The 72,089-nt window shown below is 39.2% G+C and overlaps 2 protein-coding genes across 4 annotated transcripts in view; one reads left to right on the top strand and one right to left on the bottom strand.

The window, feature by feature from the left end:
• The window catches only part of LOC114462010 (PH domain leucine-rich repeat-containing protein phosphatase 1-like), a 28,539-nt gene extending 20,456 nt beyond the window's left edge, over positions 1-8,083 (bottom strand). The window contains exon 1 of the mRNA XM_028444553.1: positions 6,357-8,083. Within this exon, the coding sequence (XP_028300354.1) occupies positions 6,357-7,779 (1,423 nt within the window). The 5' untranslated portion in view covers positions 7,780-8,083. The remainder of the gene's footprint in view (positions 1-6,356) is intronic.
• A 4,293-nt stretch (positions 8,084-12,376) lies between these two features.
• On the top strand, positions 12,377-63,927 carry tns3.2 (tensin 3, tandem duplicate 2). Of its 3 annotated transcripts, XM_028444120.1 has the most exons (27): positions 12,377-12,506; positions 17,981-18,141; positions 18,222-18,272; positions 18,355-18,477; positions 18,562-18,626; positions 21,299-21,382; positions 21,445-21,557; positions 23,844-23,904; positions 24,881-24,956; positions 26,092-26,221; positions 26,313-26,378; positions 28,518-28,625; positions 34,889-35,647; positions 40,465-40,589; positions 43,640-43,736; positions 43,814-43,882; positions 57,236-57,392; positions 57,814-58,253; positions 59,003-59,086; positions 59,181-59,309; positions 59,384-59,479; positions 61,406-61,483; positions 61,587-61,664; positions 61,735-61,903; positions 61,994-62,062; positions 62,132-62,161; positions 63,243-63,927. In XM_028444120.1, exons 2-27 carry the CDS (start codon positions 17,992-17,994, stop codon positions 63,382-63,384), a joined length of 3,549 nt encoding a protein of 1,182 aa, XP_028299921.1. In that variant the 5' UTR covers positions 12,377-12,506; positions 17,981-17,991; the 3' UTR covers positions 63,385-63,927. The 3 variants fall into 3 exon arrangements, with proteins under 3 accessions (XP_028299921.1, XP_028299920.1, XP_028299922.1); XM_028444119.1 differs by having other exon boundaries at positions 21,304-21,557; XM_028444121.1 differs by lacking the exons at positions 12,377-12,506; positions 17,981-18,141; positions 18,222-18,272 and having other exon boundaries at positions 18,404-18,477; positions 21,304-21,382.
• Positions 63,928-72,089: the final 8,162 nt, after the last annotated feature.

Genomic DNA, 72,089 nt, shown 5'->3' with positions numbered 1-72,089 from the left:
ATACGCTACTATTGAATAAAATGAATAAAAAAACTGATCAGAAAATTAACTTAAAAAAACTGAAAATTATGTTTTTAAAGTGTTAAATAACCGCAACTTTAGCATATACTACAAGTGAATAAAATAATTATAGAAATTGAAAATAACCCTAAATAAATCCAATAAAAAGTAAAAACATATATATATGTGTAAAAAGTGTAAAAAAACCGCAATTTTAGCATATTCTACATGTGAATAAAATAATGATAGAAATTGGAAATAACCCAAAATAAATCCAATAAAAGTAAAACATTATATTTTTAAACTGTTAAATAATCGCGAGTTTAGCATATTCTACAAGTGAATAAATATAATTAAAGCTCAATAAATCAAATAAAAAGGTAAATTTTAAACAATAAGCATATTCTACAACTGAATAAAATAAACAAAAAAAATGAATCAGAAAACCCTGGAAAATAAACTCAAAAGTTCCAAAAAAACAACTTTTGTTTCACTTTCCAAGTGCATAAATAGATTTTTGATGCTGGCTAATACTTTTTTTTTTGTTGTCAATATCGGATAAATATCAGATAAATATTGAAAAGAAGTGTATAAATCAATGAACCGCTGCACCTTAGAATAATATAATTTATTTGATTGAATTCTCAGGAACGTGGTAATCGGCATGGTGACGTTCTGGCCATAGTTCATTAAAACTTGTTTAAGAATTTAAGAACTTAACAGAATCAGAATCTGTTGTAGATAGTATTTCATACCATTTTGTACTTGGTAAAAATTCTAAATATTGATATTGTGACATGCAAATCATGAAACGTATCGTATCGTCAGATTCATGGCAATGCACATCCACTACTACTTTGTTGTTAATCTATAATATTTTGTTTGTTTATTTTTCATTCTATTCTGTATTATTTTCCTATTTCGATACGACTTGGCAGAGTTAACATGACAAAGTGTTACTGTCACCCGAACGAGATCAAACAGTGACAATAATGAATTATTCTCGTCTAATCGTCTCAAACTAAAGTGTTTTGGTGTCCGTCTCTCGGCTGGGGTGAAACACAGCAGTGATGAAAGGGTTAATGGTTCAGAACCGATCTGATAACGACAGCCATTAAGACATTAGAGCCATGAGGAAGCTTTGGGACAAGAGGCAGACACAGCCTCAGCCTATCAGCATCAGACGGCTCCATCACTGCTCAGTGCTGACAGCAATCATTCACACACAGATAAAACACACACACACACACACACACACACACACACACACACACACACACACACACACACACACACACACACACACACACACACACACACACACACACACACACACACACACACACACACACACACACACACACACACACACACACACACACATCACACACATCACACACACATCACGAGTACGTTAAAGGCCACAGTCCAAACGCACAGTAAAAATAGCCTTCTTAAAGCCAACTTTGCTTCTGTTTCAGATTGGATCAATGTTATTGCTCTGATCTCTGATTAGATCAGAAAAAAAAGATTGATCCACTGTAAACTTCACTCTGTGTGAAAAAACAGCATCATCAGCATGTGTGAAGAAAAAAAGTCATAAACAAAATGTTTGCAAAGCACGAGGAACTGAAGCAGGAACCATCCAAGCAACACAAAAACCAACGAAGGATGAGGAGGAGGAGGAGGAGAAGGAGGAGAAGGAGGAGGAGGAGAGGGGGAGGAGGTCACGTTTACACGGAAAATATTGATTAAAATCGTGTTTATTAATGTTGTTATTGTTGCGTTTGTTAATTGAGTCACAAATATTAGTTATAATAGTTACAAATTCACAATCTTTAAAAACTTCATGAATTTTAAACATTAGGTCATACACTAAAGAATAAGTTGATTTCTTTAAAAAAAAAAATGCTAACTTTTAAACTACATCAACTAGATTTGATTAAATTATAAGTTATGTTTACCGAAATCAATTAGATTCAAGTTATAAATGATGTTTATGTAGATCAATTACCGAACATTCAATGAACTTATGAATTATGTTTACTTTAGTTTTGTTTACTTATTACATTCCATTAAGCTATAAGTTATGTTTACTTTATGTTTACTATTAATTTTGATTAACTTATAAATGCTGTTGACTTAGATCATTAGATGTGATAAAGTCAACATAAATTACTTTTTTTAAGATGACTTTGCATATATTTTTGGAGTAAAGTCAACTCTTTATTCTTTATATAAAGAGCATAATTTGATGCTATTAACTTTCTCAAAATCATGTCAAACATCCTTAAAATAGTTAACTGAGTGAATTATAGTTATATCTTTTTATTTCTATGCATCAGATGTGCTGAAATCACACTGAATTAAGTAGTGACACGTTGGTGCGTTCTGCTAAAACGTGCTACACATGCAGAGTTCAGTGTTACAGGGAAAAACACAGCGTGGAACGTGTGATGTTGTCTGAAAACATGTAGACGAGCAACGTCAGAATCATTTCTGTCTCTGCTTTGCCTTCATCAGTCGACACATACGCGCTGTTTACGGGAAAAAATGAGCTCCTGTCACTGAACAACAAGCATGTGACGTACTAGAGGTGGGGACCTCTGAGTACCTCATGATACGATACACGATAACAATTATTTCACGATATGACAATACTGCGATTATTGATATATTGGTCAGAAATCAATCTACGATAATCTATGACATAACAAGAAAAAAAAAAGTTAAGTGAAAAAATACAATTTTTATTTTATATTTCTGAAAGACAATAAATTGAAAAAGTGTCCTATGAACAGTGACACTATTTTAGTGCAACATTTCTGTAAATAAGTGTCAACATACCAATGTAAACTAATAAGTATCTCTAATAATGCTTTATGTAAACAACAAATAGGGTCTTTCTCACCAGTGACACCAGTATAGTGAAATATTACAGTAAACAATATATTGGTTCCTTCAACAAACAGTGACAACATTTCTGTGAAGACGTACCTGCACATTTTAGTGAAAAAGCAGAAAAGTTTTTGAAAAAAATCGATACTTAGCACAAGCATATCAATAATTGATCGTGCGAAAAAATATTGCCTTAAATAAAAGAAATTATGTTTGATTAATTAGATTCATTTAACTAATTAAACATTCGGTCATACCTAACTTTTAAACTAAAAAAAATGCTGATTTACTGTATGTTTACTTAGATCAATTAGATTTAATTAACTTTAAGTTATATTTACTTAATATAGTGGTGTTTTTGATAAACACCATTTGCTTTTGATATTTGTACTTGAATTACAGTTAGTTACCATTTACTTGTTCGGTTAAGTTTAAAAAAAATGAAATTATTGTATTTCATACCATTTTGTACTTTTAAGTTATGTTTACTTAGATCAGATTAGATTTAATTAACTTGGAAATTACATTTATTTAGATCAATTAGATTTGATAAACTTGTTATAAGTTATGTTTACTTATTAGATTAACTTTTAAATTATGTTTACTGAGATCAATTAGATTTGATTAACTTGTAAGTTATGTTGTATAAGCAAAAGTTTAACTTTCTTTTTTAAATGTCATTTGACTTGTTTTTTATATTTGTACCTGATCTACAGTTAGTTACCATTTAATTATTCTCACAAATTAAAAAAAAAAATGAAATCAACTGTATTTCATACCATTTTGTACTGGTGAAAATTTCAAAAAAAAATTGGAAAAAAGGTGAAATTTGTAATTGATATCAAGATAAATGTGCATCATATTGTTTAGTGTAGGCATATATTGAATCGTGGCATGCAAATAGTGACTCGTATCGTCAGACTCATGGCCACTCACACTCCTATTCTGTTCCTTTAACTCCCAGTTTGTTCCTGAGGAGGAGAAAATACTAAATGTATCAGATCTCTCAAAGAGCTCCTCCTCCTCCGCCTCCTCCTCCTCCTCGGATCATTGGACATGCAGAACGTGTATGAAGTGTACGCTATCAAGATCAAACATCACAACTTCTGATCTATTAGCAGATGCTCTGCACTCCTAATCCCTTCACTGTCCGCTAATGGTGTAGTAAAAAAAAAAAAAAAAGAAGGTCAAAAAACATGATTGTGCTGCGTTAATCCCATAAGACATGACGGCTGCTTTTCTATCCTCTTATCCTCCAGGTCAGCAAAACAAGAGCAGAAGCCCCGAGATGAACAATAACAAGGAGACAAAGTGAGTGGAACCTGTTAGGAGATCAAACCTGTAACCTCCAGATGTGTCTCCCAGTCCGCCCACTACACACACAGAGAGACCGGGCGCGGGAACAACACGGCGTATTGTGCCATCAAGACAATAATGGATGCACTGGTTTGACAGTTCCACTGAGCAAACACAAAGACACGGCTCACGCTACGCTGGGAATGAATGGAGAACAAAAGAGACGAAAAAGTGTCCCAGCTTCTCCACCATTGGAACGTCCTACGGCACCAAACTGTACCAGACAGAACCAAACTGTACCAAACAGAACCAAACTGTACCAAACTGTATCGTACAGAACCAAACTGTACCAAACAGAACCAGGGTCATACTAGGGTGTGCATTGCCATGACTTTGACGATACGATTCACATATCACGATACGATATATCCCGATAATAAACAATACGATACACCTCGCAATATCAAGAATTACAAATTTCACCTTTACAAGTGGAAAATGGCATGAAATACAATTTATTTATTTATTTATTTTTAAACTTGCGAGAACAAGTAAATGGTAACCAACTGTAATTCAATTCAAGTAGGGCTGCACAATTAATCAAATTTTAATCGTGATCCCGATTTTTGTTAAATTAACCTGATCGTCTGCAATATTTACATTTATAAAATATGTGCTCTGCACTCTGTAATAGTGTATTTATTCAGTTAGCTCGTGGTACATTTAAAATTATTGGGTTTTTTTTCTTCTTATGTTTTTAGTATAACTGTTATTTAAAGCTTAATGTTGCACTGTAAACTGTACACACATTATTTGTTTAAAAGTAGTGTAATAAAACAGATTTTTTTTCCTAACATGATAAATAATGGTGATTATAATCGGGATTACAATACTGATCAAAATAATCGTGACTATGATTTTGGCCATAATTGTGCAGCCCTAAATTCAAGTACAAATATCAAAAACAAGTGGTATATTTATTAAACTGTCAAATAACATTTTTCAAAAAAGTTTAACTTTTGCCTCTACGACAGATTCTGATTCTGTTGTTTTTAAATTCTTAAAGAAAAAAAAAAAAGTTACCACATATCTATAACGTGCCCAGTATGTTTTATAAAAAAAAAAAAGTAAGGCTGTGCAAATAATCGAAATTCGATTACGGTTTTGATTATTACACTCAACGATTACAAAACAACAATCGTGAAAAAAAAAATTTATTAAAAAAAAATCAAAAATCAATTATACATATGTTTTATTTGCTAAATAAAACAAACTTCCACAATTTAGGATATCTACAAAGAATAAAGCTTGGCACATACGAGAAAAAAAAACTATTATTAATATTAACTTTGAGTTGTTTAATGCACGCGCATGCAAGCTCCTCCTCTTCTTTTTAGTGTTTGAAGGATTTTATTTATGTTTAAAGAATATATTTTGTATTATTTTGTACAAAAAATAAACAACTTTTTGGTTGACAAATAATCGGGATTTCAATTATGACTAAAATAATCGTGATTATATTTTTTTTCTACAATCGAGCAGCCCTAAAATAAAGTGCAATCAACTTCCAGCTAAAATGCATAGAGGAGTGATGTAGTTTAACCACACATTACGTCAGTGGTTCTTAACCTTTTTTTTGGGTCAAAACCCCATGTTTATATCACAAATGTCTGGTGACCTCAGAGACATTTTTTTTTTTTTACAATTAGTTTTTGATCATGTTTATTAAAATGTATTACAAAATGCATCACTTCAGATATTTTTGTACTGCATTGTATTTGAGCTAGATTTATATTTTCAGAAACGTTAAGTATAGAATACGGTTGTTAGATATATATTGTGTGTGTGATGTGCTAATTTGAAAAAGGATATTTTTTAAAATGTAAAAATATATGTTTAATCAGTAAAGTTTTTTTTTTTGTTTTTTTTACCAATTACTAGACATTTCAAGCAACCCCACATGGGATCACGACCCCAAGGTTGAAAAAACTGTCTTATGTGGCTCACTGACACTACGTGACTGGGTGTTGACATGCCATGCATATGTTATAACATGATTTAAAAAACAATTTGTACATTTTTTGGATCGATACAATAATCGCCCAGTGAAATAATGCGATATATCACCGAATTGATTATTTTTTTTCTGAGTTCATACTCACCAAAATAGAAGCGAATGAGGCAACCGATCTCTGGGTTCATCCCCTCCTCCTGGACTCTCCACGGGTCGTCAAAGCCCAGATGTGCCAGATAATCGTTGAGTATCTGCAGAGGTGCTTCATCATCTGCCAGTCGTCTCACTGCCCCACCATGGAGCTGGAGGAACAGGGCCGGGCTAGGACTGGGAGTAATGGTTTCAGACCAGTCTGTGTTGTTGGGTTCTGGTTGGACAGATGCTAGGCTGGTCAAGGGCCGAGCCTGGGACGTGGTGGAGCATTTGGAAGCCATTTTGGTGGATTTGGAGTCTGGGGTCCAGGCCGGTTTGGAGGTACAGGAGCTGTCGTTGGAATGTGTCGGAGACGTGTTGGGTTCCACTTCATCTGAGGAGCTCTCAAACGGGTCTGGACCCTCCTCTGTGGTGCTGTCACAGGTCTGGCTGGTCAGAGAGGAGTCGGTGGCCAATCCCTGGCCATCGCTCAGGGACAGGGAGTCCCTGTGGTCTGTGGTCCCGGGGCCTCCTGGACTGAAGTCCTCACAGGTGCTGCTCTCCATGTCTGATCCTGAGTAGGCTCCATAAGAATCAGCTGCACTCAGACTGGAATCCACACAGATAATTTCATTCAGATAAACCTCTGATGATGAGTTACTAGCAGCTTTGTCATCATCCAGTAGTAAACCTGGAGTGAAGGCAGGGTCAGGGGCCAGGCAGTAGGGTTGTTGGGTGAGGGTTTGACAGTGACCCCCCTCCTCAGGTTGGTGGTTTTTCAGCTCCAGACTCCTGCTGTCATCAGAGTACCCGTTACTACTGTCTCTACTGCTAACAACATCCTCCACATGTTGGACGTAGATCCTCAGCACACCTCCAGCCTTGCCCCCCTCCAGCCTTGAGGCCACCTCCGCCGCGCTGGTGTCCAGGGTGCACAGCACGGGTCGGGGGTAGGATGGAGAGAGCCAGTCATGGACGTGGATGCAGCCCCGCCGGAGCTCTGCCCTCACCCAGGTCCGATCCGAGGCCTGGAGCTGCTTGGTCTGCTTCTGCCGGAGGAAGGTCTTCCTGTCCAGGCTCAGGGTGCTAAGAGGCGACGCCTCGGTGGAGGACGTCCCGGTGGGGGCTCCCAGAGACAGATTCCTCCGATGCCGGTGCCTCCTCCGGCTCAGCAAGGAGTTCACCGACGCTCCACTGCTGCTACTGCTGCTCCCACCGGACGTCAGGCTGTAGACGTTGGCCGTGAGGTTCATGGTCTTGGCCGCCTGGCTCTGGTAGATTCCGTTCCTGATGGCGATCTGGAGGAGGGAGGTGGCCGCGGGACCTTTACCAAAGAGTTTCGCCTCCGCGCCGCCCTCCTCCTCCTCCGTGGAGGGTCTCTTCCCGCTGGGGTCGAGTGCAGGTGGAGCCGAAGGGTCGTTATCCCCGGCCCGGTCCATCCCAGCAGCCGCTCCACAGGTGAACGTTCCGTTAGCTTCCGTTAGCTCGCTCTGGTTACCGCCCCGCTTCACTCCGTGTGTGTTCTTTTAGCCTAGCATGCTACACCCGTTAAATGCGCTGTTAGTCCAGAGAGTTGTCCGCTACATCATCCCATTTCACCGGACAAAACGTCAGCTCTCAGACGGGAGCTAACGGGAGTACCGGGTGGTTCCGTGACAGTCTGGTACAGTTCAGCCGGGCGAAGAGCGACGGTCCTGGGCTGTCTCACAGCGGGCAGGGCGGGGTCTCATTGGATATGAAATAGGACGCGTTCACTGACACAAACGTGCTCGGAATTTTCATGAATGAGCTCATTTCCGGTGTATATGTTTTTATTTCACTGAAATTTTTTTTTCTTTCCTTGTTCGAGTTTTCACTGTTCCAAAACACACACACAAAAAGGCCAAATAAATTTAGATTCACTTACATAAATGTGCTCCGAATTTTCATGAATGAGCTGATTTCCAGAAGTTTTTTTTTTTTTTTTTTTTTTTTAATTAAAAAGTTTTTTCTTTCCTTGTTCATATTTTAACTGTTACAAAACACACACAAAAAGGCAAAAATGAATTCAGATTCACTGACATGAGTTTACTTCCGGTCGAGTTTTTTATTAATTAAAAAGTTTTTTCTTCTTCATATTCTCACTGTTGCATATATTCCCGTATATTCCCATTCCCGGTAAATAAATAAATAAACAATTTAAAAAATAAAAATAAAAAAAAACTCGCAAAAGTTAAATAATATTAATAGAAAATGTTAAGTCATAATTATTTTTTTAATTATTTAACTTTTCCGAGTTTTTTTTTCTTCTTTTTTCTAATTGGCAGGAATGAGCTTTAGTTGTTTTTTAAATGGTACAGTATGATTCCACAAGTTTTCATATAATTTTTCTATTTCTAAGTTAACATAATGTTTAATTGTTAAAAAAAACAACTACTTTTTCTCTAACTAAGCATATCTGTAGTGAAAACACTCGATGGAAAAATAAGAGATTACTGCCCTTTAGTGTCAGAAATGTGAAATGACGGCATTGCGTTAAACAACAAATTCCCTTCAAATTTATATAAAATGTCAATTATGAGTGTGGTATTTATAGCATGTGTCCATCAACTAAATTATTGCAGTTTAAAAAGCATTTCAATATACTAAACAAGACATTTTTATTTGAAAAAAAGTTTTAAATTAGGCTGCACCATCAAACATCTACATTTGTATAGAAATAATTTCCTAACATAAAAAATATATTCATATTACATATTTATATTCTACATATATATCTTTTTTCTCCATATATTTGTATCATTCATTAATTCAATAAGCTTTATTACTGGACAAAAGGAAGAAAAATGTGCGTGTACAGTTTGAAATGACCTGTATATCTCTTAATTAAATAAACATATACTAAATAAAAGTGGTTGAGTTTTTAAAAACCTGCTTGGCCTTCTTCATCACATGATCATAAATCATATCTTTCGTACAACTCCATATTTGATGTCCATATATTGATGTTTAAGTCATGTTTATGTTCGAGTCTCTTTCAAGGATTTCCAGGTTTGGGAATGAATAAATACTGTATGCTATGATGGAGCAACCAAATGTTGATGAGTTTTTCTTTCTGTCTTACAAAGCGAAGTGAGCGATAGAGCAGGGGTGTCAAACTCATTTCAGTTCGGAGGTCAAATATGGAGCTGTCATTATTGTGCTCTAGTTTGCACCTCCTTACCTGTATAAATACAGTAAATGATTACATATGTACAGCAATGAAAATATCAAAGCAATAAGTGACAGTTATCAGTCCCAGCAGTGGTTGAAGCTTGAACAGCTTCAACCACTGAGGGATGAGTCAACTACAATGTTAGAGTTTATTACAGTGAACCCAAAAACAATAGAGGAGACTGTTCAGCAGCTGAATCCATCAACGTGTTGCCTTGACACAAAACCCTCAAACTTCTTTAAAACTGTTGTAAAGTCAATTGTCACTGATTTGTGTCAGATAATTAACTGCTCATTCCAATCAGGCACCGTACCAAAATCCCTGAAAGTAGCTGCTGTGAAACCTCTGTTAAAGAAGAGAACACTGGATGCCTCTATACTGGCTAACTATAGACAAATCAGCAACCTTCCATTCATGGCCAAGATCATTGAGAAGGTGGTCTTCAACCAACTGAGTCAATTCTTAACATTCAACAAAATATTTGATAAATTTCAGTCAGGTTTTGGTTCTCATCACAGCACTGAAACTGATCTGATCAAAGTGATCAATGACATAAGGTTGAACACTGATTCAGGAAAAGTATCTGTTCTCATTCTGTTGGATCTAAGTGCTGCATTTGACACTGTAGATCATACAATTTTGTTGCACAGATTGCAAACATGGGTTGGACTAAATGGAAAAGTAATGCAATGGTTTAAGTCATATTTGGAGGAGCGAAGCTATTTTGTAAGCATTGGAAACTTTGAATCTGACAGATTACCAATGTCCTGTGGGGTTCCTCAGGGCTCTGTTCTTGGACCTCTTCTGTTTAGCCTTTATATGCTTCCTTTAGGACAAATTTTACAGAACTGTAAGGTTTATTATCAGAGCTACGCAGATGACACACAACTATATCTATCACTGAACCCAGATGACCATGGTCCCATTGAGGTGTTGTGTGACTGTTTAGAAAAAGTAAACTGCTGGAGGAGTAAAAACTTCCTTCAACTAAACCATGACAAGATGGAGGTGATTGTCTTTGGTAACATGGAAAAGAGGACAGCTGTCAGCAAGTATCTTGAGTCTCGATCTTTAAAAGCTAAAGACCAAGTCAAAAACCTTGGTGTTCTGATTGACTCAGATCTGACATTCAGCAGTCAGATCAAATCTATCACAAAAACATCTTCTACCACCTAAAGAACATCTCCAGAGTGAAAGGTTTAATGGTTCAGAAAGATCAGGAGAAACTGGTCCATGCTTTTATCTCCAGCAGACTGGACTATTGTAATGGTCTTCTGACAGGAATCCCCCAAAAGAGCATCAAACATCTACAGCTGGTTCAGAACGCTGCAGCTCGGGTCTGAACCAGAACAAAGAGGTCAGAACACATTACTCCAGTTTTAAAGTCTTTACACTGGCTCCCAGTCAGCCTCAGAATAGACTGTAAAGTTCTGCTGCTGGTTATAAATCTGTGAATGGGTTTGGTCCAGAATACATCAGTGACATGTTAGTCAGGTATGAACCCAGCAGGTCTCTCAGATCTATGGACACAGGTCAGATAGTGGAGCCCAGAGCTCACAGTAAACATGGTGATGCTGCTTTTAGTTGTTATGCTGCAAAGAAGTGGAACAAACTGCCAGCAGAGCTGAAGTCAGCGTCACATGTGAACATTTTTAAATCAAAGTTAAAGGCACTTTTTTTCTCTACTGCATATGATTGAGAGAGAGATTTATGGTCATGTTGTTGATGTCATGATGATTTTACTGATGATTTTAATTGATTTTACTGATGATTTTAAATGTTCTTATTGATTTTAAACAATTGAATGTTTTATCATGTAAAGCACATTGAGTTGCCTTGAGTATGAAATGCGCTATACAAATAAATTTGCCTTGCCTTGCCTGCAGGATCTACACTTTCAAGTTACCCAGATAGCACGCATACGTCTCGCCGATGTCGGCCTATGGATATGGAGATATTTACACAAATTGAATGATTCGAGCTAAATAAAGGTTAATATAAGCTGTAGAGAGGTCGAGCTAAGCATCTTTAATCCATCGTCCAAACGCCAATGTCTCCACGACATCTGCCCAATGAGCAAACAAATTGCAGGATTTGGGACAAACATAGTTCTTTCAACAATTTGAGCGTTCATTGAATTTGTGTATTAATTTACACAAGGATTCAACTGAATTAGTTGGTAATTTATGCAAGAATTGGTGGTTTCTCTGACTTTTTGGCTTTCTGCAGTGTGCCAAATTGGATGCTCAAAGCCAGTGGTTCTCAACCTTTTCAGCCCGCAACCCTGAAAATAAAGGTCTCAGAGAGTGGCGACCCCCCACTGTACCTGAAGGTGGTTGAACACAGACATGAACATTGAAGAACAGTCATGTGGAGACAGGACCATCTATAATTAGTTTAAACTGGCAAATAATGGCCATGACAAATTGTGAATGTGGTTAAATGTGCAAAAAACAAGCATTAAATATGGTGAAAAGTGGTAAAAAGTTACAATAATGGGTCAACATATGCAACATTAGGTGGAAAGGGTTTATAAGTGCTGAAAATGTCTTGAAAGTGAAAAAAATATGCAGAACTGGGAGAAATGTAGCAAAAATGCATTAAAAGGAGAAAAAATATGGCAAAAAGAAAGTGATTTAAGTAGGTTAAAATATGGCAATTTTTGGTGTAGTTGCAGAAAAAAATGCCTCAAATTGGGATACCCGACCCAAAGGTTGAGAACCCTTGCTCTAAAGGGCCAGACTTGGCCCCCGGGCCTTTTGTATGACACGTGTGTGACAGTGTCACATCACAAACAGCTCCACACAGGGCAAAGTGCACGCAGGGCGGCAACACACGATCCTATTTTTCTCTTTCTTTCCCTCCCTCCCTCCTCTTCCTCCTCCTCGTCCTCGTCCTCCCACCTTCCTCATTTCTCTCACACATACTTTCACTCATCTGACTCCACTCACTGCTGAGGGTCTGACATCTGAGGTAAGAGGCTCCTTCTCTGTAGTGAATGTCACTCTGTTAATGATCACTGTAGGACCAGAGCTTTGGACCAGTGTGTTACAGTGTTTGGCACAGCAGGAAGTTCAAGGTTTAAGCTCCGGGAACGTGTTTCTCTCCCTCCTGTTTTACACTCCCGTGTGTCCTATCAGAGTGTGCTGCATTGTGGGAAATAGCTGTTGCATGCATTTAATATGAAAAAATAAATGATTCTATTTGATTTAATGGGATGAGAAATTCCATCTGCAATAACCGTGCATGCACATTATCTTAGTTACAGGCTTTGTTTGACTGCTTTTATGACTTATTGATCACTCGTTTAGACTCGCTCTATTAATTTGGATGTGTGCAGAGGAGTAAAGAGTACATTTTGTGTATTTTTTTGTGTTTTTGTGTGTTCTTGGTGTATTGTGTTTTTTGTATTTTGGGCGGGTTTCATGTGTTTTTGTTGTTTTGTGTGATTTCACAGCCATTTTGGCGGTATGCTACGAATCTAGATGACGTCTTATCGCACTAACTTCCAGGATTTAATCAGTGTGTGCTGGACTACAAAGCTCGCTAACGTCTTACGGAGCTAAATCACCATGGAAACTTATACTGAATGACTAGCCTGGTCGAGAGCAGGTTTTTGTTCTGGCTAGGATGTGAGCGAGTGCTAATGCTCCACCTCCTGACCTATCAGATCTCTTAGAAAACGACCAGCCCATTGTTATTAGATCCTGGTTGATGCAGATCTGACAGCTTCTTTTAGGAAAGAAAGATTATTAATGGATAATTGCAATCTTTTCATTTAGTGATGACATCCTTTAGGAAAGATATAGATTTATATCTGATGGACTGATCTATAGTCATCTGATGAAGCATGTGTCTCTGTATGCACGGACGGGTGAAGTCATTAATTCATTAATTTATTCATTCATTCATTCTTACGCTATAATACGCTGACTATAATTGCAGATTTTTGTTGTTTTTACTATGTGCTGTTTTACATCCAACACGCTGTGCATGTCTTCTTTTCAATTTTGCTTTTCATTTATCATCCCATCTGGATTAATATCATAAATAATCTCACGCTTTTGCACATTCACAGAGTGGGTAATTCACTGCCAGCATTCCTCGCTGGTGTGCGCTGCACCAACGCTGTTGCTCCTCGCTGTCATCATGGATTTAAATTCATGATCTTTATTTAGGATCAGAAGCTGTTCCTCCTGTGAAGACACTCTGCCAGGTTCTCCTTTGATTGGTCAGACGCTGCAATCTCCACCCCTTTTGTGTGAGCGCACACGTAACCAGGCTGAAAACACTTAGCTTAAATTAGCATGTTGTGATCGACTGTCGTAGGACAGCTTCTCTCTGACAGGGAATGTTTGGTTAGTTGAAGCCCGCTAACCGAGATGAATCCAGGATATAATTATTTAGATCTGTAGCGTAAGGCCTTTGTGTATTTTTCTGTTATTTTGTGTGTTTTTGTTGTTTTGAGTGATTTTAAAGCCAGTTATTTTTTTTGTCATTTGTATTTTTGGTGTTGTTTAGTGTTTTTTGCAGGAAAGAAATTAAGAAAGAAAGAAAGAAAGAAAGAAAGAAAGAAAGAAAGAAAGAAAGAAAGGCGGCTGATGATAATTGATAATTACATAAATACACGTGGCCACTTTTACCTCTGGATGTGTGATTATATATTTTTACAAACCTTCTCTGCGGGCGGATCACAGCAAAGTTGCACAAAATCATTGGGAATGATGAGGAGAGAATGTTTGTTGCAGAGATCAGAGTTTAAACGTAAGGAGTGACAGAAAGTAACAAAGAGCTGCTCAGTGGAGCGATACAGTAGATAAAGAGCTAGCACAAGGTCAGTGGAACGTGGAGCTACAGTCAGACACACAATCCAATAACACGTACGTTTCTCAACTGGCTAACTGAGAATAAAGATAAGAAGTGAATGAGTGAAACACAGCATGATCAGGACCAGGACCAGGACTAAACATGACAACATAAGAACAGAGTCACAAGAGTCTCACATGTACACGTAAGAATTAGAATTAAAGAAATATGGATTAGACTAGAAAAAACAGTGTGAAAACAGCCTTCTACCACCTAAAGAACATCTGAGTGAAAGGTTTCATGAGTCAGAAAGATCAGGAGAAACTGGTCCATGCTTTATCACCAGCAGACTGGACTATTGTAATAGTCTTCTGACAGGAATCCCCCAAAAGACCACCAAACAGCTACAACTCGGAACCCGGAAAGATCCCAGTTGTCAATTTCGACCTCCGAGGTAAATGAGTTTTATTCGTTAAGCTCAGAAAACATGACTGGCCACAGCAAGCTGAGAGAAATGTCGTACACTTTAAAGGTATTGTGGAGGATATGATTCTAGCTTCACATTCTGGGTGGATCATCAAGACGACTGGTCAATCATTCTGGTGATATGTTTACGTAAGGCCGTTACCGGTGGTGAGACCGACAATGAAGGAAAAGTGCAAATCTTCTTTTGGAAAGTAAGCTTGTATGAGCGATGCCGACACCAACTTGTAAACAGAGCTGTGCACGAGGAAAACTGGGCTTGTGCACGCTCTCTCGTACACTTTTAATAGGCGTTCCCTCTTGGAAGCAGGTAGAGTGCGGGGAGAGGAAATATTAGCATAGCTCAGAATCAAAATAGAAAGATGTCGACGCAGGAGGAAGGTTAACGTGTCGTTAACTCTCATACTCGTGTTGCAAAAACGTCAAAAGTCACTCAACGACCTAATGACCGCAGCATTATTATCCCAAAAGAAAGTTTCCACCAGCGGAGCCTTGTTGTTGTTGTAGCAGCGTCTCTGCAGCGCATGCCGATGACGACATCATCATTTGTTACCGTGTGATTGGCTAAAACAAATCATGGTGAACAGGCGCTTCATCCAATCAGCTTCAAGCATTCTGTTCATGTTCGTCCCTGGTTCTGAAAGGATTCGCCAAACACAGACCGTGATCCACGTGGAGAACTGGAGTTAGAGGGAGGGGCTACACATCATTATGGTTAGCATAGAAGTGGAACAAATGATTTTTAATCACATTATTGTTGATTTCATGTTTTTACTACTGATCTTAAATGTTCTTACTCCTGAATTTAATGTTCTTATTGAAACTGTGAAATGTTTTCTGTTGCACTTTGTAATCATGTAAAGCACATTGAATCACCTTGGGCATGAAATGCATTATACAAATACATTCGCTTTGCCTTAGAGACAGAAACACCAAAGCTCGAGAACATGCAAACTCTACACAGAACGAACCGAAGTGTCTCACAGGGGAATTAAACCAAGAAAGAAAGAAAGAAAGAAAGAAAGAAAGAAAGAAAGAAAGAAACTTTAATTGATAATTACATGGAGCCAGTTTGGGCTCAAAGACTATGAAGAATGTGTGTGTGTGTGTGTGTGTGTGTGTGTGTGTGTGTGTGTGTGTGTGTGTGTGTGTGTGTGTGTGTGTGTGTGGTCACACTTCCGCTAGCTTTGGTTCCCGGGCGTAGCTGGGACAGATTTAGAGCAGCAGACTGAAAGGTTTGGACAAACAGAGCAGAAACCTGAACAAGTCGTTCACTTTATACCTTTATAATCTTGCCCTCGACTTTATTATTTAAGCGTCTCACGTGCACCGGTCACTAAGGTGCTGAATACAAGTTTCTCATTTCTAATTTATTTTTGGATTTAATATTTAACTTTAGTAAACTTTTAATTCTATATCTATATATGTATCTATTTTCATCCATCCATTTTCATACCCGCTTATTCCCGTTTAACAGGGTCGCGGGGGTCTGCCGGTGCCAATCTCCAGCTTTCATAGGGCGCTGGGCGGGGGTACACCCTGGACAGGGCGCCAGTCCATCACAGGGCAACACAGACACAGACAACCATTCACTCTCATTCACTCCTATGGGCAATTTAGAGACTCCAATCAACCTTACAGGTCATGTTTTTGGATTGTGGGAGGAAGCCGGAGTACCCGGAGGAAACCCACGCAGCACGGGGAGAACATGCAAACTCCACACAGAAAGGACCCAAGTCCACCCCAGGGCTTGAACCCAGGACCTTCTCGCTGTGGGGCGGACGTGCTAACCACTAAGCCACCGTGCGCCCATGTATCTATTTATGTTGCTTATTTCCCTTTTAAGCATCTTTTTACATAGTTTTTTTATGTATTTATTTTGCTTTCATATCTGTTGTTTTGTAAACAATTCATTGTTAATACTTGTAAAATTGTGTGTTTTTGTGGTTTGTAGCATATCTGTAAAATATTGAGTACTCTGGACAAACTGTTCACTTTAGTTTTAATTTTTATTTGTTGTTGTTGTTGCTTTGATTTATTTGGAATTATTTGGAATTTCGTATTGTTTTAATTTTTGCCCGCTTTTTTTTTTCTTCACTTGTTCCCTTTCTTATCTTTGTTTTCTTACATTTAAATTTGTCAAAACTTGCTTTTTTTATTTTTATTTCTTTATGTTGGACGTTTGAAGGTTCTATTCTCGCTGCTTTTCCATTATTTTCATATCCTCCCGTTCAAAGGAAAGAGCGACTTTTGACCCCTGACCTGTACCCAGTGCAACCAATGCTACTGTATTTAACAAAACATATGAATTAACATCAAATGCTGATTTAGTGACCAGATCGTTGATAAAATTAACATCGTTTGAACACTTCACATCCAACAATCCCCAGGAGAAATGAATGGAAAGTGCTTCAAACAGCACGTCTAAACTTGTATGAGCTCATAAATATCAGTTGACCTTAAAATTGCATCAAAAAGTGAAATATAATCATGTGTTTCTTAAAAAAAGAGAGAAGTTATGCAAACATTTTTGTTCCTTTAGTGAGAGTGAACGCTGCTGCTGTGGTGTTTCCCACTGGGTTATTTCTGTTTGCCGCCCTGGTTGTTTACTCTGTGGTGGTCACATGGTCAGGGTGAAGGTGAGGTTAACCACTGCTCTTTGTACGCTGAGGCCGCTTCACGCCCATAGGCTGAGACTGACACGGAACACGGAAATATAGAAACATCTACGCAGGGTTTGTCTGAGAATGTGGGAGGAAATCACCTGTCCCTGCACTGGAAAGTTAAATCCTAGCTTTTATGCTTTAGTTCCCAGGAGCAGTGCTTTAGTCTGGTCTGTTTGGGGCATTTTAAGGACGAATTCCGCAAATTTGACAACAAGCATGAAATTTGTCACACTTTTTATAGTTTTTGAACAGCTGAATTCAGATCTGCTGGGATCAGGAGAAATTCTCAATGGAGTCGCTATATTGCACAGTTCAAAATGGCGGCCAGCCAAAAAATTCCCCCTTGGTCAGTCACACTAAGGTCGCAATGAAAAAAAATCAAAAATGTGTTTCTGATTCAGGATCACATATGAAAGTGGTGGAAACGGGATGGATTTGAGTGTTGACACTGCTTCAGCGGTGTGAACGTAGCCTTAATGTTTCCTCTCACAGTGTCAGCAGTCATGGAGGAACCTCGTAGACTTCATCTCACCTACGTCACTGAACGCATCATGGCCGTGGCGTGTCCAGCTGACTGTCCACAGGACGTGTACCTTCAGGGCCTGGAGGAGGTGATTCCTCTGCTGATGTCCAAACATGGAAACAAATACATGGTGAGACAGAAACACACAGATACTAGAACCTACTTTAACTCTGCTCTGAACTTATCTGATGTCATCCAAATGATTTCCAGCTCATCAACCTGTCAGAGAAACACAACGCTCTCACCAGGATGAACCAGCAGGTATCTACAGCAGTGTGTGTGTGTGTGTGTGTGTGTGTGCATATGTGTGTGTAACATCCATACTGTCTCTCTGTGGGTCCAGGTTCTAGACACTGGCTGGGTGGAACTTCTTGCTCCCAACCTGGATCAGATGTTCAGCGTGTGCAGGGTGATGGAGCGCTGGCTACAGGCTCATCACAAACACGTGCTGGTGCTGCACTGCAGGGTAAAAAGGCCTCGTGCACACACATCGTGCACATGGTCAGTGTTTTTACAGTCTGGTCCTGATTCTGTGGCGTCTCCTCTGCAGGGAGGAAAAGACCGGCTCGGAGTTCTGCTGGCGTCCTACATCCACATCAGTAACCTGTCAGCCAGGTACCACTGACCACACACTGGATCATTCATTACAGACGTTAATCAATAAATGGGATGCTGACATGAAACACAATACAACACACATCACAGAGCATACAAAATCATAGCAAAATACAAAAAAAACAAAACAACAAAAATACAATAAAAAAGAAAATACACATAACGGTAAAACACACAAAATATACAAGACCACAGAAAAATAGACACATTCATAACAGAAATACACAAAACACAGAAGTGAAAATCACAAAATGACAGCAAAATAGACAAAATAAGAACAAAAACACACAAAATGACAACAATATACACACAAAAATACCCAACATAACACCAAAAATACACAAAATGAGTAAAAAAAAAATGCACAAAATGATCCATATCTGGTTCATTGAACCTGATTTCACACTTTAAAGTCACATTTTTGTATCTCGTGGCTGTTGTTGTGTGATCAAAACAGGAAGTGAAACAGAATATATAACTACAGCATGTAATGTACATGGGGATTTATCAATTTTACAAACTGATCCAGAATCAGAATATTAATCCAGATCATCACTAAAATCACTTGTTCTTTATCTCATTTTGAATATTCCATGAAAATGTCATCAAAATCCATCCATTGGTTTTTTGAGTTCCACTGTCCAGATATATAATAATAGAAATAAATAAAATAACGCCGACAAAAACAGGTAATGACAGCGAAAGACACCAGCCTCTAAGGATGGAGAGAAAGGGGTGGAGTTTAGTAATAAGGAGGAGGTCACACACAGCGTCCTCTGAGTTCTCCTTCATCTCTTCAATGTCTTTCCAGTCCAAAGTGAAACTACTGTATATAGTTTTACCATGTGGATGTTTGCATGAAGACAGCGGTTATAGTTACAGTTACAGTTAACCTGATGATAGTCCTCCTATCTCATGGCCTTTGTATGCAGCAGACAGCTTCAAAGTGATCACATACTGCTGTGCTTTGATCTTCTTATCATCCTGTTTTCAGTCAAACAACAAAGGAATCTGAACACGGGACTTTGTCACCTTTAAGGCTCTGCAGGAGCTGCATTTTCCTTCATTACAGACCTTCGTTAATGTGATAGATCAGAGATGAGCAAATGGGCAACAAAAATGTGATTGTGTCTGATCTGAGGGTCACAATGACCAATAGGGGCATTAATACTGGAATTATCAAAGGGTTTGTGTGCATTTCTATTTTTATTGTGTGTATTTAGAGTAATTTTCCTTCACTTTATAAGTTTTTGTTGCGGTGGGGTGTGGTGGGGGACACACAGTTAGACAGAGGAAATGAAGCTGTGCTCCAGCACTGTTCGTATACTGACTGTTCAAAGGGACTTTAACCTCGCTGCTATTGATCTTTGTTGTGGTTGATTTACTCACCTACATGTGTGAGAATGCTACAGAAACACAACAGGACTGCGTCAACAAATGCAAATAACAGCAAAAATTAAGTTTTTATTATTATGCAAAAAAAAATAATTAAAAAGAGGAAGTGTTTCTGCTACTAAAGTGCTGACTCATTGTTTGGAAAGGGCTGATTGTGGCCTTTGTCTCATGGGAAACGATGAATGCAGAGTCTTGTTTAGTGCTGATCTATAGTTTTATAGATTCTCCACTCAGCTGACGGGAATCTACTCCATCATTATGAATCTGTTTTCAGTTCAGGGTTCACACTGACATCTGATGGCTTTAATCTACTGTGACCACGTCCAGAAAAGATCTATGGTGGACTAAACCCAGATCTACACCGCCAAAATAATACGCAATAAATTAATTACAGTTGGTAATATTTTGTAACTAATGGACATTTTTAAGCTACGGAAGACCATTTAAGCCAAAAAGAAACTTGGAAAATTAATAATTATGAGATAATATCATTATTATGAGATACTAAGTCATTATATGATTCCATCCCATAACTATGCAATACTAAGTCATAATAATGAGATACCAAGTCATCATTATGATATCCTATCCCATAATTATGAGACACTAAGTCGTAATTGAGATACTAAGCCATAATTATGAGTTCCCATCCAATAATTATTAGGCACTGTCAGAACTGAGATACTACGGCATAATTATGAGATACTGAGTCATAATTATGATTTAGTAAGTCATAATTATGGGATCTTAACTCATAACTATGAAACACTAACTTATAATAATGATATACTAAGTCATAATACTTTCTCAATTTAATTTGAAAATAATAATTAAAAATAAAAAAAATATATATATATTATTGGTAATTAATTAATTATTATTATTATTATTATTATTATTATTATTATTATTATAACAATAGATATTTCACGTGACCCCATTGAAATTTTAGGCGACCCCACATGGGGTCATGACCCCAAGGTTGAAAAACACTGTGCTACATGTTATACCATGTTCATATCGTTCAGTAAAGATTACTGTAATTCTTAAGTTCAAATAACTTTTTAAAAAATCTAATAAAAGAGGCTATTATTGAAGGAACATTGATTTTTTATTTCATCCATTTTGTTTTATTTTTTTTTTTAAATAAATTGCAATATATCGTGTAAATCCATAGTTTTCCAACCCCTGTTCATTTTCCTTATATTTGTCCAGAATGAAATGTATGGTGGATTCTGGAGCAGTTGGTTCTCTCTGAACGTGTTCCTCTCTCTCAGTGCAGAACTTTCTCTCGACCACTTTGCCATGAGGAGGTTTTACAACAACAAGCTCTCCAACGTGACGACGCCTTCACAGAAACGGTGAGAACCAATGGGACTGAATTGTATGTGATGGGAGATAAGGTTTGGGTTCTCACCCTCAGGTACGTGTGGATGCTGGGCTGTGTGTTGAAAGGAGGACTGAGGATGAGTTCTGCTCCGTACTTTCTGCTCTGTGTGGTTCTCCATGGTGTCCCTAAGATGAGAGCAGATGGAGGTGAGCTATGTCGCGGTTCTTTTGGAGTCTTTTTAAAATGTGAACAGCTTGGTTTCTCCTACAAACATCCTGCTACTGTAGCCCTCCCATTTGAAATGTTGCGTTTTATCTGTAAAATAAACATATACAGTACAAATGCATTTTTAAGTAAACATTACATTTTGTGTATCAATAGTATGACTGTTATTGCAGCACTAATGACACGTATGTCATCTCATAGGGGCAATGTCAAGGATGTGCAGTCGACCTTTTTCGGCGCCAAAAAGTCAAGGTCAATGTCAAGGTCATGCCAAGTGTCAAAAACCAAAATTTTACATATCTCTACAAATATTTATTGTACAAGTTAAATGCCTATATTTCTGAAAAGCTCATCTCAAGTTGAATATTTTATTTCATTAGACCGAAGCTGTACAACCTACCAGTAAAAAGATCGGTAGGGGTCAAAGTTCATGATGTCACAATAAAATACTTTTTTCCCTATAACTGAGATACAGTGCTCAGACTGGTACCATTGAACATTTCCTTTCAATGTGTGACCTTGACATTTGCTCAAGGTCATATTAAAGGTCAAGGTCATTCTTCTGTTTTAACTTCATTATTATTTTAAATTTAATTAGTAAAAAGAACAAACTTGACAACAAATCCAGATACAGTTTTTGCCAGTTTTTTCAATTTTCAATTGCCAAATACAGATACAGGTCTAGCGAATACAAGTCTTGCCTGGTTGTATTTGGTAATCGAAAATTGCTCTTATTATTGTATTTGGCAATTGAAAATACTTTGTAATCGTAGGAGTTATTATTATTTTTTTTCGTTCGCAACCTTTCCGCAACTTCTTTGTCGTGGCACTCATCCTAGGCTATTATTGCAGCACTATTGATATGTATGACATCTCATAGGGCCAATGTCAAGGATGTGCAGTTGAACTTTTTTGGCACCAAAACGTCAAGGTCAAAGTCAAGGTTGTGCCAAGTGGCAAAAAGCAAAACTTTACATAGCTCTACAAATATTTATCGTACAAGTTCGATGGTTACATTTCTGAAAAGCTCATCTCAAGTGGAGTATTTTATTTAATTAGACCAAAGCTGTACAACCTACCAGTAAAAAATATGTATGGGTCAAAGTTCATGACGTCACAAAAAAAACTAAAACACTTTTTTCCCTATAACTTGGTCACAAATTGCTACATTGAGAAACATTTCCTTTCAATGTGTGACCTTGACCTTTGCTTAAGGTCATATTTAAGATCAAGGTCAGTCTAGCGAGAACAACGCTCACATACAAAGTTCAAACTGCCTCCTATTTCATACACATGTTGACTGTCCATCCCTAATCATAAAGCCCATCATGCTTTGCGTTCTCAGATGGCACCACCTTTGGTGGCGTCTGACGCTAACAGCTCTAGCGGGAAGACGATATGTTGTGTTGACTTCAAAATAGTGTTGGATGAATCTCATAGGATGGGAGCAGGTCGCTGATGAAGAAAAAACAGGCTGTGAGAAGTGGGAGGGGCCTATAATGTCACTGGAAAATCCTTTGCCATCACATTGTAAATGCTGTACCGTGGCTATTTTTCAATGGATTCACATCATGAGAATGATTTTTATCTGGTTTTCCCTTTTTTGACTGGCGCCATTTACCACGCCATAATAGGAAACTCTTATACAGTGGTCAAACAGCCTCATATTTGATACACATGATGACTGTCCGGCCCTAAACAAAAATCAATGTACATACTGTATATATACATACTGTATATATACTTTTTCCCCTATAACTTGGCCACAAATTGAGATACAGTGCTCAGACTGGTACCATTGAACAGCATTTCCTTTCCATGTGTGACCTTGACCTTCACTTAAAGTCATATTTAACGTCAAGGTCAGTTTTCTGTTTTTCCTGCATTATTACTTTCAATTTAATTATTAAAAAGAACCACATTAAGGGACATTACTCAACAACAAAATACACACAATAAGATGTCTTTCACATGAACAATTCCTACAATTCAGAAATGTGTACTTTTAACCAGTTTTATGATATTGATTTTTTTTCCCACAGATTTAGCAGTTTCAATTTTCAATTGCAAAATACATATTCGCCTTGCGAATACAGGTCATGCCTAGTTGTAATTGTTTCCATTTATTTATTTCCCTCATTTATTTTTCATAGTTATGCGTTTTTAATTCTATTGTGTTCTTTGATTTAATTCTACAACATTAAACATGAAGATAACCATAATCATTTCCTTTCATTAAGCCACTTTATTCCTCCTTTTTTTTTTAGAATGCTGCCTTTTCCTGAGGGTCTACCAAAGTCTCCAAGCTGTTTGCACATCAGCCGTGTAGTAAGACCCTCACCAGTAGATCACGTAGACCCCCTTTCTCTTATTTCTGAATCCAAGTACTCCCTTTTGTCCGACGACAACATTTTGCTCAGAATATGAAAAACAACTATCGAGTATAATAATGAATGAGTGATAACACGATTTAAAGAATCTAATTTTGCAAATAAGTGGAATGAAAACTCCTGAATAGATGTATTTCTATTTCTGTTTTCAATTACCGGCCATCTTAAGCCTGTTGTGAGCATGTTCTAATTAAGATCATTTCCATTACGTGTCAAACTCATGGCCCGGGGTCCAAATTTCACCCATTGGAGCATCCAATTCGGCCCGCAGGAGAAAGTAAACCATATTTTCAGGGACTCGGTTTTTCCAAAGCTTATATCACATGATTTCAGTCATTTTTAATGTTAAACAGTTGAAAAAAGAAATCAAAATTCTTACAAAATTCTTAAATTTTCCTCAAATTATGACATAATATTTCCTTTAATTAGATAGAAATTGACCACAAAATCTAGGAAATTTAATGTGTAGATCATGTTGGGACTGTTAGCTGTCACTTATTGCTGGGTTATTGTCAGTTTCTTACATATTTATTTTTTACTTATATTTATTTTTTACACATACGTAGAAGTGCAAACTTGGGCACAATAATGTTGAAATGACACGTTTTCGTGCATAAAAACTTAGGCCCACTGGAGATCAAGCTGCTCCGAATTCAGCCCCTGAACTAAAATGAGTTTGACGCCCCTGGTTTACATCATCATTATAATGATTATTATACAGTAATTACCTAAAAATAAACCCCATTATTTTACTGATTTAATTTGTTAATTTTCCACTCTCTCTCAAGCACCCCCTGTAGTGCCATTGTGTACCCCTATGGGTACGCCATGGCACCCCCATTTGAGAAACACTGACATAGGTCACAGTAGATCCCTGAGGTCAGGAGGTGAACGTGTGTCCGTCTCCATCACAGCCACCTGAACGCATCACACACTGACCGGCTCTACTTTGTTCTCCAGCCTGCTCAGTTACTCACAGGAGACATCATGGTGAGTGTGTGTGTGTGTGTGTGTGTGTGTGTGTGTGTGTGTGTGTGTGTGTGTGTGTGTGTGCGTGTGTGTGTGTGTGTGTGTGAGTGTGTGTGTGTGTGTAGTTTCAAATACATTTTTGATGATTGATCTTTCATTTATCTACGAAAGAGGATTAGGGTCACTAAAAAAACAAAACAAAAACAAACAGATCCAGTTGTGGATGAATAAAATATTACGAAAGAAATCAAAACAAAAGAAATATTAAACAGACAAAAAAAACATATGATTTCTACAATTGTTTTTTTAAATTTTCTTCCACCATCAGATCACCTTTTTTCAGTGGCTCTGTTTTGTTTTTTTTTCCAGTGGTCTAATCCTCTTCTATATTTATCATCAGTCAGTCACTGAATTATTTGACTTCTCTTTTGAGTAACATCTCACAGAACCTTGAATAATATTTTATAATGTCAGCGAAAAATCTAAAACAGGAGGTGTCACCTGACTTTTGTTACATTTAAAAAAAAAAAAAATGTGAACAATCGACTACATTTGGAAATGTGAGTATCAATTCATAGTCATGATTTATCAATAATCGCTTAATAGTTTGTTTCACCGGTGCATGGAAACATCAGTTTCATAAATAAAAACTTGTGAATATTGCACCAATTAATACAGTAGTAGAATAGAGTACAATACAATAGAACAAAGTTGAATATCAGAATCAGAATCAGAATCAGAATCATCTTTATTCGCCAAGTGTATGTTGTACACACGAGGAATTTGACTCGGTCAACTGTGCTCTCTCCAATAGTGAAAACATTCAACAATAAACAATCAACTAGAAAAGATGATAATAAGTATAAACATAAGTATAAATATAAACAGTAGTTAGACTAGAATGTGCAAATAACAAGATGATAATAATAATAATAATAATAATAATAAAAGGAAAACATATAATATAATATCATAAACATATAATATAAAGTAGATTATATATATATATATATATATATATATATATATATATATATAGTTGTTTGTAATGTAATGTGAGGTTAAATAGCACCATAACTATTAGGATTGAGGATAAACACATTACTTTTAGCTTGAATTAATTCTGTGTGTGTGTGTGTGTGTGTGTGTACTTCAGGTGGTGTGTTATGATAAAAACATGGCGTCTAGCAGCCGTCACGTGGTTTTCCGTCTGCAGCTTCACACCAGCCTGGTGATGGGACACAACCTGACCTTCTCCAAGGCCGACCTGGACTGTGCATGTGAAGGTGAGGATTATTAATTAGATTATTAATCACTCTGATCAACCAATCAGGAGCGAGGAAACATGTACGTGAATTCTCTCTTTTCACGTTGCAGATCCACGATTCCCGGAGGAAGGAAAAGTGGAGCTGCTGCTCTCAGAGCGTCCAGAAAAGATCACAGGTGGACCTCATGTACACAGTATATATATATATATACTGTAAAAATTAACTTTGGCGGGTAACATTGTAGCGTTACTCGCCATTTTGAGAGGTGCAGACTTTTATATGCATACCGCCACCTAGCGGAATCTAGCGGAACCGGTCCCCACAGTGGAGGTCTGCAGCCAGACTCTCGTGGTCATTTTGGCGAGTGAAGAGTGAACCAATCACCACTGTGTCTGTTTGAATCAACAGGCTGCAGAAACAATGTTGCAACATTGTTGCGAGATTGGGTCGTTTTTCCGCCAAGAAATTGAAGGAGTTTTGTGTGTATTTAGACTTTAGACGTTAGCGTGATTGCTATGGTTCGTTATCGGAGGAGTCAGACAGAATTGATGTAAAAGTAGCTAGTAACAAACACGTGGAGATATTTATAGGATTTTGAAAAACCTAAACTGCCGACACAGGGGAAAATGAAGATAAAAGTGGATCTGAAAAGAAGTTCGTACTTGATTACTTTTATTCTTTCTAACTTCAGTGTTCCGGGGATCCAATTTTCATCGGAGCGTAGTTTGTTTATTAAGTTACGAGAATATACTTTATAAAATATTCACTTCTCCGACACACCCAAAGTTCCATATTACACCTTTTAAGTATTGTTACAACATTGTTTTTAAATTAAATATATATATTTTTACCATTTTAATGTATTTCTGCAATCAACTAAATTAAAAACTATTTTAAAAAAACATGAATGCTTAAATCTAGTCTGTGGCTCATAACGTAGTTTATTTTTCGCTGGAAAAAAATGTGGCTGGTGTAAAACGTGGTTGTCCTGGTAACTGCATGCTGGCTGGTGATCTAAAAAGTTAATTTAAAGCCTTGTATTTATGTATATGTGTGTAATAATAATAATAAGTGTTATTATTATTAGTCTGTGCAATTAAATCAATTATTGTGGGAAAAAAATGTAACTGTTTTAAACTGCAGAAACCCATTTCCACCAGTAAAAAAAACTTTGAAAGGTAAAATTATAATAAATTCTCAAGTCATTATTATGAGATATTATCATGAGATACTAAGATAATGGCTTTGATTTATGTAGCGTTTTTTTTCGAGGGGACTCAAAACGTGTTACAGAAACCATCATTCATTCACATCAGTCATGCTGGTGGTGGTAAGCTACAGTGTAGCCACAGCCCTGGGGCATACTGACAGAAGCGTGGCTGCCATTTGATGCCTACGGCCCCTTTGACCACCACCAACATTCATGCACTATTCATACCCATTCATATGCAATGTGGGTAAAGTGCCTTGCCCATGGACACAACGACAATGATAGAGCGGGATTCAAACCCCCAACCCTTCGGTTATTGGACGATCAAACTATGAGATACTAAGTCACAGCTATGACATACTATCATATACAAAGTCATAATTATGAGATAATAAGTCATAAATATGACATAAGTCATAATTGTGAGATACAAATTCATAATTGAAATACTAAGTTATAATAATGATTTAGTATATATACAGCCAGGTGGTTTCTCATTGTTGAGTTAAGAATTCTATTATTATTTTTACTTTTACTGGTGGAAATGGGTTTACATATTAAACACGTCGGCAAGCTTAGTTCATAATTTAGTGAAATGTAACAATCAAATTTAAATAAAATTTCATTAATCACTTAAAAAAGGATTAATGGACATTTAGATTAGTTTTTGATTTTCTACTAAAGTTTACACTAAAAAGAAATAAAATGCTATAAAATAAACGATAAAATGCAACAATGTGCAGTAGAATGTAATGTAATACAATAGAATTATATAAAAATCTATTTTTAAAAAATTAAAATAATGAAATGTTTTGTATGTGATTGAGTGTAGAGCTCAGTCTCCCCAGTAGGGGGCAGTGTTGGTGTGTGTGTGTGTGTGTGTGTGTGTGTGTGTGTGTGTGTGTGTGTGTGTGTGTGTGTGTGTGTGTGTGTGTGTAGTCCAGACACACAGGAAGCAATGAAGGCGTTATCACACACACATCAGACAGGAATTTAGATTGTAGATATTGTACATGGCAGGACACACACACACACACACACACACACACACACACACACACACACACACGTGACAGAGTGTGTGTGTGTGTCCTCCCCACACAGGCAGAGAGCTGTGGTACAACCAACCCTGTGTGACAGTGGACTATGACACCCTGGACCCTTTGGTCAGGAGGGATTCGTACCAGCAACCCTCATCACCTACAACAACAGGTGAGAAACGACAGATTATTTTTGTAATCCTGCTTTTTGCTGTTTTTCTTACCAGTGATTAATTATTACACAGGATCAAGCAGGAGAACGTTGACCAAAGATCTAATCCAGGTTCCTTGTTCCATGTTCCATGTCCAAAATGTCTTAAAACTGCCCTAGATGTATCATTGTAGTTCACTTTCAGTTTCTGTCTGGGTTGTTCTGTAACTAAAGTCAGTCAATGATATTGTGCCTTCACCTGCTGTCGATGCACTGTTCAGACTTTGGCCACAGATGTAGCTCACCTCCATCAGTATATATAATTTGTTTATTTCATGTCCCTTTAAGGAGACTATGGGTGAATCTGAACCAGGTAACCTTGGTGCTACCTTGGTGCTACCTTGGTGCTACCTTGTGGCCCTCGTGTCTTTGTTTTTACAACAAACATGATGAACATTTTCCAGCCCTGATATGAAGAACAAACCCTTTCGTTCAGAACTACGATTTGATTTGGACCGTTGACAATTATTTCCTCATAGATATCTGATGAATCTATTCTAGGATTTTTAAATCTCATTCCTGTGTTCAAACAATGTGATCTTTTGTGGTCGCGACTTTTGGACTTTTTGTGGGATCTTGTTTTATTGATTTTTATTGATTTCTGTGCTTTCTTTAGGTTTACAAGTTTTTTCTGTGGACTTTATTCTGGATTGTTGGTCAGGCTTGTGCGTCTTGTTTTTGAATGATTAATCAAATATTTTCTTGGAGGGATTCTGTCAGGCTTTGATTTGGTTCGTGGGTCATTTTAGGTTTCAAACGTAGCAGACATGCTACAGTTGGAACCTAAAATGACCCAATGTCCGTTTAGTCTTGACCTGGTAAAATTTTAATGATACAAAAGTCATTGCTTATTGGATGTTATGACAGCGTCACTCAAAGTCGCTTGAAAAGTTCCAAATTTTTAAACTTTGAAGCAACTTTTAGGGACTCAGGTTGCACGATTGAGTCGCTGGAATCGCGCGAGTAGCGTCGCTTGAAGGGAGGTCGAGAGGAAAGACACTTTTTTTTATATCTATAACTAATTTCTGACTAATTATAGAATAAATTGTAAATAGATGTTACTAGTTATAATCCCAAACTGACATATTAATTATTCAATTCTGACTAGTCTAAGTTGAATTTCAGATATCAACAATTACATTTATGATATGTGAAAAGTAAGAACAATTAACATTATGACTAGTGGGAATTGAATTTCAGATATCTACAATTGACATTGTTAGTTACTAGTAGGAATAGAATTGTAGATATCAACAATTAACATTATAACTAGTCAAAATTATATTATAAATATGTGGACTTGGAATTGTAACATGATGAATTGTAGATATCTGACATTAAAATTAAGTGGAAGTCAATGGGACATTTTGACGAGTTGTATTGAAGTTTCCAGTGAGAATTTAATTGTTGATATCTACAATTGTATTTTTTGAGAATTGAATTATAGATATCAACAATTAGAATTGCAATTACTCAAAATTACATTATGGATATAAAGACTTGTAATTACAACATGTACCGCTACTTATTAAATGTTAAATTGACTTGCCATAGGAGCTTGCTTGACGTTGCGTCATTTATGCTGCGTTCACACCAAATGCGTGTTCTGCGGCAGCGGACACATCTGCCGTACGAAACGTACCGCAGGTTTCACAGAATCAAAAAATGTCCCCATTCGCTTTATACGCACATCTGAAGCGAAGCCCCGCCCACCAGCAACACATCCAAATGAGTTCCACTGCCTGCTGAAGTGAGGAGCTGTGCTCCTTTTTCTCCTCTCATAAACATAAACCACCAGTGAAAAAAGCCGGTGTGATTAGCGGCTAATGCTATGCTAGCTCAGTGCTACAGAGAGATCTTTCACCTGCTACTACCACCTCCTCGCTGATTCTCCTCCACTCCGAATCCTTCCTAGTCTGGTCACAGCTTCTATTCCATGGTTGAATGGGTGAACAGACCGGAGTCCGTGTTGACGGCCTGATGTCATCGTCAACAAAGACACCGATTGGCTTTCGTCATGCAAAACAGCCGCAGGAGTTTAATTTTTTCAACTCTTACGGATGTGCAGATGTGTCTAAAATAGAGAGCGCGCTGGCACAGCCAACGCACTTGACGTGCAGATCGCACCGCACTGCCGCACTGGAAAGATTTTGCATCTGGGACGCATCTATTCATTGACTTTGTATGTAATCTGGACGTACGGATATTTCGTGACGCAGCCGGTGTGAACGCAGCATTACGTTGCCAGAGTCGCTGAAGTTGACTTAAGAACTAAGAAGTGGGCTGAGGGGCAGACTGATGGGAAAAAAAGCTGCAAATGGACCGATGTGCAGACACGGAGCAGCTTTTTGTAGATGCTCTTAAAAACTTTACAGAAGACAGCAAACTTCCGATCATCATGGGGCTACTTTCCAGACTCACCCCCATACATGCTCCGAGTCGTTTGATTGGCACCTTCTTCAGCCAATGACAGAACTCATGATAGAGAAGACACACTAGATCCAGCCAATTGGAAGCAGCCTAAAATTTGGGTGTGCAGCGATTTGGATCTCTCCAAGATAATCGTAAACTTCAGAGAAATCAACAGATATTTCTGTGTGACTCATTCATTCATCATCTGACCCACTACTGGTTCAGGGTTGGGGAGGAGGACTGCTGGCACACACACACACACACACACACACACACACACACACACACACACACACACACACACACACACACACACACACACACACACACACACACACACACACACACACACACACACACACACACACACACACACACACACACACACATCCAGACAGCAGAAACAATCCCATTCACCCTCAGTCTGAGGTTCAGCTCCAGCTGTTTTTCGCTCGAGGCTTTGTCGTGTAATTTACCGCGAGTGCTGCGAGTCGTGTGGAAAAAAGTTCCATGCAAAAACGCCGCGTGCGCTTGCACTGCTGAAAACGTACGCACACGACTATTATGTTTAAGACACGCACACACACACATGCTCATCAGCATAATAATGAAGGTGCCATGCAGGAATGTTGTTTTCAACCACAGGTGGTTTTACTTTACGGGCTTTACTCAGCCTCCGCTATCACTCAATCGCCTCATCTTCACACACACACACACACACACACAGGTTCAAGTTGCAGGTTGCAATTTGTCCAATGGGGGGGCCCCCATCCGCCCCCCCCTCCTTAAGTGCACACTGCATCTCCAGAGCCCGCCTTTGTGTTTACATTCCTCTCACCACATTTCACTGGCTCAAGGCCTAGGGATTGTTGTGTTTGTGTGTGTTTTTCCTCTTGAACGTGCAAACACACGCACGCACGCACGCGTCCACATCTGGTGAATAATCCACCCGTCAGACATAAAAATGCATGAGCGCTCTCGTTCTCTCTACCTGCACTGAACAGGACAGGATGCAGAGGTGGGGGAGGAGGGGGTAGGGGGGGAGAATAGTGGGACGGGGGCCAAGCAAAGTGAGTTTGTAGTTGAGGCTGAAGGCGGGGATTCCTGGTGCACTGGGAAAAAGCAGAGAGAGAGGAGTGTGTGTGTGTGGTGTGGGGACAGTCAGAAGCTGGTCCTCATCCTGGCCCCACTCTGCTGCTCATGTGAAGCCTTCCCATCCTGTTCCTGTTCCTGGTCTGCAGTGAAAGTACCGTAAGTTGCTGTTTTTGGAGTTTTCGCTCTTCTTCCTGAAGTGTTTCTGTGAGAGAAGCAGCAGCTGCAGTCGTGCATGTCTGGAATTTGAGTTTTATTGCCTCTCTTTGGACTCGAGAGCCTGCACTGCTCACATAGCTCTGGTATGCACCTCTGTTTCACTCTCTTGTGTTTACTATCAAGTTCTAGTTGAGCTACCGACACTGATTTTTATTCTTCTCTATTTGCTCCAGTCTGCATTGCCTGTTGCAATCACTTGTGTTTAAAAGTGTTTTCCTGTTGTTGGTTCAGCGTGAGCTCAGGTACCGTAGATGTCAGTGATAGACACGTCCTGACGATGTCACACACACACACGCACGCACACGTATGCATTTGTCAGTCCTGGTACAAAGAGGCTCTGTGTGTGTGTGTGTGTGTGTGTGAGAGAGAGAGAGATTCAATCTTACAGTCAGAGGCAGCAGGTGAAGTCACAGGAAGCAGGAAAGGGTGGTTTTCCATTTTCAACTTGACTTCCCACTCTTAAAGCTGCTGGAGATGATTTGGACGTCTTGGAGAATGAGGTCCTGTTTCCTCCGTACAGCACATCACTGGGAGGAAACAGGACTTCATTCATGCTTTGATATGTAAATAATTCCTTAAACTTTTACAAATGTTTTTTTTTCTAAACGTTTCAATTGTTAATTTCTTTTAATGTGATATTTATTGATATAAACGATATAAACGTCATATCCGTGTGTCTCCAGGATCTCTGTTGTGAAGTTTGTTCACAGCGCACACAGGGGGGCAGACGTCACCTGCTGGGATTGGTTAGATATGAATGTTTCATGAATCACACATTGCTTCTGTCGTTTGTCACAATGTGCACTCAAATCTTCACCCGTTTTCATGCAAGGTTGATAAATGAGGGCCAATTACGATATACTGTCTACTAAATACTATCAGTATGATTAGTATGGTGAGCGTTCCCACTGATGTATACTTCCAACTTTCCCAAGATGCATTTGGAACCTACGACGACAAAAACTTGAAGCACACTGAGGATAAATATCTCTGTTGATTCTCCACCTTTGAAAGTTCTCAAAACATTTTAAGTGAAAAAATGACCAAGTAGAATTTCAACATGTGCTCATTTGATCCATAAAACTCACGGAAACATATTTAATGCTGATAATTCGGAGACCATCCATTGTGCTACTGACAAAACTTCCCGTTAACTTCAAAACAAGAGCCCTATTTACAAAAGTGTTAAAAAAAACTAATGGAAGACAAGTAGAGATGCTTTTATTTTGAAAAGGGGATGTTTCATTTTTTAGCTTGAAGCCGGTCCCAGGACGACTTTACATTCCACTCGCAATGCATTATCGGACAGTTGAGTATGACTAGTGTGCTCATCGTGCATACTTAAAAAAATGTCCCCATATAGTATACATCTGTGTTTTTTCCACATACTCAATGTTTTCATACTATCTAATGTGAACGCACATACTCATTTTGACGTCAGACTTTGTATGACTTTGTAGTACGTTAGTATGATGTTTCAAACAGCCATAGTGTCGGCCTCATAGATCAATAAATACAAGATCATTTGATCGATTTAAGATGTCAAAGGTCAAAATTGATGCTAGAAAGTTTGTCTTGATCTTCGCTATAAACACCAGTTTGTTGCATTGCATTGTGGGATGCGGAGTCCTGTGGATGGATGCACTGAAGTGTTTTTACTTCGTTCCTAATGTGAGTTCGTGCTTTGACTTCCAAAAAAACTCTGTCAAGTGACTTCCCATGGACCAAAAGTTGTGGCAAAACAATGGCGGATGTTTTTACACGGAAAGATCCAAATGTGGCTGAAATCGAATGTCTCGCAGAGTGAAGTGATATCACTGGGAACAAACTAGAACAGAAATGGTTTGAAGCAAATGACAGCCCACTTTGTCTGGAGAAGAAAAAGAAGAAATCAAAGTAAAGTTGATTAGAAATCTAATTTTACAGATTGTTTTTGAGAAAATACACAAAACAGCAACAAAAAATACACAAATGACAAAAAATAAATACACAACAAAAAATATATAAAAAATGATTCCCCAAACACACAAAACTAACAGACTATTGAGAAATGGACTCCCAAAACACATCAAATGAACGAGAAATATAAAAATTGTTACTTAATTCTTGCCGTGATTTCTTGCGTTTGCCTCCAAAAACTCTGTCCAAGTGACTTCCCATGGACTGGACTGAAAGTTACAATGGTGGATGTTTTTTTTTAGGTTTACACAGAAAGATCCAAATCAAAATTGAATGTCTCGCAGAATGTGGTGATGTCACGGGGAATACCATAAACAAACTAGAACAGAAATGGTTTGAAGCCAATCACTGTTCTTCTTGTCTGGAGAAGAAACAGAAGTTCCTTGTTGGGTGACTTTTTCTATAGTTCTCCTGCTCAGATTCAAACCAACAACCCTGTGGTCTCATGCTTGTAAAGCCACCACTGACTTCTGCCAACAAATCCTTGACACAACATTTGTTATTCAGGCTTAATTGAACCTTTTCTTGTTTCTTTCTCACAGCTTCGTCTAATGTCGTGAACCCTGGGAATGACGGTTTGTTCTCCAAAGTGAGGAAGAAGAGCAGCGATGAAGGAGAAACAAGCCACCGACCTCAGTCTGTGAGCAGCGACTCAGGTCTGTCGGGGACGTCTCAGGGACTGATCGCAGCCCGGCGGAGGAAGGGGACGACACAGGACAAGGGCAACCCGGTCAGGAATTTGGTCCCTGGGCCAGAGATTCCTGTGATTCAGCCTCTCCTGGAGGTCATGACGGAGCTGGCGTTGAGCGGTGGGTACGGAGACGAGTCTGGACCAGTTCAGGCCATCAACGGAGAGATGTTGTCGAGCGAGCGGGAGACGGCCATACTAGAAGACGAGGACGAGGCGGGTCCAGGTCTAGACGTGCCCAGCAGGGACAGCGATTGGTCGTTTTCGTCCGAAACTCTTCCCGAAACTTCCCGAGATGAGCATTCGAACAGCCCGCCTCCTTTGGTCCCACCTCCTGACACACCCCCTCGTGGAATCAGCAGCAGAGACGCCGTCCAGAGGGGACTGATGGACGACGGGAACATCAATGATGATTCACACATGTCACCGTGTGAGGACGAGGAACTCGCTTTGTTGACGACGGACGTGGACGAGTCCATCGAGCAGCTGAACCAGCTCATTCTGGATTTAGATCCCACGTTTGTTCCTGTCCCCACCCGGTGTTCTCCCATGTCCCGATCCGCCTCTCTGCGCTCCAACGGCCTCAGCCATAAGGGAAACGCCTTCCTGTCTGGTAAGAGCTTTCCCAAATACACGCAATATGACATTTAATCACAGAAGTTGATTAGAAATTTAATTTAGCAGTTTGTTTTTGAGAAAGTATAGAAAATAGCAACAACAAAAAATACACAAAACGACAGAAAATTCACAAAATTAGTCGACACAATACACAAATGACAAAATAAAAAAAACACAAGAAATGAGTCCAAAAACGCACAATACAAAGAAAAGAAAAAAAGATTTCCCAAAACACACCAAACAAATAAGAAATATAAAAATACACAAAGCAAAAAAATAAATAAATAAAAAAATACAGACAGAAAAATGCAAAACACACAAAACAGCAAAAAATATACACAAATGACAGGAAAAATACACACAAAACGAAAATACTACACAAAATGACTCCCAAAACACACAAATCAAAAATATATATAAACAAGTTCTGCTGAACTGTGGCGGGGCCGGCAGCCTGCCCCAAATAGCCCGTACCACGTTCCCAAGAATGACTCGGTTTTACAGAGTAAAACAAATGAAATTGTGGGACGTAAACCTGCAATCTACTTTTGAACTGCCTTTGAAACAATATATCACACTATGTTTTGATAAAACATAGTGTGACCTTTCAAAAAGGTCTCCTAGAGGCGTACACATCCATAGATTATATCTACCAAATTTCAGCTCGATCCGTTCATGAATAACACAACAACAAGAAGAAGAACAAAGTGAGGGCGTTTTGAGTTCAGTAGCTCAGCCTTAAAATGAGTCCAAAAACACACAGAGGATAAAGCCAACCACCCTATGGAATGAGATTTCCTCCTCTACTGTCAGAGACACATGGCGGTGGTGGAAATCTCCACCTCAGTGTTTGCTACGCAGGGCGTGTTGGGAAGTGTGGCATTTGTTTACAGAAAGGGTGTCAGCAGCGTTTGAACGTGTAATAGATGTTCCTGTGGAGTAAAATAAGGACAATGCTGCGTTTAGCCTCAGATCTTTGCTTATTTGGAGTGGAAATATACGGAGCAGGGAGAGCAAACTACACTGGGAACCATTACATTTCAGTTACCACTCAGAAATTGTTCAGTCACTGGATGCTAATGTTATGTCATCAGTGTGAATGTAAAGACATTTCTATAACTTTTGCGCAGGATTTATTGCAAATCATGAGGGTGTTTCTCTGTCTGGCGGTAATTAAAGGTTTCACAAATTCGTTTTTGAGAGAATATGACACATTTCCATGGGATATTTCCTGATAAACCGGTAGCTGAGGGTTAGCGGTGCGGCTAACGTAGCTTAGTCACGAAGTTAGGAAAACTAAAGTCATTTGTTTTATTAACTTTTAAAAATGGGACTACTCTACAGTTTTCGAGCCTGTGTTCCGCCATCTTTAAAATCATGTGATTGATGATGTCACATGGCCCCACTCCCTGTGGAATGAAACATTCAGCCTGATTTTTAGATCATTTAGCAGCTTTTTCAGTAAAAATACCAACTTGTGCTGCTTTTGGTGGCTCTAAGTAAGTAAGTAAGTAAGTAAATTTAACTTATATACCGCTTTTTACAGATAAAATCACAAAGTGCTGTACAGGCAAAGGTGAAACTAAAACAACAGCAGCAACGTCACAAAAGGATAATAAAACAAGGTCATTTAAAACAACAGTGGGAACATCATGAAAAGATAACAAAAATTAAAAGCAATTTAACCAAAAGCCTTTCAGCAAAGCGCGGTCTTCAGATGCTTTTTAAAAAAGTCCACACAGTCAAGCTCACTGGGACTGGTGTAGGCTTTTCCAAATAATTCTAAATAATCAGGAAAAGTTAAAGATGTCGATGAGAACCTCTTTTGTTTTACAGAAAGAGGATAAAAACAGTTGTGACCTGAAAATTAATCTATGACCGTAGGGAGCGAAAGTTCCAACTCTGAGGTTTGGTAGTAGACAATGAAGCAGAGAAGAAGGGCTCTCCTAAGGGACCTTTATTGTCCCTTCTGGGTGGAAGTATAAATCTTCTAATAAGGACATTTCGTAAAAACAGTGGAGGATTTTGTAAAAATAGTGGAGTATCCCTTTAAAGGACAATCTTGTGTCAAGCTTAGTTTCTAGACTCTTACGTTCTGCTCTGACTCTTTGTGACAATTTCTCTTCATCTTTCTGACGTCTATGATGTATTGAAACCTCTCTGGAGTCCTTAGCGGTGCCTGTAGGAAGAGCTTCGTGGTTCCTTTGTGTGTCAGAGCAGAGGTGCATCAAGTTCTTTCCTTCTTCTTCTTCTTCAAAACAATCCTTCAAGGCTTCGGCAGATCAGGAAGAGCTGACGAGGCTGCCGCAGACAGCTCCTGGACACTATCTGTTGGGACGACCCTTGGCTGTGTTTGACCTCTGACCCCTGCCCTCCTGCACGCCGTCAGGTCACGGAGAGATGTTCTGAATGTGGGGAGCCGAAGGCAGGAAACGGTGCTGGTGTTTTTTAATGGAGGGCAAGGAGTGTGTCAGCGGGCTAGAGGTCCATATTTCCCAAGGGTGTATTTACAGTTTGTGTGTGTGTATGTGTATGTGTGTGTGTGTGTGTGTGTGTGTGTGTGTGCGCGTGTGTGTGTGTGTGTGTGCACCAGTTTTCCAAAGGGTTGTGTTTGGAAGCAGGAACTCGTAAGCGATTGGGAATGCTTTTGAAGTAAGGGAACAACACCTTGTTCCCTCTCATCCTGCTTTTTTAAAGACTCACAAACACATCAAGTGACAATCAACACAACACACACCTCAGCGAGTCACACACACACACACACACACACCCACACACACACACTGGACTGGACTGGCTCACCTGTAATGACAGGAATCTGATTTCAAGGTGACGCAACGAAAACAAAGCTCATGCATCAATTTTTCCGTAACGAGCATCATCCATCCATTCGTTCATACATTTTCTCGATTTGCTTGATCGAATGGTTCTAAGACGCTTCATCAGCGCTCAGAAGGAAACAGGACATTCTTTAGAGAACGGCAATGTATTCACTCTTTGGCCTCCGACTTTATGTTTCCTATTTTTCCCAATTCCGTTTCAGGGTTTACGCATTTCTACATCATGCCCGTGGTTCACCATTCAAGGTTATGCGTCGAGGGAACACGTTGATCTGCGGTTTACCGCCATGGGGGTGTGGCTGTGTGTGTGCGTGTGATGTCAGAGGGGCAGAAGCATCAGTTCATAAAAATTTAATAAAATTCACAACAAATCAACAATACTGTATGTGTTACAGATTTACAACTTTCACCAAAATGTAGCCCCAACACTGAATAAACTTTTCTACATTTAAACCTATTGCATATTATAAGGTCCATCACGATGATTTTATTAAAAACTGTAAAACTTATTAAACCTATTAAACTTTTCTACACCAGTGTTTCTCAAATGGGGGTACGTGTAGTTCTAGGGGTATGCAATGGCACTTCAGGGGGAAAGAGAGTGGAAAATTAACAAATGAAAGCAATAAAAATATGGGGTTTTCTCATGTTTATTTTTAGTTGAAAATCATAATCATAACAATAATGATGGAAATGATCTTAATTAGAACATGAACTGAAAACACAAGGGTCAGTCTTGGTCCCACACCAGGTTGGAGATTATAGGAAATGATAAAAACTATAGAAATAAATCTATTCAGGAGACACTAAATACTGTTTTATTCCACTTATTTACAAAATAAAATCCTTTAAAATGTGTGCTATTCCTCATTCATTCTATCATTATGATCTATAGATTTTTTTTTTCACAGGACAAAGGGGATACTTGAATTCAGAAATAAGAGAAGGGGTACTTGAGCCAACAACTGATCTATACTTACTATACACAGACATTTTACATTTGTCTACAGTGCATCAAAATGTTTTGTAAACTACAATTGCAAATCTTTCCAATGTTCATTCATTGACAAAAATGACAAATGTTTTTTAGTCATGATTTTAGATAATTTTATCTAAAAACCAGAACTTTTTACAACATTTTGAATTTCTCTGTGATGCCAACAATTGGTGTCGTAGCAAAAATGGCATTTTAAAACCTGTTTGTTTTTCACTCACGGAACCAATAAATCATTGTTAAAAACAAATGATCAATTTTTCACCTTTTAAAACAGTCCCCTGTGGTCTAGATGACATATCTGTGCTGAATCAAGAATCAAGCAAAAGATGAGGTTTAAGACACAATATAAAACAGCTCTTTCACAGCGCTCCGTTTTCCCCCTCCCCCCCTGCCCCTCCCTTCCACGGGGTGCCCCGAATTGAGTTATGAGGTTATGGAAACAGTCAGGAGTGAAGTGAGTGGCACACGCTAACAAGTATTTTACTTAACAACTGAAGTTTTGACAGCAGTTTAAAAATCTGCCATTTTTGTTTTGTTTGATTTTAAAACAATTCTTAGTAGAAAAACCCTGTTTTGAAAGTTGAAGTATTGCATTGAATATGTTTGTAAGCCTGCATCGTTTCACCATCACGTCACATAATGATTTTCAGCAGTTAACCAGAGGCAGTGACTCCGCCCAGTTGATATTTGTGCGTGAAAGTAGCGTGATGGATCCATTCAGCGGGCGGCGACTGATGATTTATTAGTGTGTGAAAGAAAAAAAGAGCGAGTGATTGATCCAGCAGATGTTTTTCCACCATCTGCTCAAAGGGAAGTCCTGTTTAGTCCCACGGCCTCAGTCAGTCGTGGTGAAATCAGTTGATGACGGAAAGCTTTGTGAGGGACAAACAGCACACGGTGTGCTTGCATTGGATGGAAAGTAACATGACATGGTACGATGATGTCTAAGATGTTTATCCTTGTTGTTGTGCTCAGGATGGAAGCAGCAGCATCATATCAGTGATGTCACAGAATACTCCAGACTACAACCTCCAGGATGGAGAGCAGACAGAGTCCACAGAGGTTCTCCTGTGTACCACTCCTCCTCCACAAGCCCCCAGGTAATAAACAACACCATGTTTTCACCCAAACACAGGTCAAAGGTTCAAAAATGACAATAAAAATACATAAAAATATACTGAATGACTCCAGACTTACAAACAGGCATAAAAACAAGGAAAAGGAATAAAATGAAGGTTTGCAGGTGCTCAAACACACAAGCTTAAAGCTAATGTTTGCAAATGATCCATTGCACAAACTTTTCTAAGGCATTTTGTTATGGTTACACATTTCCGGGACTTTTATTTTGAAATGCATGTTGATAACGGAAGCAAGGTGTGTTTGACTGAAGTTTGAGCTTGGTGAAATAAAACAAGGTGAAACAAGACGTGATCTGTTCAAAGTACAGACACCTCCATGCATATTTATACAGTATATGTTTATTATCTATACTTATGGAGAGCCACATTATCAATATTCATGTCAGCAGTTGGAATAATGAAATGTTTGTCTATTTTTGTTGTGATTTTGTTTGTTGTAGGAGTCAGTCAGTGTATTTTTGTGTCATTTTGTGTGTTTTGGGGGTTGTTTAGTGTTTTTTCCATTTTCTGTATTTCTGTATGTTTGTTTTTCCCGTTTTGTGCGTATTTGGTGTTTTTGTGTATTTTTGTGGTTTTGTATGATTTTACAACCATTTTGTGTATTTTATTTTTCCTGTAATTGTGTTTTTGGTGTTATTTTGTTTGTTTTTTTTTAATTTAATTTGTGAGCATTCAATAATTTTGCGTATTTTGTGGTTTGGTGTGATTTTACAGCCATGTTGTGTATTTTTCTTTAATTTAGTGTGTTTTTAGTGTTGTTTTGTGTTTTTTTCCATTTTGTGTGTTTTGTGTATTTTTGTTGTTTTCTGTGATTTTACAGCTATTTTGTGTTCTTTTATGTAATTTAGTGTTTTTGATGTTGTTTAGTGTATAATTTAAATCACTGTGTGTTTAGTTTTGTTGGCTGCACAAAATGAAAACCATTAAAGTATTTCAAAAGTGTTTTAGTTTTTCAAAATAAATCTGCACATATTTTGTTAATTGGTAATACATTAAACCCATTTTTCCAGTTCTCTTTAATGTAAAACTAATGCACAAAGTCTTTGTACTTTATTGAACATATTTCTTCCACCTAGACGTATTTTAAGATGTGTCACTAAATAATGAACACATTTTTATGTATGTGTGGTGGACTGCAGTCCTGGTTGGTGTGTTGTCCGAACACGTGCATCACATTCTGATGATGAGACACACGGAACATTGAACACGAGAAATAAAGAAGGTTTCTATCAACAACACAAGCTGTTCATTATGGTTTCAGATGAAACTCGTGTGTGTGAACGAGGTGTTACATTAGGACACAATGGAGACTGTGTTCCACATCGAGGGCTCTCAGACCTCCATGGTCTGGTCAGTTTAGGTGGAACCGCAAATACAACCCAATATTTGGTTTCCACGAGTGACACTGTAAACATAATTGTTCTCATCTGTTTTCATCATCACACACACATTACATTACTCATGACCCATCCTACTTATGATGCAACACAATCCCCAGTTCAGTTTTGTGGTTCTAGTATAAACGCACTCAGGGCCTGATTTCTTCCAAGTTTACGTGTCTAAAAACGAGCGCTAACTTGACAACACGTGCACACACGTCGTAGTTGATCCACCACATTCTATTAGCTGTTCTTCTTGTTTTCCCCACTGCACCGACTTCCTCACAGACAGCAGCCCGTCACTGATGCTGCGTTCCAGGAAACTCGGAACTCGGCATTTCCGAGTTGAAAATTCTGACAAATTACAGCAAAGGCCATCATTTTTGACTGATTAAAAGTATGATTATTAGGGCTGGGTATCGCCAGATACCTCGTGATACAATATATCGCAATATTTATTTATCTTTTTCTGCCACAATAACGATTTTATCACAATGCGGTGATAATCGATATATCGAGGGGAAATTTCATCGACGATACATCACGATATTTGTGTCACTGAAGAAATTCAGAATTTATTGACTAAAGCAACAGTGTTTATTTCGTCGACTAAAAAATTTCGTTATAGTTTTTTTTAACTGCACGAGTGAGAATAACTCAAGCATGAATAATTAAAAAAACATGTTTACAAAAACTACATCAGATCAAATCTGTCTAACATCCAATATCAGGTTCCCATTGAAATATACTTCCAACTTTCCCAAGATGCATTTGGAACCTACAGCGTTAAAAACCAGAATCACACTGAGGCTAAATATCTGCACCTTTACTTTGAAAGTTCTGAAAACATTTTCAGTATAAAAGTGACCAAGTAGAATATCAACATGTGCTCAGTTCATCCATAAAACTCATGGAAACACATTTTTCATTCACACATGTTGGAGATTTTCAGAGACCCTCCATTTTGCTACTGACTAAACTTCTGGTTAACTTCAAAACAAGAGCCCTGTTTACAAAAGTGTTAAAATAGAAACAATTATGGAAAACAAGAAGAGATGCTTTTATTTTGAAAGATGTATGTTTGATTTTTAGCCTGAAGCTGGTCCCAGGATCATTTTACATCCTGGTCGCAATGCATCATGGGGCAGTTGAGTATGACTAGTGTGCATACTTAAGAAATGTCTCCATATAGTATACATCCTGGTATTTCTCATATACTTATAGTTTCATACTATCTAATGTGAACACACTACATACTCATTTTGTTGTCAAAATTAGTATGAGTAGTACGTTATGACATTTACAACACAACATCATAAGGACAGTGACTTCCTGGTGGGCGGGCTTTAGAGGCCACACCTTTAAGCTGCTGATTGGCTGAGAGTCTGTCACTCAAAGCTTTCACTGTTTCTGTGTCTGAGCCTTAGTGCATGAATAGCTCGACTGTTTACACCCAAACACAAGATCACAAGACTGATGTTGTGTGTGTGTGTGTGTGTGTGTGTGTGTGTGTGTGTGTGTGTGTGTGTGTGTGTGTGTCTGTGTTTGTCATCGCTCTCAAACTAAACAATAAATCCTTTTTTTTCCTCCTGTGAAGTGAATCCCATGTGTTTTTTTTTTTTTACTTTGCAGCACTACCACCTCAGCACAGATCGTCCTACGCTAGCGGACACCTCGGACATCGTCCCGTCTACTCCGACCTTCCCCGTGTCCCCCCCGACGCCCTACGGTAACACACTGTCATAATGAACACACGTCATCCTAAACTCGTACGTTTGTTTCAACGTCTTTTTTTTCTTTTCACAGTGAAACATTTCTCAGAGTTTTCTTCCCCGAGGAGCGGTGGGCGGTCGGATCAACCAAGCTGGACTCAAGGTAAAGTTTGTGTGAGAGGAAGAGGCTTTGGAAACGTGGAGCTTTGTTGCTATTGGCTGGATTTGTGGGCTGGTCCCATGTTTCTGCTGGTCTCCTGTTGTTCGAAGGAGACGTGCTCATTATTTTTAGGCCTTTGTGTGAATTTGAACGTCGGGTTTTGGATTTCCAGCTGATTTCTGGACATCCGCCGATAACGGGCGGCGGTAGCAGAAGGAAGAGGCCGCCGCTGACAGGATGTCCACTAACTTCCTGTTCTAGGTGGTCACAGGCACGGTGACTTCCTGTGTGCTGAGCTGCAGCTGAACTCAGCTGAAGGCCTTTAAAAGCAGAGCTTTGAGTGTGGAAACTGATAGTAGGAGTGTGTGTGTGTGTGTGTGTGTGGAGAGTAAAGTGGGCAACTGGTGGCTCACAGGCCACATGAGGCCCTCAGTTTAATTTTGTGCGGCCCCAAAAACAAATACACAAAATAAATCCAAAAACACACAAAGTTACTCATCTAAACGCTAGTGGTGTCCTGATCCTTGTCCAATATCGGTTAATAATAAATGGGTCAGTTTTTCTCATCCCTACTGTTGCTGACTATTGTAACATCACATGATCAAGCCTTTTCTAACATTCCACACTACAAAACAAGTAACAAAAGTATGTATGATTCATGCTGATATCATATCAGATCAATATCTGTATCAGCCAATACTCAAGGCTGCAATATCGGTATCGTATCTGAAGTGAAGAAGTTGTATCGGGACATCTCTACTAAATGCACACAAAGCAACTGAAAAATACACAAAATGACTCCAGACTTAGAAAACAACAATAATGCACAAAATGTCATAAAATTACAGAAAAATTCACAAAACAAAAGCATTAAAGAGAGCAAACCTTCACCAAACACCAAATCTTCTCTTTTCCAGATATCATCAGTTATCTGGATCAGTGATCCTGATCATGTGATCATTAACACCACCAAAAGCACAAGATGACTTCAAAACCAACGCACACAAAAATACACTAAATAACTCCAGACATATAAAACCAAATGACAGAAGACAATAAAAAATACACAAAATGTCTCAAAACTCACACAAAAGGTCAGAAAAATACACAAAATGTCAACAAAATTACACAAAATGACTCTACACACAAAGGGAAAGAAAATGAACTAAAAGTCTCCAGACATACATAACAACAAAAAATATGATCAAAATTACACAAAAATAACAGGGAAAATAGACTAAATAACTTCAAGCACAAAAAAGAACAAAAAAAATACACAAAATGACATCACACACACACACACACATTCTTTTGTGTAGACACACACACACAGTCTAAGTGAGATCCAGAATACTTGATAAAGATGATTTCATAATGATTAAAGATTGCGACACAAACTTGTTTTAATCTGAGTGCAGTTGGAAGTGCTGATCAGCTGTCATAGTTGGTCAGATGCTTTAGAACTGACACACGCTTGTCACAGTTTCATCCACTCACAGTTAAATGTGTTTATGGTCGCGCTGTGTGACGCCATGCAGACGGATCAGTGTGTTTATTATAAACATGTTTGTCAGTGCCGAGAGGACGGAGCATTTATTATGAACACCTACATAGACCTACTAATATAGAATCAGACAACAGCTTCCTGTTTCTGTCATTAAAGTCAGACAGGACTCAGGGAGACAAACAGCTACGAGTAAAAGGTTAAAAACCAGTTTGTGAAATGTGCTGAGTCATCGTTACAGACAGGATGTGTGCATTAGGAAACGTAGAGGCTTATCTGGCTACAGGAAGGTGTGTGAAGGGTCAGTTCAGGCCTTTGGAGCAGTGGAATGTTCCTCTCTGTGTAACACATGCTCTTCTTCTACATTTAAATAACAGTGTTAGGCACATTACTGCCCCCTGTCAGTGGCTACAGGTTAGCTCGCCTGTTAATCTTTAAAGGGATCTTCCACCGTTTTTACAAGTTTGGCCTAAAACCTTTGACATGTCCTTATTAGTAGATCTATGTCTAACAAAACACATTATTATGCAGCATATTCATTTAATTGCCGTTTAGAAATAGGACTACTTTACAGTTTTAAAGCCTGTGTTCCTCCATGTTGAAATCACGTGATCGATGATGTCACAAGGCCCCACTGCCTGTAAACATCCCATTGTTTTCTATTGGAGTGAAACATTCAGCCTGATTTTAGATCATTTAGTAGCTTTTTAGATCAATTACAGGGGGCGACAGTTCCAACTACTTTTTGGTAGTAGACAATGAAGCAGAGAAGAATAGCTCTCCCTTAAACAGTGCGTTGACATGCTCTGGTGGTTGAAGTTAGCAAGTAAATCACAGACTGTTGAAAGTGCACAAACCCTGAGGATAGAAGGACTTAAACCCAAAAGTTCTTGGAACTGTCGCCCCCTGAGGTCACAGATAGTTTTTTTTACTGTTTTTATCCTCTTTCGGGAAATAAAAGAGGTTAACATCGGCATCTTTAACGTTTCCTGTTTATTTCAGAGCAACCAAAAGCAGCACAAGTTGTCATTTTGACTGAAAAAGCTGCTAAATGACATCTGTGTGACATCATCAATCACGTGAATTCAAGATGGAGGAACACAGGCTCTAAAACTGTAAAGTTGTTTCATTTAAAAAAAAAAAAAAATACTAAAACAAATATGGTGCAAAATAGTGTGTTTTGTTGGATATAGATCTACTAATAAGGATATTTCAATTAAGATTTTAGACCATATTTATGAAAACAGTAGAGGATCCCTTTAAAAAAGTCCCTGCCCTGCGTCCACTGAGCGATGTTGTTTAGATTAGTCTATTTTGATTCCTCTGAGGCAGTTTTCAAGCGTTACATAAGGACATTTCCTTTGTGTACTCCTGGTCAGAACCAAAACAGATGCACACAGAAGCTCAGGGCCAGAGGAAGTGGACGTGAGCCAAAGGAATGCAGATGTTCACGTAGACAAGCACTTGACTGTCTGAACCCTGAAGGTCAAAGGTCAAGAGAGGCTCCGAGCGACGAGCTGAGATGTTTAACGATAGCTCGGAAGCCTTTTCTTCTAGAATAAATCATGTAGGTTGAAGATTTGAAAAAAACAATCAATCTATTACAAGTTACTTTAAGCATTTACAAGATGTTTGCAACTTCTTCATGTAGAACAAAGTCCTGAGGAAATTAAAGCTGCTGGAGATGAGAATTTTTGATCAAATAAAGACCCAAAAAAAATCATTTGCTCAGAAAAAATATGTAAATGGTTGAAATTGATGGTCAAAAGTCGGTTTTGATCTCCACTGTAAACACTCTCTTATTAATGTTGTCAGAAAAAATGAGTAAAAACACTTCTATGCACCGTCTACAGGACTCCACATCCCACAATACAATTATATGCAATTAATTATATTTGATATATTGATATAATTCCTACTCTACACTTTATCTACTACACAAAATGACAACAAAAGCACAGAAAAGAACAACAACAATTGATGAACTAAGACAACAAAAAACACAAAAATAGACAAAATTACATAATAAACACACACACACACAAAATAAACACAAAAAATTACTTAAAACACCCAAAATTACATTAGAAGACACAATATGACAACAAAAACAACTTAAAACTTAAAAAGTACCGCTTTCAAGCAACAAAATGCTGTTCAAAACGTTGTCGTGTAAACAGGGCCTCACATTTTAGAGACGATTCAGAGGTAATGTTACTGTGGAGAAGCTGAAACACATAAATAGATGTAATGTATACAGTATAAGTACATGATCTCAGGAGGCGGAGGAAGAACAGCAGACACACACAAAGGCTCTACAAGGTCTGCTGGCTCTCTAAAAACCATACACGTGTTGCACCGTGGGAGAAAACACACCGCGGGATAGGGAGAACATGCAAACTCCACACAGAAAAGATAACCACTGAACATTTCCATCCATCCATCCATCCATCCATCCATCCATGTTCTAGAACCTGTGATTCCTCCTGATGGAGGTGACCAAACATCCTGTGACGAAGCACAGCCACATTCCTGACATTCTCTGAAGGTTTGCTGTGTCAGACAGTTGGATTAAGACGGACATTTCCATGACTCCGAGGTTAAGACGAGGCGCGCAGCACATGCTTCCACCGTCAAAGACAACTGAATTCTTTGGGAGCTTTAGTGTGAAATTCGCAGCGCGTTGAGCTCTGACACATGGCCGGAGTGTGTGTGCGTACGGCAGCAGATGGTGGCGGTGGACACACACACACACACACAGACAGAGAGGCCATAGAAAAGCTACCCTCTCTCCTCTGCACTCCATAAAAGGCCACATGTGACCTCCGACCCCGCAGGAATCCGCTCTGATTGGGGGAAAGCGTTCACTAACAATGCTCAGTGGTCATCGAGACGAACGGAGGGAGGGAGGGAGAGAGAGGGAGGGAGAACTCCCGACCTCCGTCTCCTTCTCACTTTCCGTCCGTCCCTTCATACAAACTCAAAAGCGGAGCTGTAACACAACGAACGAGCCAGGAACAAACGGGGGCTCATTTTTCCATCTGGAGGAATCGGGGGAATGGCAGCAACACGATCCGACCCCTGAGAGAGAAAAGAGTCAGACTCAAAGGGAAGGAGAGAGAGAGAGAGAGAGAGGAAAGGATTCATCTTTAGCTGCTTCACAGAGACTTTCCTACAGGAAGGAGAGATCCAGGAGAAGCTTTAAACAGCAGGAGAGAGTCACCATCATGACTGCATCTCTGGGTATGTAGAGAAAACAAACTTATTGCTGTTCATTTCCAGCTTATCTCCCCTGTAATGACTTGTTGATGCCATACAGTCTCTCTCCTCGGTCTCTGCTGGGAATTCCTGAGCAGGGCACACACACGCACACGCACACACACACACACACACACACACACACACACACACGCACACACATACACACACCAACCCTCTCCTCCTCCAGGCCGTGGCCGTTGTTTGCTTCTGAGAGTCTGTGGAATGTCGCTCTTATCCAAACACGCACCTTTTCTCCGTCACCTCTTTTTTTTCTTTCTACAAATGTCGCTTTTGTCTAAAACTTCTGCTGCAGTCGTCATTCCTAACGTCTGAGGGTTGGTGACGTCGTTTGTTCCACTGCTGCGACGTGTTCATGATCTCATCGAGGTTACGTAGCACTTCGGCTCTTTATCCTCGTGCATAGCTGACGTCTTACCACTGCAATCTCATCTTTTTACTGAACCATAAACGAACACAAATGGAGTTTTTTTTCACTAAGTCTGACTTCAAAATGAGTATGTCGTGCGTTCACATGAGATAGTATGGAAAGATTGAGTACGCGAGAAATACCTGGATGTATACTATATGGTTTCCAACCTTTTTTGGGTCGTGACCCTATTTTTATATCAGAAATATCTGGCGACCCCAGAGACATATTTTCTCCAAAATTAGATGGAGTCACAACCTGCTATATGTGGACATTTTTTAAATGTGCACAGTGGGCACACGAGTCATACTCAACCGTCCCATGATGCATTGCGAACAGAACGTAAAACAGTCCTGGGACCAGCTTCAAGCTAAAAATCAAACATCCCCGTTTCAAAATAAAAGCATCTCTTCTTGTCTTCCATTTGTTTTTTAACTCTTGTATATTCAATTCACCATTCAATTCAAATGGATTTACATGGTATTGCTTCACTACGCTCACTATCAGTGTTAGCGTTAGATGCTAGCAATAGCATCCCCACTTGACTCAGTCACGTGTCAATAATGGCACAAACTGCACCAGTTCAGAGGCAACAAACCAAACTGGGACAGAAAAAGAAAGAAGACTTTGTTCCATTGAGCATAAATTAGCAGCTGGTGAACATTGTTAATAATAATAAAACACCATTGTTGTCCTGAGGCCGAGCACAGCATCCATTGTTCTGCAGGAAAACAGTTTCTGATCCATCTGTGGTTGAAAACAGGATGCACCTCCAAGTCCTTGTTCTTTCAACCAATTCTGCAATTTGTGGATTATTAGCGACAAGTTGCTGGGTTTAAAGAAAATTGCGACAATTTGCACAGTAAAATGCCAGCGTTGCATAATTTAGGAAGTTTCCTTGAATTTGTGACTTTGGAGGAACCGAGATATTTGAATGTGAATTATCTGGTGGTTATTTACAATTCTTCACGTTTATATCTGGAATTTTTAATCAAACAAACATAACAAGAGCAAATGACGGCCCAGGGGAACACGTGGCCCTAGTTCAGATTTTGTGAGGCAAAAATACAAAAAATGTCAACAAAAGCGCACAAAAATGCACTAAAAGACAAAAAAAAAACCTACAAAAAAGATACATAATAAACACACAAATAGACAGCTGCACACGAAATTACAAAAACACACAGAATTACAACAAAATCACTTAATACACAATGTGACAACAAAAACATACAAGAAGAAAACATAAATGCACTAAAAGACAACATAAACACACAAAAGATAAAAATGCACAAAATGACAACAGAACATACACACAATTATTTAACATACACATATCTGGTGTTGTTAAAAACTAAAATTAACATCCACGCAGCACGACGACTTCTCCTCTTGTTCTTCTGTTTCTTATGTTGTGGTCTGTGTAGTGTTGTGTTCAAGACCAGACTATCCAAGACCAAGACTTGCCCGAGACCAGAATGCACCGAGACCAAGACAAGACCAAGACTTCCGGGACTCGAGACCGAGTCAAGACCAAAAACATTTTTTTTAATTAAAAAAAAAAATATATATAAATAAATAAAATTATGACAAGGTTCGACAGTTAAATAACATTCTCTCTTTAGTTTTAGTTTCTTTTAAATACATTTTACGGAAAAAAAGGTGCCTGCAAAAAATTAACTAAAATATTAAAACTACTATTGCTACTGATAAATTCACAATTATTCTACATATTTGAAAACAAGATTTTTATGTCAGCTGAATGTACAGCAAGTGTTTAAAAGTATTTCAAGAAATGCCATGTCTGGTCACCTACACACCACAGAGTGTTTCCTCTTTGCTGTGGTTTTACAAATGTAATATTTGTGGTTCGTGAAACCAAATTTCACGACCAACAAGCAGCTAGTGGACGTGTTTAGCTCCGCCTCTCTCTCCTGCTTGTGTGTGTGTGAGTGTGTCGCTCACTGTCCCGAGTCCGAGCAACCCGAGTCCGAGACAAGACCGAGTCAAAATGCTTCCGAGTCCGAGACGAGACCGAGACCTTTAAAATTTGGTCTCAAAACCGGTCTCGACTACTACACCTCTAGGTCTGTGCATCAGTATTATCGGTATACCAGGAACTCGTGAAATGAGAAAGGTTCCGCGCTGTTTGGAATAAAAAAAAAAAAAAAAAAAAAAAAAGTGTTTTTGTAATTAATTAACCGCAATTGACGCGTTAAAGTCCCAGTCCTAGAAACAATTCTTTGCAGTAAAGTCTTTTTTTCTCCAGTCTGTGAACGGCTGCCTCTGTATTTCCTACAGCTCTGACTTTAAAGCAAAGATGCAGCAGCGTTGATCACTTCTATATGTGTTCAGTCTGCACATGTTCATGTAAAAGCTGTGATTTTCACTGCCAGTGGAGTTGGAGTGAGGGTGAACACACAGTGTGTTAGCTTAGCTCGTGCTTCTCTCTCCGTGTTGTTGTTTTTGGAGACAAAGCTTTTCACCCGTTCCTCTGATGATGAGGCGATAAAAGTTTGGGGTCATGAGCCAGAACAACAGAACAAACAGAGGGGAGTGAGTCACAGAAAAACCTCCCACAAGTTTGTCCTACCCTGTTAACACGCAAGATTTCATCGCAAGAGCCAATGGTTTAAGAGGAAAGTTGGAATCATCACAAAGAAAAGTGTGATATGATCCAAAACATTATTTATCAAACCTTTAATTAAAGCCAACCAGAGAATCACACTCACGTTTAGCACAAAACCCCACACAGCCGTGTGATTGGAGATGCTTCTGCTGCGACGTGTCACCAGGTAAACTGATCACCAGTTCAGCTAATACACCATCACCTAAACCTGTCTTTTAACCAAAGCCTTTTACACATTTGAATATTATCAGAATAATTTGAACTAACACGTTAAAATCACACGTCAGATGAAGCTGAAATGCATTTTCAGTCACAAGATAACATGATCCCCAATTGATCCGTAACACGTGGACCAGGAAGAGATTAATCGTAGAATTGGACACATTTAACTGTTTGCCACACTTTCTAGACCAGTGTTTTTCAACCTTGGGGTTGTGACCACATGGGGTCACCTGAAATGTTTAAATTTGAAAAAAAATGGTTTTTTTTTTTATCAATTTCTAAACCCCACACAATTTTGAATAAAATGCAGTATAAAAATATCTGTGCTGACACATCCTGTTTTCCTGTGAAAAATAGTGTAAAAATGTGTGATATTTTACCAAAAATGTTTGTGAGGCATTTCTGTGTCGTGTTGGATCCTGATTTTAAATAAAGAGAGAAAATATAAAAACATTTCAGAACGTGAATTCCATTTTTTTCATCCGTTTTCCGACATCATGGAAATTTTGGAGGCCGTAGATTAGTTGCACATTAAATCTCCCTCTGATGTTTATTGTCAATTGCATTTGTCAGCTAAATCCCTGTATATTTATATATCCACGTTAATTACTGTGCATTATTCCTTTAAAACAGAGATCTACTGAACTCCATGTATACTCAGCGTGTGTCTTCCTCCTCTTTTTGCTTCCCTTCATCCTCCTGGGGAAGCTATGATCGCTGCCAACAGCTGATGTACACTGCAGTGTGTGTGTGTGTGTGTGTGTGTCACATTCCTGTGGTCAGCAAGGAGTTTGTCCTGGATTACTTCATGTCCATCCCCGTGTGTTTGTGCGTGTGCAGACTGGCCGAGCTCCGCCTCCTCCAATCAGACAAATGTTTCTTTGTCAGAGGGGGGCGTGACCGTTTTTCTGCACAACCAGCAGCGAGCACTAGAAAAGTAGGGATTGGATCAAATGATCAATGAGTTATTGGAGTCTGAGGCTTCATAGAAATGAAAACCTTTTCTTGCCATGCGTCGCCGCCGTGGCTGGAAAATGGTTTTATCGCTTTACTAACTGAAGGGGCTTTGTATTCACTCCACGTCTGTGACGGGACAGGAAAAGAAAGAAATAACGCAGACAAAAAGGAGAATATTACAGTTCGGCTGTGAACCGATCCAGTGAGACATGATGGAGCCAACAGAACCACATCATCTGCAAAAAGCAGTGATACAATCCTGAGGGCCCCATACTAGACCCCCTCAAAGCCCTGACTGCGCCTACATGAAGTTGTGATGGATTTGGTGGAAATATACAGAGATCTGGATGTCATCGGTGTAGCAGTGGAAGTGGAGATCATGATGATGAATGATGTTACCAAGTGGGAGAATATAAAGGATAAAAAGTAGAGGGACAGGTAGTGAACCTTGCGGGACACCTTGTGATACAGAAGCAATTGAGGAGTTGCAGTTAGTGATGTTGATGAGATGCTATCTGAGAGATATGATTTGAGCCAGGTGAGGGCAGTACCAGTGATGTTGAAGTAAGTTTTGAGAAGGGAGAGCAGAATGGAGTGGTTCATGGTGTTGAAGGATGATGAGAATGTTTAAATGGACGGAGTCGGAGGAGAAAAGGAGGTTTCTGTACAGTTTAGGGCGAAATCCAGATTGGACTGGTTCAAACAAAAAGCACGAGAACAAAAAAATGAGCTTTAAACTGAACTGAACTTCTTTTCCCAACGAATTTCAATTAAAAACTGACAAATATTTATGCCTAAAAAGATAAACAGACATTTTATTTTCATTAATCCATCACCACTGTATTTCGTTCATTTAAAACAAACAAAATTTCTCGAGAAAAGATAGTTTTCATGTTTTGAAAAAGGGATGTGAAACACATTTTATTTGACAAGGGAAATCCATGTTTTTGTGAAGGAAAAAGCACAAATTCAAATTAAATCCTGATTGTTAAGCAATTGGTAAAAATTGCTCAACTTTGCCAAAAATTTTCTTGATTTTTGCAATGTTATTGGTCAGACTTTTGTGGGACGATTTACGATAACTTTCCAGGTTTTTAAAAATAATTGCAATAAAATATTAATGTAAATAATGTAGTGATGCAGCCCCCATCTTATTTTATTGTATCTACAATTTATATGGTAATTTACAAAAAGTCCTGTTTTTGCTGTAATTTTTACTTTGAACAAAATGTTCCTGCGAGCGGGTCGAACCTTGTCCTCAGCCCTTGAGTTTGACATATGTCCCTTAAACTACATCTGACATATTTGTCCCGCGCTCTGCTCAGAGGAGTGGTTTCTCTCTGGGATTCCTGGGTAATGGCTGGAAAAGGTGAAAGGTGATGGATCTGAGCTCAGGTCAGAGGTCAGGACGGGGTGAGGCCGGGCATGTGGCCGCGTGTTGGTCCTGCTGTTCGTTAATCAGACGAGACATGAGACGGACTAACTGAGGAATATCTATCGCCGTGGGAACGGAGAGGCAGATAGTCAGCTCAGCTCAGGGAATTATGGGAGGGAAAAAGAGAGAGATAGCGGAACCGTGAGAATGTTTGAGGAGCATCTTCAGTTTGTGTAAACTGCAACATTGTTTACTGTGTGTGTGCACGTGACTGTTCATGTTGATGCTCTTTATATACAGTATTTGATGACCGTGAGCAGTTTAAAGGCCAATTAAAAACAAACAACCTCACTGTTTGGATGCAATTCCTTCCTGAAGCTGTTTATGAAACAATTTCTTCCAACTTTTTCCACAATAAACCAAAATGAAAGATTCTAATGGAACAGACTAGTATAGTCCACAGGTTTCTGTTAAAAAAAGGAGCAATTTTAACAATATTGTGTCCTCGTTAATGGCTTCTGAAATATTGTAAATGTAATATAAATGTTGTAAAGAATGAAAGAAATCACACATTCTATACCTCTCCGTAATCATACGAAACTCAGCTAAAACTGTAGCCGACCCACATTCAGAACAAAAGACCACAGCACACACACCAGCCCATTATGTTCAAAGAGGGAAAAGTCGACAACTCAGCAAACTTGGCCTTTTCAGTCCTATGCTTCACAAGATAAACACAGAGCTCTATTGCAAAACACAAGGTGAAACTACAGGCTGAGCTCCATCCACTGATATACAGGTCGGGTATGTTACGTACCAAAGCAACTCCACAAAATCAGAAAATACACAGCGGCAAAAGTCAGCAACGATGGCAAATTGTGTCTTATCTTTGTTGTTTCTTATCAAAAGTTGCTCCAATGTGCATAAAACTCCATATTTTGATAAATCCATATTGTATTGTATTGATAGATACCACCATTATGGACATCCGGGCATTTCTCAGTCAATAAATCCGCTCAATGATTGCATAACGCTCGTGCGTAAAATGGCAGGTCCCTCCATTATTCAGCTCTGATTGGCCAGAGCTAAAGCCCGGTCCCTTAGTGTTTGACATCACCAATTTCTACAGGCTCTGAGCTTTACAATGCTGTGTCAAGCATTCTGATTGGTCAAAGCATTGCTGAATAACACACACACATGTAACGGCATCAAAGAGTAGAACGAAAAATAACAATAAGCATGGCACTGCAAAAACTTGGATAAAAATACAACATAAACATCTATTGGCCAAAAATAAGACTGAAAATGATTGGAATTAATTTGACTGACATATTACAGTTACACTCGTGTTCCCATACTTGTGATAAATTTGGCACAGTTGTGGTAAGTGAACTTTTTTTTTTTTTTTTTTACAAAAATGTGAAACTTTGGCCTATTGTTTATTAATAAACAACTTAAATTAATTAAACTTGCTTCAGTTGATGTTCATACATTAGTTCAATTATTTCTGCCTTTGTAGCCTTCCCTACTGAGAATTGGCTTTATATTTGATGTAAATCTCTGTTGTTGTTTTTTAGGGTGGACTACTGATTTCTCTATTTAAAATATGATTTATTGTGACTCAGTATCATATATTTCAAATTTCAAAATCATCTGTAACCACTAAGGGTCCTACTTCAATCTGGAAAAATACTTAAAAAAAATTCTGTGTAAGTCATTTAGAAGCTTTAAAAAAGATATTATGGGTATGTGATTTTCTGAGAAAAAAGACTGGGGCTTATTCAATCAAAAATCCTAAAATCTAAATGTGGAATTATGAATTTTTGACCATAGAATGAAGCATCAATGCTGAGAGCAGAACCGAACCTGAGGCAAAGACTGAACTTCACAAAGTAAAAGTGTTTTCATAAAAGCAGAATGTTTGGTGTGATATTATGCAATCCTCCTCCTCCTCCCACAGGAGCCTGAATGAAGGGAGGCAGCTCCTAAAACAAGGAGCTCTTTATGAGCGAGGGGCTGCTTTTAGGGTGACTCATCACTTTTCGGCGGATTTCTTTGCACTGAGGGAAATCAAAGTGGTTTTGTGAGAGTGGGGGTGTCCTGAGGTGGAGTTAGGAAGTTTCTATTCCTTCACTGTATGATCATTTTATTACTACGTCTGTGTCAGCTCTACGTTCACCCTTTTCCTACTTCTACTGTCGGTTAAACTCCAGCTGCTCGTGGATTTTCGACATGTTTTAAAAGCTGCGTAATAGACTTTCTCTAGCATTTCCCTGCTACCCTTACAGCATAAGCTTGACGTTGAGACGAGATGGGTTTAAATAAAAAAAAAAAAAACCTTATTTTGCACCATAGTATATAGTCATCTTAAAGATGTAAATCCTTGTTTTAATCAGGTTAAAAGTGACCAAAAATGACAAATCGTGAATGTGGTTAAAATAAGCATGAATTATGGTTAAAAGAGGTTAAAAGTGACAATGATGGGTCAACATGTGTGACATTAGGTGGGAAAAGTGGTGGGAAGGGTTTATAAGTGCTGAAAAAGTCTTGACAGTGGAAAAAATGTGCAGAAAAGGCATTGAAATGTGATGGAGAAGTGGCAGAACAAAATGGCATGAAAAATACACAATAATGCACAAAATGACTCAAAATACACACATGACAAGTAAAGATAAATGACTAAAAACACACAAAATAACATAAAATACAAAATACAGAAAATCTCCAGCTCTCAACAGGCACCAGCCAAGGGTACATGAGTAACAAAAGAACACAATTTTATAACAATGTAGAGTACATTAAAACAAAGGTTCATACCGTGGGTTGAGAGTTTGATTCCCGTTCATTAGTTCTTGTTTTTCTTATTTTGGTTTCTTATATACTGTCTTTACTTATACAATGCTGGTTAGGTAGGAAAGCGTTCGTACAGCATGGGTGAGTTTGTTTAGAAGTTGGTATATTTCCTTTGTGTCTCTGCTCAGATTCCCGGAGTTTCCTGGATGGGATGAATCACACCAGCAGCTCTGCAGACGGAGAGATGTTCAGGTCCGATGTGGCCATTACACCGTCGTCCTGTCAGCGGATGTTTGGGTCCATGTGTTCGGTGTCGTCCAACAGCCCTCTGCCTCACGCACACAGGTATACACTAACACGCACACACACGCACACACACACACACACTAGAGCTGGAAACTTTGATTACAGACGATTTCTGCCCAGGGTCCATCCGGGGTTTATCTTTGTTCCATCCTTACTTCAAAGCCAAAAGTTATTTGTTGATTTTGTGAAGGTAATGAGTGTATTTAGAGAGTTACTCATGCATGGGGTATCAAAATCACAGTGTTGGAGATCAAAATCACAGCGTAGGAGATCAAAATCACAGCGTAGGAGATCAAAATCACAGCGTTGGAGATCAAAATCACAGCGTTGGAGATCGAAATCAGTGCGTCGAGGCCCCCTATGCTGGCGAGAACCTTGGACGACATCACTGATCTATTGATATTATCAGCTGATATTTTAGTTAGAGTTACGTATCTAATGATGTTCCTATCTCCTGCAGCTCCTCCACTCCTCCTCCTCCTCCTCCCGTGTGGCAGGAACGAGTTCCAGGCTCCATCCTTCAGCCGTCCCCGCCCCCCTCCCTCAGCAGCCCAAATGCCCACAGCTCTCCACGGCGACCTCTGGGGGGCGGAGCCTCCACGGACAGCTCAGACTTCACCTCACTACTGTTGGGAAACGGAGGTCTGGACCACAGCCTGCTGGAGGCCATGGAGGGCTTGGGAAATCTCCACCTGGAGGTGGACGGAGGCTCCGCCCCCATGCTGCCTGAGAAGAGGCGAGTAGTAGGAGGAGGAGGAGGAGGAGAGCCGGGCTCCCGCTCTCCATCCTACAGCGGCTTCTCCAGCCCGTACAGCGGCAGCAGCCTCAGCATCCCGTTCTCATCCTCCATCACGCCAGAACCAATCAGAGCAGTGAGTGGAGCGTCATCACCTGCAGCAGGTACCGTAGCTCCGCCCACAAACACAAGCTGCACCCGAACCAAGAAAAAGGCTCAAATAAACTCATTTATTCCAGGAAAGAGATGGAGGAAGTATAGCAGTTTAAATTCACCGTCATTAAAGTGAGAACCAAAAACAGCCTGAGACGGTCACATGGTTCATGTCCCTCCCTCCTTCCTTCCTTCCTTCCTTCTCCCGACCTCCTCCGTTCGTTCCTTCTTCTATTTTTTTTTCCTTCCTCCCTCACTTCATCCTTCCTTCCTCCTCCGTTCGTTTGGTTGTTCATTTCTTCTTCCTTCCTTCCTTCCTACCTCCATCCCTTCCTCCCTCCTTCCTTATTTCCTTCCTACCTCCATTCCTCCTTCCCTTCCTTCGTCCCTCCTCCCTCGCTTCTTCCTTCCTTCCCTCTTCTTCCCTACCTCCTCTTTTTGTTCCTTTCTTCCTTCCATCCTCCCTCCATCACTTCCTCCCTTCGTCCCTCTTTCCTTCCTCCCTCCCTCCATTCTTCCTTCCTTCCTGTAAGGTACTTATGGTGACACACAAAACATTGCAGGTTTTTTTTATGTTATTTGCAAAGATTTTTGGAATTTGAAACTATTTTCTGAGAAAGTGATTCTCCCTTCAATGACCCTAACATTGTTTACATCCCTCTTAATCCTATCTTGGAAACTTTACAGAAAAGCCATCTGAATTTCACAATAAAGTTTCCATTTCCTGTTTGTAAGAATATAAACATATCGTTTCCCGTAGACTTCAGCACAAAGCATGACACGGTGAAATTTGTCCAGGATACATCCAAGTTTTGGTACAAGCCCGACATCTCCAGAGACCAAGGTAAACTTGGACTCGTCTTTATCTGCCGCACTACGAGACAAATGTTTTCCTCCATGACTCTGACCCTGACCCTATGACCTCTGACCCTGAGTAGCCATTGCGGTGCTAAAGGACAAAGATCCAGGCTCCTTCATCGTCAGGGATAGCCACTCGTTCCGTGGAGCCTACGGACTGGCCATGAAGGTAGCCACGCCCCCTCCGGCAGTGTTGCACACTAAAAAAGGTGGGTTTATAATGCCCCCACGTGCATGAATATATCAGACGTTCACATAAAAACTGAAGTTCTTCTCTCTGCAGTGGGAGATCTGTCCAACGAGCTGGTCAGACACTTCCTCATCGAATGTACGCAGAAAGGAGTTCGTCTCAAAGGCTGCCCCAACGAGCCCTACTTTGGTACGGCACAACTTTTACTGCTTTTAGCTCTGTTTTTACAAGCTTTTTAATACAACACTCCCTGGAAGTTAGTGGGAATCAAATAAATATGAATAAATAAAATAAATAAAGCATTAAAATGGTTTACTTAAAAGCCAAGAGAAACTTTACTGCAGCCAAACAAAGGTGTCATTTTAATCTGCACGTTGGACAGAAAACATCTGCTGTATGAGTTTGAATCTTTCCATTTGTGCTGCTCGTATCTGATTTACTCTGTGTACAATGAGCATAATAATATCATACTATTATTATTATTTCAGTAATATTAATTTTCGATATATTTTGCTTAAATAAATTGCACTTGCTTTTTAAATTTGTATAAACCAGCAATTATTTAAATTGAGTTAATAACTAACATTCAGACTTTTACATATATATACATATATTCTTCAGACTCATTCTATATATTGTCAATCAATATAGATTTAATTTCCTAAATGGCTTGCCATTTATATACCATATATATTGTAATTGAATAAAAAGCAATTGAATTATTAAAAAACTTAATGAAATGTAATTTTTTTGAAAAATACATTTGCCCCAATGTTGCATTTGTTCATGAATAAATCCGGACTAATATTGTTCTGACCATGTTTAAAGTTGAACCCATGATTTAGGATTTTAAAGAAGTTCCTTTGCTGCCCTCTACTGGTCAGTACTGGAAGGTACAACCGAGAGGTTTTCTGCAGACTGAACGAGTAACCAATATATATTATGAACTACTAGTTTACATTAGTTACTCCTTCAGTTTAATTTGAATAAACCAGTCTTTAGCAAACAACACTTAATGTTGTTCAATGACCTCATATATAATGTTTTATACAGTCATTTTGTACGTTTGTTTTAGTTTTGTACATTTTTCTGTTATTCGGTGCATTTTTTTTTTTCATTATTTCGTGCTCATTTTGTTTATTTTTCTGTTATTTTGAGTCAATTTGTACTGCCTGTGGCCCACGGGCCAGCAGTTGCCTATGTCTGATGTAGATTATATATGAAATGTAAGGGTGTAACAGTATAGTTCACTCATGAAATACGATATAGGGCTCACGATACAATATAAAAAATGACAAAAATTTCCAGTTGAAACAAATATTTGTGGAGAAAAAGAACAATTTGACTGAAAAAGTGTGAGCCAGTGTGTGGGAGTGTTTAGCTTCACAAATAAAAAATGAAAACAAATGTACACTGTACATAACATTTTTTGTTTTATATATTTCCACTACAGGTACCCTTTAAGTTACAGGTGAAAATTTCATGATGCATTTTAGACCTGCCAAAATAAATCCAAAATGCAGCTTGATATTTCCAGCACCCCCTGTAACTTAAAGAAGGAGAGAGTAAAATTGCTCAACTTAAGAAGTGTTATTAGCGTATTTATGATGTTTCTACATGATATATCATACAACACTACTCACATGGAGGATAGACTTGCTGGCAGTTGTAAATCACTAAGTTAGACAATAGGTAGGATGATATAAAAAGGATACATAAGGATTAAAAGTTTAACAACATAGATTACGACATTAAAAGTGTCTGACAACGTAACTGAATGCATGCGCGCACAACACCGCTCAACGGACAAGTTGGCTTGTGTCCAGACAAGCGCGCACTGACCGCGGTGTTTCCTCATTAGCAGCTGGGTTAGCGCTACACACAACCGACTTATGAGTCAACGGAGCATCCGCGGTGTCATCCATCTGGTAAACAACACGCCCTCTGAGCCACTACGGGAAGCAGGAGGGTCAAATGTCATGGCACTGCTGCGCTCCTTTAAAACTCTTTTACTTGATTTTATTTTGTCAACCTTTGAAGTTTATAACGCAGTTTTTTTATATCGCGACATTCATCTCGTTACATTCCTACTAAAATGTATTTTTCAATTGACAGGAAGTCTGACGGCTCTGGTGTGTCAGCACTCCATCACACCTCTGGCTCTGCCGTGTAAACTCATCCTTCCTGACAGAGGTAACGCTAACGCTGCCTTCATCAACCATCATTTACACACCACTGACCCACAGGAAGTAACTCCCCCTCCCCCTCTCTACATGTTTTATCGCATTGTCTGCAGATCCTGTGGAGGAGCTGAGCAGCCCATCTACACAAACTGCTACAAACTCAGCATCTGAGCTTCTCAAACAGGGAGCAGGTACGTTCTGTTAGCACGTTAGCATAGCGGCCATGCTGTCTCTAACTCTGTTTGTATGTGCGTTACACAGCGTGTAACGTGTGGTACCTGGGTTCTGTGGAGCTGGAGTCTCTAACAGGTCACCAGGCGGTTCAGAAAGCCACCACACAGACTCTGGCGTTGGACCCGCCCCCAGCCTCCACCGTGGTCCACTTCAAAGTGTCGGCTCAGGGAATCACTCTGACCGACAACCAGAGGAAGTGCGTAGAGCAACAAACACACCAACAAACATCCAACCTTGCGTTCAACATGTGCCACATCTGATCCGCTCTCTGCTTCTCGTCCTACAGGCTGTTCTTCAGGAGACACTACGCCGTCAACACCGTCATATTCTGTTCTCTGGATCCACAGGGAAGGAAGTGAGTGACAAACTAACCTAGAATCAGACACGGTCGGACATTTCCTGATTATTTTTCCTTCATTTACAGGTGGACGAGAGACAGCGGCTCCACAGCAAAGTAAGTCAAGCTCAGGAAAAGCGTTTCTTAAAAGTATCCTCCACTGTTTTTACAAACGTGACCTAAAATCACTGTCATTATTAGATCTATGCCAAAGAAAACACATTATTTTGCACCATATTGGTTTTATTAACTAAAACAGGACTACTTTACAGTTGTAGAGCCTGTGTTCCGCCATCTTGAAATCAAGTGATTGATGATGTCACATGGCCCCACTGCCGGTAAACCCATTGTTTTCTATTGGAGTGAAACATTCAGCCTGATTTTTAGAACATTTAGCAGCTTTTTTTGGTCAAAATGACAACTTGTGCTGCTTTTAGTTTCACTAAATAATCACGAAAAGTTAAAGATGTCGATGTAAACATCTTTGATTCACAGAAAAAGGATAAAAACAGTTGTGACCCGAACAATAATCTATGACCGCAGGTGGCGACAGTTCTGTGGTTTGGTAGTAGACAATGAAGCAGAGGAGAAGAGCTCTTCTATGGGACCTTTACTTTCTCTTAAACAGTGCGCTGACACGCTCTGGTGGCTGAAGTTGGAGAGTAAATCACGGATTGTTGAAGACGCACAAACTCTAAGGATATAGAAGTCCTTCTGGGTGGAAGTATAAATCTTCTAATAAGGACATTTCAAAGATTTTAGGCCAAATTTGTAAAAACAGTGGAAGATCCCTTCTAACCTTTCTGTACTCCACTTACCTGCTTTGATTTGGGTCATGTGACTAGGGCCTTTGATTTTCTATGATGACAGGAAACGAGTACACAGAAATACATCACATGCATGTTTTTTGGACAATATCACATTATTACTCACCAGAAAACATTTGACAAAATTGACAAATATTTCCAATCTTGCCCAAAATGATCAGAAGCTCATTTTCAGAGCATCTTTTGTTAAAATCAGCAGTCACAAACCAGTCACAACATGCTCACCAATCGAACCGAAACACTTAATCTGCAAAAGGTGATCAAAGTTCTGTGTGAAAGTAAAATGTTCCCACGCTGGAGAGCGATGACGTACATGAGTGACATATTTGTTCATCTTTCAAGCTGTAAGTTTGTGTCTTCCCTCTTTCCAGGATCTTTGGATTTGTGGCGAGGAAATCCCAGAGTGAGACTGAAAACATGTGCCATCTGTTCGCCGAGCACGACCCGGAGCAGCCGGCCAGCGCCATCGTCAACTTCGTCTCCAAGGTCATGATCGGTTCTCACAAAAAGTAGAAGAAGAAGAAGTTTTCACCTGCGGAGGAAGACAGTGGAGTGAAGAGTGTGTTTATCAGAGTCCTCCACCAGAGGGAGCTCACGCTGCTATGGAACGTTAGAGATGTTTAGCATCACACACTGGTTCAGACTGACCTGAGGATCCTGCTCCGATTCTATTGGATGGAGATCATGTGACTATGGAAGCCAATAGAGTTTAGTGGACTGGTCCCACATGTTTGAGATGGTTTGACCTTTGACATTAAGTGTCACCCAGTTGGAAGTATCTGATGAGAAAGCACTGGGTCAGAAAGGGATGGACATTATGCAATACTTAAACCATGACTCAGCATCAATACTCAAACTGTTACCCAGTAGCAGTTCTTAAATAATTACTAATCAATTCTCAGCAGCAATAATCAAACATTGACTCAGCTACAATACTCAAACATGACTCAGCTACAATACTCAAACATGACTCAGCTACAATACTCAAACATGACTCAGCAACAATACTCAAACATGACTCAGCAACAATACTCAAACATGACTCAGCTACAATACTCAAACATGACTCAGCTACAATACTCAAACATGACTCAGCAACAATACTCAAACATGACTCAGCTACAATACTCAAACATGACTCAGCTACAATACTCAAACATGACTCAGCTACAATACTCAAACATGACTCAGCTACAATACTCAAACATGACTCAGCTACAATACTCAAACATGACTCAGCAACAATACTCAAACATGACTCAGCAACAATACTCAAACATGACTCAGCTACAATACTCAAACATGACTCAGCTACAACACTCAAACATGACTCAGCAACAATACTCAAACATGACTCAGCAACAATACTCAAACATGACTCAGCAACAATACTCAAACATGACTCAGCTACAATACTCAAACATGACTCAGCAACAATACTCAAACATGACTCAGCTACAATACTCAAACATGACTCAGCTACAATACTCAAACATGACTCAGCTACAATACTCAAACTGTTACCCAGTAGCAGTTCTCAAATCATTACTAATCAATACTCAAACATGACTCTGCAAAAAATACTCAATCTGTGACTTAGCAACCGTGCTCAAACCATGACTCAGCAACAATACTTAAACCGTGACTCGACAGCAATACTCAAACCATGACTCTGCAATAATACTTTTATAGGCTGTGGTGTCCAAACCATGGTTAATGAAATCTCATGGGGTCCAAAGCCTGGGTCAACGTCTCTTTACTCTTTGATGGTCCAGTGTTGGTGAATCTGTGTGAACTGGAGCCTCGTTTTCAGGTGTGACACTCGCTGTGATCTTCTGCTGCTGCTTTAAGAAGGTTGGATGTGTTGTATGATGGTTTTCTTCAGACCTTGGTTGGAACCAGTGGATTCTCCATCATCTGGAACTGGTCCAGTCCCCTCTGACCTCTCACTGGAAATATGAGGATGGTGGAGAAAATAATGTCTGACTTTTGTTTTTATAAAATAGGACTAAAGCTTTGGCTCTGCTTACTTCTACATCAGCTCAACAAACAAACCTTAAATAGTTAATCTGCGTTCCATGTACTGACCATGATTAAGGCGACGTGTTTGCCGTGTACTTTAAACGTGTTACCTTTGTTTTGTTTGTACATTTTTCAAGATATTTATCCCTTTTTGAAGTTGTCTTCAAGTCTCTTTGACTTAAACCTGTCATATATTTTTGTATATTAACTCAAAATGTAAATTTTAAAAATCATATTAAATGTGTAACGTAATAAATAAAACGCAGAGCGTCACATAATCTGTTGCTATCAATAAAATGTTGATGTGCTTATAAATATAATTTATGAAGGTTTGTGTGAAACGGATTTAAATGAAATTGGCTGCTGATTATTCGCAGCAGTTTTATTTCCTGGCTACTTTTTAAGTTCCGTTTCTGTACATTGCATTATTTTGATGTAGATTGGTGAACGAATTCATAATTGTCCAGCTGTGATGGAGTTCTACGTCTTGTTTCCTGTTTCTATTCACACATGAAGATGCATTGAGGGCATGAACATTGTAGTTAAATGTGAGATCCTAAAAACATTTTAATTTATGAAAATACGGCTAAGCTCGAAGCTAAACACGATTTGGTTCTACACTCTAAGTCAAACGAAACCGAGCACCAGTTCAAATCTGACAACATGAACTAACATGAACATATGAATTGTTTTGTTGGAATATTTAAAAAGTTGAACTTTGATTTATTCTGATTTATTGTCCCCTGTAACAGTCGCCAGGACCAGAAAAGCCAAAGATCTGCCTTAGGCCCGTGTGACTGTTTAATCGACGTGTTAAAGGCTGTTTATTGTGTTTTGGCTAAAATTCAGAGGAAAGAACCTGTTAAACAGAGGCGTTTAAAGTACCTGAAAAAGCAACTAAGTACAAGTACATGAACTGAAATTTGCTTTGGTAAAAGTGAAAGTTACCCATTAGAAAATCACTTTAGTAAAAATCTTAAAACAGCTCTTATTAAATGTACTTAAGAATCAAACATGTATTGTGAAAAAAAATACTCAAGTATCAAAAGTAAAAGTAGGAGGGTCTTACTGCTGATATGTTTTATTAAATCCACTGGTATTTGGTCTCGTGTGTGATGATTTCGTCAAAACAAAGCAGCATTTTTAATGATTCAATCACGTGTGTCATATTGAGCTTTTAGAAACTGGTGGAATTTCTTAGATAGAGCAAATATTAGCAAAGTTACAGTATTTTAAATTAACGCGTTCGCTGAGATGCGTTCAGGGTCCCTGGGAAAAGCAGAAAAAGTCAGACATTTTGATGAGTTTGCAAAATCCGACCAAACGGTTCGGTTCAGGTAAAAGCGATAAATGGTTGCCCTAATCAACGGTAACATCATGACCTCCCATTCTTGCCGTTACCTCCAATCAATGCAAGAACCGGAAGTCGTCTTTACATGTTCTCGGACACACCCATTCCAGAGTAATTATACTCATATTTTAATTTGGAATTAGGTGCCAAAAATAAAATTAAAAGTATTTTGTTGAACTTTTAAATGTAGTAGAGTAAAAGTAAAAGTGTTGATTAAAAAAAAACTCAAGTAAAAATCATCAAAAAACTACTTAAGTATTGTAACAAAGAATATTTACTTCGTTACTATACACGTCTGGTGTTTAATCTAAGGTAAAGGGTCTTGACCTCATTTGCAAAGGTCATGGTTCAATTCCTGAATCTGCCAGTAGATGGCAGTAAGTGGCCAAATGTTTCTCACTGAGGGGCAAAAACTTTTTGAGTTTCAGTCACTTTTACTCTCACTTTTTGAGTTTCACAGTAAGAGCACGAGCTCGTGTGTGCATAATGAGAGAAAGAGTGGTTTGAATGGTTTAAATGGACTCTCCAGGTACCTCCTGATGGACTGATGATGAGCTTCTGTCTGGACCAGATCAGCAGATACCAGCTGTGAATGGAGAACCTGTTCATGGTTCCCAGTCTGAGGAGCTGGAAGTGGGACATGGAGGGACAGAGTGGGGTGTGTGTGTGTGTCTGTGGGGTGGGGGGGGTTGGGGGGGCTGTCGGTGGTGGATGACCTCACCATTACGGGAAACTTTCCCACAGCCTGCACACAAAGAAGTCGTCAAAAGGTAAAAAGGACGCGAAAGAATAGAAATTTAACACAGTGTGTAAAAAAAAAAAGGCAAAGTTTGGACGAGTGGATGAGAAACGTCTGGTTCTAAAGGGGAGGTCCTGGTTCCTTCTCAGGGCCTGATAGAGCCTCACTTTTCTTTTTTCTTCTCGAGTCACCTGCCGCCGCAATTTTGCCACAGCAACAATACTTAAACTGTGAATTAGCAGCATTACTCAAACCATGAGTAAGCAACAATACTCAAACTGTTACCCATTAGCAGTTCTCAAATCATTACTCAAACATGACTCTGCAAAAACACTCAAGCTGTTACCATGCAGCAGTCATCAAACCATGAGTAAGCAACAATACTCAAACCATGACTTAGCAACAATACTCAAACTATAATTTAGCAGCATTACTCAAACCATGACTAAGGAACAATGCTAAAACGTACCTAGACGCAGTTCTCAGAACATTAGAATCATTACTCAAACATGATTGCAAAAACATTCAAGCTGTTCCTATGGAGCAAATATCAAGCCATGACTAAGCAACAATATTTAAACTATAAACCATTACTAATCAAAACTCAAACATGACTCTGCAAAAATAATCCAGCTGTTATCCAGTAACAGTTATCAAATCATTACTCAAACATGACTCTCCAAAAACACTCAAATATCAAACCATGACTAAACAATACTCAAAACTTACCCATTAGCAGTTCTCAAATCATTATTAATCAATACTCAAACATGACTCTGCCATAACACTCAAGCTGTGACCAAGCAACAATACTCAAACTGTGACTTAGCAACCATACTCAAACCATGACATGGCAATAATACAAAAACAATGACTTGACAAAAATACATGTCTGCAACAATACTCAAACTCATACTCAAACTGTGACATGGCAATAATACAAAAACAATGACTTGAAAAAAATACAACCATGACTCTGCAATAAAACTCATGTTGGCTGAGGTGTTCAAACCATGGTTAATGGGATATAATGGGGTCCAAAGCCGGGGGTCAACGTCTAAATGTGGAACGTCTCTTTAATCTTTGATGGTCCACTTCTGGTGATTTAATGTGAACTGGAGGGGGGGCTGTTGGTGGTCAAAAGGTAAAAAGGATGAGAAAAAAATCTAAATTTAACACAATGTAAAAAGAAAAAAAGAGGCAAAGTGTGGAAGAGTGGATGGAAACGTCTGGTTCTGGAGGGGGGGGGTCCTGGTCCCTTATTACGGCCTGTGCCTCGCTTTTCCTCCTCAACTTTTATGCGGAGTCACTCACTGCCACCATCTTGTTCACCCGGCTGGACCTTTGGATGCACTTCTGCTCTGCCGCATCACCTGATCGGCCGCTGGCTTTCCCCGCACCACATTCCCAGCATTACTGTCCCAGGAGGGCTGGGAATGCCTCCCTCACAGAGTCCCTGTGATCCGAGGGCTCCTCTCCATTTGTTTGAGTTAGCTATTTAAAGCGCCATGCTTAGCGCGCCGCTGGCAAACACACACACACTCCGTCTCACACACGCCGAGACCACAGTGACCGACAAACAGTCCTCTCCTATTTTCAATTTGTCAAGGCTTGAACATTCACAGCCTGCAGGATTTTCTCTTCATTCGGTTCGGACGCTTTGCAGTTGCTACAAATGTGGTTAGTGTCGAATCAGCAAAATGAAGGAAAACAATTAGTGTGAGACGAAGTTTAGGAGAATTTATCCAAAGCCTAGCAAGTAACTAGTAAAATAATTTTAATGGTTGGAAAGGAAATACGATTCCAAACGTTACTGCTGTGTAGTGCGCTCTGTGTCAGCAGGGGTTCTCAATGTTTTCAGCCCACGACCCCCAAAATAAAGGTTCCAGAGACCGGGGACCCCCACTGTACCTGAAGGTGGTTGAACACAAACATAAACATTGAAGAACTGTCATGTGGAGACAGGACCATCTATAAGGGGAACAAAGGGGAGAGATTTTTGGGGTCCATCCATAAAGTCAGTAAAATGATGGTCCATTGTTCTATGACTCTGTTATTTATTCATCTGGTAAAGTGGTAAAAATGCTTCAAAGTGTCAATATTTGCTTAAAAGTGGCATGAAAATATTTAAACTGGCAGATAATGGTTATGACAAATTGTGAATGTGGTTCAATTGGCAAAAATAAGCATGAAATATGTTGAAAAGAGGTTAAAAGTGACAATAATGGGTCAACATATGTGACATTAGGTGTAAAAGTGGTGGAAAGAGATTATAAGTGCAGAAAATGGCATTGCAATTTGATGAAGTGGCAGAAATGGGAGTAATGTAGCAAAAATGCATAAAAAAGAGCAAAAATATGGGAAGAACTAGTGATGAAAAAAGGTTAAAATATGGAAAGTTTGGTGTAGTTCCAGAAAAAGCGTAAAAATATGCAAAAATGCACTCAAATTGTTCAATAAATATTCTTAGTTTCTTGAAGGCATCTGGCAACCCAGATTCCCAGATTCTCGCGACTCCAAGGTTGAGAACCCTTGCTCTAAAGCACTACAATACTTCATAACATTCCTAAAAAATGGAAATTGGTCACAAAATCTAGGAAATTTAAAGTGAAGATCCAGTTGGGACTGATATCTGTCACTTAAGGCTTGGATATTGTCGGTTTCTTACACATTTTGTATTTCATATATACGTAGAAGTGCAAACTAGGGAACAATGACGGTGAAACTACTTGTTTTCCTGCACAAAATCTGTGGCCCACTTGAGATCAAACTGCTCAGTATTTGGCCCCAGAACTATCACTATCGTGATGTGACAGCATCAGCAGGAACCTATTACAGTCAAACAATGTGCTCCCATTCCAGTGTGTGTGAGATAACTTGAGGATGACTACCTGAATAGAAATACGTCTGTGCTGTAATAAATTAAAGGGGACATATGATGCTAAATCCACTTTTTTAGCCCTTAAATGCATTTTGTTGTATATTTAGATTGTTTAGAAGTACAGAAAAGTTCAAATTAATCTCTTCAGGTGCTCCGTTGATATCTTTATATTCTGTTTTGGTCATATTTTTCAATCTGTTTTGATTTTTCGATTCTCTATTACGTTTTTTGAACAATAACGTCAGCAGAACTGCCAAATTAGTACATCGACTCCAGGCCCAACATTTCGAGCAATCCGCCATTTTTATTTCTCGCTTTTATTTTGTAGTCCAAGCTCCAGGATGCAGAAGTTACGAGAGGAGAAGTCAAAATGTTTGGTTGTTGGATGTAGTAACCCACACGCTTCATTACAACGTCTCCCAGCATCAGAACCTTTTCAAAGTGCCTGGTTGAGTTTTATTTTTCACGGAAATGTACCCACATCTGTGGGTAAGGTCATTTTTGTGTGCGTGAAGGAAGCACTTTAATGATGACTACAAGTCTTCTGTTGTTGACATTGTGTAAATAACGTTTGAATAAACATTTTCTACGCCGCTACATAGCCATATCTCTTCTATCAAACTACAAAAATGGCCGAGCAGGGTGGAGTTGAACCTGGAGAGGGGGCGGGGTATGAAGTGTCTCATTTGCATTTAAGGAGACCGCACCAAAACGAGTTGCTCTTAGAAGCACATCAGAAAAGGGGTAGAAAAGGGGTGGAGCTATAATAATGAGGACTTCAGACCCAAGCAGTGTAGTTCCGCTTTATATAGACCACAACTGTATGATTTATGTCTAAAAAGGAAGGATTTAAAACCATGATATGTCCCCTTTAAGACTTTTTTTCATTTAAAATTATCGAGATTTATATTGTATATCATCATTTTGAGAAAAAGAAAAAAAATAGAAATATGAATTTTGGTCCATATCGCCCAGCAGCCTCACACTACCCTATCTCTCTCTCACACACACACACACACACACACACACACACACACACACACACACACACTATTGTGTATCACAGTTTTAGGACTACGTGCAGTGCGACACATGCTGAGAAACCAGTGGCTTTATAGCACTGCTCTCCTTTGCATTCTCATTTAGCATGACTGCCCGAAACACATTTTCACACACACACACTGGACAAAAGGTCTGGCTACTTGGGTATCAGCGTCAGTCTTAATGAACCTGTCTCCAGGGGGCGGGGCCGGGTGTAATGTCCCACACAAAGAGCCCCCACTGGGCCACTGAGCCAACCAGAGGCCAACAGATTAACTTGCATTACATCAGCATCCCCACAATACACCTAATGAGGGAGGGATTATGTGTGCGTATGTGCGGGTGCTCGAGGGTCCGCGACGGCTCTCATGCCATTGCATCACCAATGAAATGCGATGACTCATTTTTTGCTGATTCAGCGAGCGTTCAGATGGCCGAGAGTGGTCCTAAACTCATACAACTTCACTGAATATTATCTCTGAACAGAGAACTCAGGTTTCTTTGACCTAAAATAGTTTTATAGAAATAGTTGGTTTTGATTTATTTATGTATTAATAATAATGCATCAATTTTATACAGCGCTTTATCATAAATACTCAAAGTTGCTTTACAGAATAATCTTTCACTCCACATTTAGTGGTGGTTCATACTAGGTAATGTGGTTTTGAAACAAAATAACCAAAGAAAGAAGGGTACACGGATTTGGGTGGATGTGAGCTGTGCCTGAGTCTGCTCCTTTAAGTGTGGTGGCTTATGGGTAATGTCGTAGTGGTGGGGAAGTGCATTGTGTGCATGTATTTGTGAAAAATCTTAAAAAGAATGAATGTGGCACCATTTAAATAAAATACTGTGGTTTAATAAATCACTTGGTGGAGGTCTGCCCTCTCAGAGTGCTTTTCTAGTTTATTGTTAGCATTTATAAAAAGAACCTGGTCAAACAACGCAAGCGGTGCGTTCAAAGAGAAGACGCAATATTTAGCTACAGCGACCAAATACAGCAATGTTCTCAGTAGCTCGTGGAACAGAAACCATAAAGATTAACAAGAAAATTACAGTGAAAATACTATCAGACAAATTCTCCCATTTGTCTTTGAAGATGCTCAGTATGAGGGGGCTCGCTTATGCAACAGGTAGCGTTGCCATGGTAACAATTACAGGTAACAGCAAAGGTAGTTTTGATCAAC

This window comes from Gouania willdenowi, chromosome 4 (genome assembly GCF_900634775.1).
Source record: "Gouania willdenowi chromosome 4, fGouWil2.1, whole genome shotgun sequence".
NCBI lineage: Eukaryota > Metazoa > Chordata > Actinopteri > Blenniiformes > Gobiesocidae > Gouania > Gouania willdenowi.
This window is presented reverse-complemented; position numbering and strand designations above follow the sequence as displayed.

Bases quoted from the DNA above. Each gene is read 5' to 3' on its own strand.
- tns3.2 (XM_028444119.1), top strand. From the start codon at position 17,992: ATGGAGGAACCTCGTAGACTTCATCTCACCTACGTCACTGAACGCATC. The intron at 18,142-18,221 runs GTGAGACAGAAA...AATGATTTCCAG, and splicing joins AACATGGAAACAAATACATG to CTCATCAACCTGTCAGAGAA. The intron at 24,957-26,091 runs GTGAGTGTGTGT...TGTGTACTTCAG, and splicing joins TACTCACAGGAGACATCATG to GTGGTGTGTTATGATAAAAA.